Source organism: Spinacia oleracea, chromosome 5 (assembly GCF_020520425.1).
Source record: "Spinacia oleracea cultivar Varoflay chromosome 5, BTI_SOV_V1, whole genome shotgun sequence".
Classification (NCBI taxonomy): Eukaryota; Viridiplantae; Streptophyta; class Magnoliopsida; order Caryophyllales; family Amaranthaceae; genus Spinacia; species Spinacia oleracea.
In genome coordinates this window covers 89,910,083-89,982,171 of record NC_079491.1, presented here as the reverse complement: position 1 = coordinate 89,982,171, position 72,089 = coordinate 89,910,083, and the positions used below count along the sequence as shown (strand labels likewise).

Genomic DNA, 72,089 nt, shown 5'->3' with positions numbered 1-72,089 from the left:
TTTTCAGCATACCGTAAAGCTCAGTAAGAGTTTTCTCCATTCTATTCATGTTGTAATTCAACTTGAACTGATCATATCTACTATGAAGCGAATGGAGAATGATGTCAATAGCCATCTCATTTGAGACGTCAGAATCTAGAGCTCTCATATTCTCAAAAGAGTCCAATTATTTTGAGAACATGCGGGCTCACTGGTGAACTAGTATGGCCCAAAACATCTTGTCTTGAAGCATCCAATCTTCATCATCACCTTGTTAGCTTGGCATCATCTTTATTCTTCGTTCAATTGCTAACTTAAAGTTTTAAACTTAGAAATACTTGAAAATAATAAATTACATCAAAATTTCCATGGTTCGCAGACCATATTTAAAACTTTACAGTCAAAGATAGAACGGTTTGCAGACCGTATTTAACTATCCTAAATGTCCATACTAGTCACTTGGAGTACCTGCATTACATAAAATATATATTCTATGTACCCATTCGTATGCTAAAACGAATGGCCCATATAATTATGCAAGTATTTACGTGAATTAATTAAAATTCACGTTCACATAAACGCGTCATAAAAGATTAATCAATTTCCAAATTATTAATCTTTATACTTTATTCTAATTAGAATTGAATTTAATTAAAATAATGCGACCTACAAAAATAATTAAAATAATTATTTCATTTAGTGGCTCCTGTTGTGGGAGTTTTTCCTATGGATGATGACGAGGAGGTATCAGGTTCCACGTAGTGTCGAGTCCAGTCCACGTCGGCGGCGTACCTACAAAATAAGAATATTCCCGAAGGAATATTACCTCCGATGCTTAAGTAAGACAAGGGTTTTTAGGAAGAAGTAATTAATGAACAGAAAGCATTAACTATAAATTGTAGGGTGTTTCTCTGTCTAGAATTCTGTGTTAATTCCTTGGGAATTGAGTATATTTATAGTCTCCCCCTTTTTGGGGGGGAACCCTAGAATGATCTCATATGATTGGTCAATTCATTAGATAATGACATGTCTCACTATCATAACATTCCCTATGGGCCATGGGCCTTAAAGGGATTGGTACATTTAGCTCAGCTACACCTCAGCATTTGCTTACTCTTATATGGCAGCCAAATAGGCGGCTTACCTATTAGAAGGAGCCACGTGTCACGCCGTAATTAGCCCACGTAGGCGGGGTATTTTTACCCACATTATTTGCCCCTCAAGAAGGGTAGTAGAGTAAAATAGTTGGTGTAATGCCCGTTCTTGATCATTGATCTTTTTATCAGGTTCTTTGAACCAAGGTGAGCGCGCCACGTGGCGACTCTTCCCATTCTGTCCCTCCTATATATATGAGAGGGGTTAAAATTTTTCGATTTTTACTTTTCAGAAATTCACCTCCTTGCTTTCTAGAGAGAAGTTACAGAGAGACATCTGACGCATTCTTCGAATCGGCCGATTTTGTAGGACGAAGAAGGACTGTACGAGCTCTTCGTCTCCTTTCTGGGACGCCTGCTTTTGACGCCATTATCTCTGACATTTTTTAAGGTAAATCCTCTAATCATTTCGTCTTCAGTTTTTATGTGTTGATAATTTTTGGAATACCTTTGTTGTTCGTCCATTGTTGTACCGTCCAATATTTTAGTCGATGCTTTTAAGGTTCTTGAGCCGTTAAGGTTGGAACTTCTGGGTATGGTGGTCTGACCTGCGCCGCACCAATATCCCTCATTTTTTAAGCCTGTCGTTAAGTTCGGCCTCCCATTGCGTCTTATGCAAGACACGATGGCGAGGACGAAAAAGACGGCAAACATTACTGACTTGCGGCTAAGAGGTCAGCAGATGGACCCTTCTTTTTCAGGGGGGAGATCCATCAGAGTGCCGGCGGGGGAGATAAGCCGGACTCCACTGGGCGAGACTAGAGGCGCTCGTCAAGGGGTTACACACTTTGATGAGTTTTGGATGGAAGAGATGGAGGATGCTGGTCCATCAAGATAGCCTGCCGACTCGTTCGAGGAGTCGGAACCAGATGAGAGCGACGGTGAGGCTGTTGGTGAAGAGGCCGAAGAGGAGGCAATTGAAGTGCCTCAGGTTGTTGCTGGAGGTGTTCAAGGGGAGAATGCTCAAATTGATGCGGATCATATTGGAGCTGATCCAAAATGGTTGAAGTGGTTGGAGAAACACGGGGAAAATTATGCCGCTGGCATGAATACTGGCCCTAGTTATGAAATGAGGTTTCCTGAAAGAGAGACGTCCACTATTTTTGACGTGGGCCCAGGTGAATTTCCTGTTTATGCCGGTGCTTTCAAGAGCGGCTTGCGTTTCCTTGTCCATCCTTTCGTAGAGGAAGTGTTGGATGGATTCGGCATTGGTCTTTGCCAATTGTCACCCAATTCTTGGACGAACGTACTGGGGTACGTCGCGAAGTGTGAGTTGTTGGGCCTAGGGCCGTCTTTAACGCTTTCCTTAGGCTGGTGCGCTTTCAAAAGGTAAAGGGAGCCGAAGGTTGGTTCCAGTTTGCCAACAAAGGTGAGTATGCTACTACCTTTGACAAGCCGACAAAACATCATTTTTGGAGGATGAGATGGGTGGTCATGTGGACCGCGGATGAGGCGGCGGAGCTGAAGTATAGCCGCTGGCAATTGGAGCCTTGCTTTGCTGGAGGGAATGAGGAATTGTTGGCCTTAACGGCTCAGGAGTGGGATCAAATTGCCGTCCACTTCCAGGCTGAGTATGTGACCGTAGGGACTAAGAACCTGAACATCCCTAAGTCTTGGCTCCCGTCATGCTCTCAGTTCAAGGACCCGGTGTTCTTGGCGGCGGCTGGTCTAGATCATGGGTTAGACCAAGGTATCAAGGCACTACTGCTTTCATGTGAAACATTATTTGTTAAACTAATTGGTGTAAAATTCTTCTTTTGCAGCCGTTGCCATGTCTAAGCTCCCGGCCCAGGAAAAAGGAGGGATTAGCACCAAGGAGTGGTTGACCCAGATGGTTGACCAGAAGCTGAAAAGGATCGTTGGAGGTGCTCCGACGAAAGTAAGTTGTCTATTTTTATTGATGTTGATATGTTGGTTCGGCATTTTCCTTATGTTGCCTTTTCCTTTATTACAGAAACGCAAGGCCGAATACAGGGATGCTTCTACAACGGGGAAGCGTCCCAAAGTCAAGGTGGTGATCAGGCGTCCTAAGAAGGAGGACTTGCCGGAGAAGTCGACCGATTCTCCGGTGGAGGTTGTTCCTATGGCTGTGACCCCTTTGCGGCAGCATCCTCCCCCGGAGAGTTCGGCCAAGAGGGGGGACGCTAAAGGAGGAGCCGGTCCCAGCAAGAGGGCTGCTTCCCCTACGCCGGTTGAGATCCTCGATGGTGAGGAGGATCAACCATCGGCTCAGGCGGCCCGGACTCCGAAAGCGCCTCGTCCTCATCCCAGGGGGAGCGACGATCCAGGTAGGTGTAGGATTCATCAAGTTTAGTTATTTTCCTGGTTAAGTACTTTTGTAAACTTTCACCTTTCTTTTGTACAGCTTCTGGCCGGCAGGCGGCCTTGGACAAGGAAATCCGCAATATTCCTCCGTCTCGGCATTTCTCGCCCCGAGATAAGGCTAAGATCATCTCGTCGGTGATCAAAGCCGTGCTGAAGGAATACGTGGAGCAATTCCCTCCGGCGGCGGATGCGCAGTTTGGGGCCATGCAGGCGGTTCTTCTGGATGTAAGCGTCCAACTTTTGTTTTTGTTTCATTCTTGTACTTAGCAGTTATTATCCTTTCTTACTTGTATTTTTCTTGCAGTTGCTTATTAAGGCCGAGGGCTTTAAACGCTGGCGAGTTGACGTCACCAGTCAGTTTCAGCGGCAGGTGCATAAGGCCACCAATGCCGGTGACTATGCCATGGCGACGGTGGAGAAGGTTCGGCTTGAGATGTAGGAGACCATTGAAGCTCAGAGCAAAGAGTTGGCCGTCCTGAGGAGCGACAAGAAGCAGTGCTTGATCAAAATTAAAGAACAAGTTCTTGCTATTGAAACTCTCAATGCAGAAGCCCTGTCTGCCCAGTCGTTCCTCCAGAAAGCCGAGGCCAAGGTGAAGGAAGCTGCAGGCCTGCGTCAGCAAGTGGCTAGTCTTGAAGAGATGGTCTCGGCTTCTCAGGCCGAGGTTTCTCAGGTCAAGGCTGAGGCTAAGTTGGCTGCAGCGGAGATGAGAGAAAGGACTAGCCGAGCCTGGGACGCTTGCATGGAGGACTTCTCATTCGCCTGGTTCGAGCGGCAAATTCAAAAGCAGGGTGCAATCATCGCCGCCGAGCAACAAGGTCTTCCTCCTCCCGTGTTTGAGGATTCTAATGCCGAAAGTGAGGAGGTGAACTCACCGGCTCAGGAGGAGGGGACTTCAGCTCATCCGACCTCAAAGCCTGCTGTCGACGGTCCAGATGGTGTGGGCACGTCGACCTCTGCCCATTCTGCCGCTGCTCGTCCTGCTGGGCCCTAACTCCACTTCTTTCCATCAAAACCAGTTTTTATGGCGCCTAGAGCGTCTGTAAATTATATTTTTATTTTTGTTTTAACGCCTAGGGCGTTTGTTTGAATAATTTTTAATTTTTGTTGGATTTGGCGCCGCTTTGAGCGCAGACCAGTGGTGATTCGTCACCCTTTTATGATATTTTCCTTCAGTTTGAGACTTTTAAACGCCTTCTCTGTTATTTATGTTATGTATAGTTGGACGTTTATCTTTGTGCCCCAGAGCAGGTGTTTGCAAGTCTCTAAACAAGACTCCCATGCCCAAGTTTATTTTTATTGATTGATTGACGCAAGTCAATCAATCAGTATGATTGATGCTGAACTTGGGTATGGGGATTGTTGAGCACCTTCTGGTGGTGGCTTACTTTAGCTTCGGAAAATAGGAGTAATCATGTGCCTTAGAAAAATAAACTTATCGTGTAAAGAAAACGACGATGGTTTTTGGGGGTTGCCCTCTTCTTAAAATGGAAGCGGCATGTTTTATGCTGCAGCATATAGGAGTAATCCTATTAGCCTTAGAAGAATAGACTCGTATTAAGGAAACGTTTGGGGGTTTGCCCCCGTCGTAAAGTGGACGCGGCATGTTTGATGCCGCGGCATATAGGAGTATTCCTATTTGCCTTAGAATAATAACCTCGTTTTAAGAAAACGATGATTAATTTGGGGGTTTGCCCCCGTCGTAAAATGGGCGCGGCATGTTTGATGCCGCGGCATATAGGAGTAATCCTATTTGCCTTAGAATAATAACCTCGTTTTAAGAGAATGATGATTGGTTTGGGGGTTTGCCCCCGTCATAAAATGGGCGCGGCATGTTTGATGCCGCGGCATATAGGAGTAATCCTATTTGCCCTAGAGGAATAACCTCGTTTTATGAAAACGATGATACGTTTGGGGGTTTGCCCCCATCGTAAAATGGGCGCGGCATGTTTGATGCCGCGGCATATAGAAGTAAACCAATTTGCCCTAGGGGAATAACCTCGCTTTATGAAAACGATGATATGTTTGGGGGTTTGCCCCCGTCGTAAAATGGGCGCGGCATGTTCGATGTCGCGGCATATAGGAGTAATCCTATTTTCCTTAGAGGAATAACCTTGTTTTAAGAAAACGATGATTGGTTTGGGGGTTTGCCCCGTCGTAAAATGGGCGCGGCATGTTCGATGTCGCGGCATATAGGAGTAATCCTATTTGCCTTAGAATAATAACCTCGTTTTAAGAAAACGATGATTGGTTTGGGGGTATGCCCCCGTCGTAAAATGGGCGCGGCATGTTTGATGCCGCGGCATATAGGAGTAATCCTATTTGCCTTAGAATAACAACCTCGTTTTAAGAAAACGATGATTCGTTTGGGGGTTTGCCCACGTCATAAAATGGGCGCGGCATGTTTGATGCCGCGGTATATAGGACTAATCCTATTTGCCTTAGAATAACAACCTCGTTTTAAGAAAACGATGATTTGTTTGGGGGTTTGCCCCCGTCGTAAAATGGGCGCGGCATGTTTGATGCCGCGGCATATAGGAGTAATCCTATTTGCTCTAGAAGAATAACCTCGCTTTATGAAAACGATGATACGTTTGGGGGTTTTCCCCAGTCGTAAAATGGGCACGGCATGTTCGATGCCGCGGCATATAGGAGTAATCCTATTTGCCTTAGAGGAATAACCTCGTTTTAAGAAAACGATGATTGGTTTGGGGGTTTGTCCCCGTCGTAAAATGGGCGCGGCATGTTTGATGCCGCGGCATATAGGAGTAATCCTATTTGCCTTAGAGGAATAGACGTTCGCTTTAAGAGAACGGTTTTCATGATTTTGATAGGTGATCAGCCTATATTTATGCTAATCTGGGCCACTCCTTAGGCTTCAATCAATTAGACTTGGAAACGTTTTGCTAATCTGGGGCCACTTCGATCTTAGGCCTTTATTCGATTAGGCTTTTTGCATGCATCTGTTAGGTAAGTTAGTATTGAGCGTGTGAGTAATAAATAGTACGAAACAAATAGAGTAGTATTATTTATACTTTGTAAGGCAAATTTAGCCGGTTACAAGAGAAGTTACTACCCTATCAGGACCATTAGAGGCCGTTTTCTAGGCAACAAAATCTTCCATAAAAGATGAAGTCAGAATACATCTTAGAAAAAATATTTCTTGAGATTGTCTGCATTCCAGGTGCGCAGAATAGGTCGGCCTTGCATGTCTTGAATACGATAGGTTCCATCCCTGACCTCGTCATAGATCTCATAGGGTCCTTCCCAAGTTGGCCTCAGCTTGCCCTGCTCATTGGCTCGTCCCACAGACTCCATTTTTCGGAGAACAAAGTCCCCGATCTTGAGAACTCTTTTAGAGACATTCTTGTTGTACTCCCTCGCCATCCTTATCTTGTATAACTGTTGCCTCAACGCCGCATTTCCTCTTACTTCAGGTAAAAAGTCCAGAGCCAACTTCATCATTTCCCAATTGGCATTCTCGTCATATAGCATGACTCTCAGTGTAGGTTCACACATCTCTATGGGCAGTACGGCCTCGGCACCATAGGCTAGCACGAATGGGGTTTCGCCGGTGGAATTCTTAGCCGTGGTGCGGATTGACCATAAGACGTTTGGCAGCTCATCAGCCCATAGACCTTTAGCTTCGTCCAGCTTCTTTTTTATCCCCTCGGAGATTATCTTGTTAAATGCTTCGACCTGGCCGTTGGCTTGAGGTCGTCCTACAGAGGCAAAGCAGTTGTGTATGCCGTGGTCTGCTAACCACTCCTTCAGCTTAGGCGTCTCAAACCAAGGCCCATTGTCAAAGACGATAGCTTGTGGTATTTCGAAGCGAGTCATAATATTTTTCCAGATAAATGCCCTCACATCACTAGTCCTTATATTCTTGAGGGCTTCTGCTTCCACCCACTTAGTGAAGTAGTCAACGGCTACAATCACGTAGCGCCGGCCTCCAGGGGCTGCTGTATATGGTCCTAATAGGTCCATTCCCCCCTTGGCAAAAGGAATGGGGCCCATGATAGGGGTGAGAGGGTGAGACGGCCTGTGAATGAGATGAGCAAATCGTTGGCACTTGTCACACTTCTCCACCATGGCCAGAGCGTCTTCTCTCAAAGTGGGCCAGTAATAACCAGTTCGCAGGGCTTTTTCAGCTGAAGCTCGTCCTCCAATATGGGAGCTACATAATCCTTGATGCAGGTCGTCCAGAATTTCTTTCCCCTTCTCAGGAGTGACGCACCACAAGAGGGGTCTGGAAAATGACTTTTTATACAAAATTCCATTCCACCATTCAAACCAAGAACTTCTCTTCTAAATTTTGGCGGCTAGACTTGAGTCGTCTGGAAGCGAGCCGTCTACCTTATATGCAATGATGGGGTCCATCCAAGTTGATGACCGGTCAAGGATGGCTACCACAGGAGTGCACAACTCTTGTTCAATGCTTCGTCTTTCTTTCACTTCCCAAAACACATGACGCGGAGTATCACAGGAAGCTGAGCTAGCTAGTTTGGACAGGGCATCGGCCTGATTGTTCTCTGTTCTGGGAATCTGCTTAGCTTCGAAACTCTTCAAATGTTCTATTTCTTGACGCACAGCTTGCATGTATTTGATCATGTTGGGATCTCTTGCCTCGTAGTCTCCATTTACTTGACTTACAATGAGCTGTGAGTCAGAAAAGGCAAGTATCTCTTGACCTCCGGCAGCTTTGCACATTTTTATGCCAGCTAGCAAAGCTTCATATTCGTCCTCATTGTTGGAAGTTTGGAAGTTGAACCTCATGGCATACTCGTACTTGTCTCCTTCAGGGGATTGGCATATTATGCCGGCTCCACATCCGTTCTGGGTGGACGACCCATCTACATATACCGTCCAACGGGTCGCCACATTCTTCTCAAAAGTTGGCCTCGTCATTTCTGCAATGAAATCGGCAAATGCTTGCCCCTTGATAGCCTTTCGCGGTTCATATGAGATGTCAAATGCATTCAGCTCAATTGCCCATTTTAGCATTCGCCCGGCAGCGTCTAGCTTAGTAAGCGGTTGTTTCAAGGGCTGGTCTATGTATACCACTAGTTTGTGTGCCATAAAGTAAGGACGCAGCTTTTTGCTTGCCATAAATAGCGCAAGTGCAAACTTCTCAATTGGAGGATATCTCAGCTCGGCATTTTGCAGGACGTGGCTCACAAAATAGATGGGGAGTTGCACTCCCTCTCTTTCTGTCAACAACACAGCACTCAAGGACCACTCGGAGATGGCCAGATATACATACAAAGTTTATCCTTGAAGAGGACTGACCAGCCCGGGTAAAGTATGGAGATGTTCCTTTAATCGGACGAACGCAGTTTCTGCCAATTCGGTCCATTCAAATTTTCTCTTCTTCTTGATTGTGCGGAAGAAATAATGACACTTGTCACCTTCTCTTGATAAGAACCGTCCCAGGGCCGCTAGACATCCAGTCAGACGTTGGACTTCTTTTACTGAATTTGGCGACGTCATATCTATTACTGCTAGTACTTTGTCAGGGTTGGCCTCAATTCCCCTTTCATCAATAAGGAAACCCAAGAACTTCCCAGCTGTTACTCCAAAAACACATTTCTTTGGATTTAACCTCATCTGATATTTTCGGAGCGTCTCAAAAGTTTCTCTCAAGTCAGCCAGGTGTTCTTCACGTTGCTTTCTTTTTACTATCATATCATCAATGTAGGCTTCAATGTTTCGTCCCAACTGATTAGAGAAGACAGTGTTGACTAAACGCTGAAATGTGGCCGGCGCATTCTTTAAGCCAAACGGTATCACTTTATAGCAGTACAAGCCTTGCTCACTAACAAATGACGTTTTTTCCTGATCTTCTGGCCATAAGGGAATCTGGTGAAAACCAGAATAAGCGTCCATGAAGGACATCATAGCATGACCGGTCGTCGAGTCTACCAACCGATCTATTTTGGGCAGAGGGAAGCTGTCTTTTGGACAGGCCTTGTTTAAATCCGTGTAGTCCACACACATTCTCCATGATTTATTAGGCTTTGGCACCAACACTACATTTGCTACCCAATCCGGATATTGACTTGGCCGAATGAACCCAGCATCTAGTAACTTCTGAACTTCCTCAGCTGCGGCTTTATTTCTAGCTTCTCCATGATTTCTCTTCTTCTGACGAACAGGTTTTAAGGACTCGTCTACATTCAGCTTGTGGACACCCACACTTGGATCGATGTCCGACATTTCCTCCACAGCGAAAGCAAAGATGTCCTGGAACTCTCTCAGGAGGGTGACCAGATGTGCCCCAAGCTGGTCGTCAGGAGAGACCCCTACTGGCACCGTCCTTTCTGGACGTGCTTCGTCAAGGATGATTTCATAGTGCCCGCCGACCGGCTCCGGCCGTCTTGTCTCCATGTGGGCCACTGCAATGGTAAAAGTTTCTTTCTTGATTTTATCTTCTATCTCATCCAGTTTTCTCTTTGAGCTTGCTCTGTTTTCATCAATCTTGCTGCCTCCCCAGGCCTCAAGACTTAGTGTGGTGAGATAACAATCTCTTGCCAGTTGTTGATCACCATGGATGGTGCCGACTTGGCCTTTGTCACAGACATACTTCATAAGCATAAGATGAGTGACGACTACTGCTTTAGCCTGATTCAAAGTGGGACGTCCGAGGATGATATTATAAGCAGTGAGATCTTTCACAATCAGAAATCGGACGTTCAAATTCTTACTCTGATGTCGGCCTCCCACTCGTAAGGGCAGGGTGATTATCCCTTGGGGATGAATTATGCCGCCGCCGAATCCAATGATCGGATAATGTATCTTTTCAATCGTCTTAGGATCATGCTCAAGACGATTCAGACAAGCTGTGCTGATAATATCTGACGAACTCCCCGTATCTACTGAAATACGTCTTACTTTGAGATTTGCTGCCTTCAGTTCAATAACCAAGGGATCGTCATGAGGAGTGGCTATCTTGCCCCTATCAGATTCACAAATCTCCACTTTAGGGAAGTGGTCCATTGGAGCTTTTCCTGACAACATTACTTGCCCCAACCGGCTTGCATAGTCCTTTCTCCCTCTCATTGTTGGACCCCCAGCGGCAAGGCCCCCTGAGATGACGGCTACAATTTCTGGATCAGTGTCATTGTCATCACGTCGATATGACGGTGACTTACTTTTCTTGTAGAAATTTTTACCACTTCCCCCTGTGTTCGCCCTGAGATATGATTTCAGGAATCCTTTGACGGCTAACCCATCAAGAGCTCTACGCAGACTTTTGCAATCTTTTGTTTCATGCCCCACATCACAATGGAACTTACAGTAAAGGGAGCTGTCCCGAGTCTCCACTGGCGACTTCATAGGAACAGACGATCAATCTCATATCTATCACTGACGTCCAGCAGTATTGTGTACAAGTCGGTGTTGTACTCAAACCTCTATTTGTCGTATGGCCTTCCTCTCTTCTGCCCTTGGGAGGTGTTTGCCTGATATCCCTTCTTTTCAATGGCCCACGTCCCATTAGGACGATTGGTCTTTTTGTCTGCCTTGTCTTTGCGCTTAGGATGGTCTGCAATCTTTGTCCCCTTAGATTCCTTGGGGACGGAACAAATTTCGGTGCATGAATAAAGGACTCGGCCTCATCCAGAGCATCGGCCATAGTTCTCACACTTTTCTTTACCAGGTCGAATTTAAAGGTGTTAGGTTATGATTCATATGACAAAACATAAATCATGCGGAAAAACCATAAAGCCAGGAAAGCATATTATATACACATAATCATTTAGCATAGTTTAGATGCATACACTTTGTTGAGTGCCTTCCCTAGCTGCGCCCGAACCGAACAAGAACAAGTCTTTAGGACTCCAAGTGTCGTCCCTCCGTAGATAGTCCACAGCACGTCCGGATCCGCCTTAAGCTTGACCAACTAGGATCGCCCTTAAGGTACTTAGAATTTTCGGCTAATGTAGGCAATTGTATGACTGAATTTTTGCTCTCAAAAATCACTTTGAATACTTGAATTCTCAATTGTGTGTCTATAAATTATTACCCTAGGCACCTATTTATAGAGGTATGGAAAAGGAACTGGAATCCTATTAGGATACGAATTTAATTAAACTAGAATCCTAATAGAATTCTTATTTAATTAATTCATCCTTTTAGGTTTAGGAATTTAATCATATGTCGAAACCTGACAGCTTTAGGATTCGTATAGCACACAAACACACACGCACGCACAGCAGCCCACGAGGGGCGCCATGCGCGCGCGCGCAGCCCGCGAGCTCGCAGCCCATTGCCACGAGGCCCACACACTGCCGCAGCCTTGGCGCGCGCTGGGCCTGCCTTGCGGTGGGCCTGACGCAGCCTTGGCTGGTGCGTTGTGGCGCGCTGGCTTGCTGGGCGATGGCCCGGCTTCGTGCTGGGCCTTCGTTTGGCAAGCCTCGTCCGATGCTAATTCGTACGATACGCTTCCGATTAATTTCCCGATTCCGGAATTCATTTCCGATACGAACAATATTTAATATTTCCGATTCCGGAATTAATTTCCGTTTCGAACAAATGTTTAATATTTCCGTTTCCTGAATTATTTTCCGATTCCGATAATATTTCCGATTCTGACAATATTTCCGTTTCCGGCAATATTTCCGATTCCGGCAATATTTCCATTTCCGATAATATTTTCCGATACGTACCATGTTTCCGTTTCTGGCAACATCTACGACTTGGATAATATTTATATTTCCGATACGATCCATTTTTCCGTTTCCGGCAATATCATCGTTTCCGGAGTATTCATTTCTTGCCTGTGACGATCTCAGCTCCCACTGAAACCAAGATCCGTCGATTCCGAATATCCATAGATGGAGTATTTAATGCTATTAAATACTTGATCCGTTTACGTACTATTTGTGTGACCCTACGGGTTCAGTCAAGAGTAAGCTGTGGATTAACATCATTAATTCCACTTGAACTGAAGCGGCCTCTAGCTAGGCATTCAGCTCACTTGATCTCACTGAATTATTAACTTGTTAATTAATACTGAACCGCACTTATTAGACTTAACATGGAATGCATACTTGGACCAAGGGCATTATTTCCTTCAGTCTCCCACTTGTCCTTAGGGACAAGTGTGCATTTACTAATTCCTTTGTCGCTCGATGCTTGCTCTTGAACATAAGGTAAGAGTTGTCATCCTTATTATGTCCAGAGGTGTTCCTCGGTTTCAGAGTTCAACTGATCAAATAAACAGATAATCATAGCCTATGATTCATCCGAGCACGGCCATGCATTTCACAGTTTCTAGCTCTCCGAGTGGCCTTGTACAACTTTTAAGCATCTCATCCCGATTTATGGGAGGACAATCCCAATCTTGCGATCTTGAGATTAGACTTCGTTTGATAGGTGATTACCTGAGCGTTGCCTTTATAGCCTCCTTTTACGGTGCGACGGTTGGTCAACGTCAAAGCAACCAGTTCTCAAACAAGTAATCTCAAATCACTCAGGTATTGAGGATTTAGTGTCTAATAATTTTAATGAAATTTACTTATGACAGATTTTCATCTCTTACAGTAAAGTTTCATAGGTCTTGTCCGATACTAGTCTTCCCAAAGTAAGTATCTATGCAAATGATTATGACATTGCCATGTCCACATAGTTCAAGAAACAGAACTACTAGTCATCTTGCATTCTAATCGTCTAACGTTTTCTATGCGTCCAATTTTATAGAAAACTCCGACTAGGGACCATTTTCAACCTTTGACATTCAAGTTCACTTGATAGACATTTCTTAGTCACAGGACTGGTCCTGACAGTCTATCTTGAATATATCGTCAAATTGAAGGGACTCATCATTTAATAAACCACAAATTAAATGGAAAAATGAATTCTTTTCATTTGTTGTGAATGATTAACCAATAATGTTTTACAAAGATTTAAACTCTAAAACTTTAAAACATTAAACAGGGATATCAAAGCCATTCTCCAATATGCTTGATTCCCATAGCTGCAGTGTGCGAGTTGTGCTTCGCCTGCGGCAGAGGTTTAGTCAATGGATTTGATATGTTGTCATCAGTTCCAATCTTGTTTATCTCGACTTCTTTTCTTTCAACGAACTCTCGTAGAAGGTGAAATTTACGAAGTACATGCTTGACTCTCTGGTGGTGTCTAGGCTCCTTTGCCTGTGCAATAGCTCCGTTATTATCACAATACAGGGCTATTGGTCCTTTAATGGAGGGGACTACACCAAGTTCACCTATGAACTTCCTTAGCCATATAGCTTCCTTTGCTGCTTCATGTGCAGCAATGTACTCCGCTTCAGTTGTAGAATCCGCAATGGTGCTTTGCTTAGCACTTTTCCAGCTTACTACACCTCCGTTGAGGCAGAAGACAAAGCCAGACTGTGATCTGAAATCATCTTTGTCGGTTTGGAAACTTGCGTCTGTATAGCCTTTAACAATTAATTCATCATCTCCACCATAGACCAGGAAGTCATCTTTGTGCCTTTTCAGGTACTTCAGAATATTCTTGGCAGCAGTCCAATGCGCCTCTCCTGGGTCTGACTAGTATCTGCTCGTAGCACTGAGTGCGTACGCAACATCCGGGCGTGTACATATCATAGCATACATTATTGAACCAATCAATGATGCATATGGAATCCCATTCATTCGTCTACGCTCATCAAGTGTTTTTTGGGCACTGAGTCTTGCTTAGAGTTATTCCATGAGACATGGGTAGGTAGCCTCGCTTGGAGTCTGCCATCTTGAACCTATCAAGCACCTTATTGATATAAGTGCTTTGACTAAGTCCAATCATCCTTTTAGATCTATCTCTGTAAATCTTGATGCCCAATATGTACTGTGCTTCTCCTAGATCTTTCATCGAAAAACATTTCCCAAGCCAAATCTTGACAGAGTTCAACATATGAATGTCATTTCCGATAAGTAATATGTCGTCGACATATAATACTAGGAAAGCAATTTTGCTCCCACTGACCTTCTTGTATACACAAGATTCGTCTGCGTTCTTGATGAAACCAAAGTCACTGACTGCTTCATCAAAACGTATATTCCAGCTCCTAGATGCCTGCTTCAATCCGTAGATTGACTTCTTTAGCTTGCATACCTTTTTAGCATTCTTTGGATCCTCAAAACCTTCAGGCTGTGTCATAAACACAGTTTCTGTTAAAACGCCATTTAAGAAAGCAGTTTTGACATCCATCTGCCATATTTCGTAATCGTAATATGCAGCGATTGCTAACATTATCCGAATAGACTTTAGCATTGCAACTGGTGAAAAGGTTTCATCGTAATCCACACCGTGGACTTGCCTGTGACCTTTTGCAACCAATCTAGCTTTGAAAACTTCAAGTTTCTCATCCTTGTCCTTTTTCAGTTTGAAAACCCATTTGCTTCCAATGGCTTGGTAGCCATCTGGCAAATCGACCAAATCCCATACTTGGTTTTCAGACATGGAGTCTAATTCAGATTGCATGGCTTCTTGCCATTGCTTGGAGCTAGGGCTCGTCATAGCTTGTTTGTAAGTCGCAGGTTCATCACTTTCAAGTAATAGAACGTCATAGCTCTCGTTCGTCAAAATACCTAAGTACCTTTCCGGTTGAGATCTATATCTTTGCGATCTACGCGGGGTAACATTTCTAGATTGACCATAATTCTCACCAGATTCTTCTAAAGATCTCTGAGTTTCATCCTGAATGTCATCTTGAGCATTCTCTAGAGTTTGTTGTTCGACTCGAATTTCTTCGAGGTCTACTTTTCTCCCACGTGTCATTTTGGAAATGTGATCTTTCTCCAAAAAGACACCATCTCGAGCAACAAACACCTTGTTCTCAGATGTATTGTAGAAGTAATACCCCTTTGTTTCCTTTGGATAGCCCACAAGGATACATTTGTCAGATTTTGGATGAAGTTTGTCTGAAATTAATCGTTTGACGTATACTTCACATCCCCAAATCTTAAGAAAAGACACATTTGGAGGCTTTCCAAACCATAATTCGTATGGAGTCTTTTCGACAGCTTTAGACGGAGCTCTATTTATAGTGAGTGCAGCTGTATTTAGTGCATGTCCCCAAAATTCTAATGGAAGTTTGGCCTGACCCATCATTGACCTGACCATGTCTAGCAAGGTGTTGTTCCTCCGTTCCGACACACCGTTCCATTGTGGTGTTCCAGGAGGAGTCAATTCTGATAGAATTCCACATTCTTTCAGATGGTCATCAAATTCATAGCTCAGATATTTACCGCCTCTATCAGACCGCAGTGCCTTAATCTTCTTGCCTAATTGATTCTCTACTTCACTCTGAAATTCCTTGAATTTGTCAAAGGATTCAGACTTATGCTTCATTAGGTAGACATAACCATATCTACTGAAGTCATCAGTGAAAGTAATAAAGTAGCTGAAACCACCTCTAGCATTTGTACTCATTGGTCCACATACATCTGTATGGATTAAACCCAATAGTTCATTTTCTCTTTCTCCAACTTTAGAGAAAGGTTGCTTTGTCATTTTGCCAAGTAAACATGATTCGCATTTACCATAATCCTCTAAGTCAAATGGTTCTAGAATTCCTTCCTTTTGAAGTCTTTCTAAGCGTTTCAAGTTTATATGGCCTAATCGACAATGCCACAGATAGGTGAGATTTGAATCATCCTTTTTGGCCTTTTTGGTATTTATGTTATATACTTGTTTGTCGTGATCTAATAAATAAAGTCCATTGACTAATCTAGCAGATCCATAAAACATCTCTTTAAAATAAAACGAACAACTATTGTCTTTTATTAAAAAGGAAAATCCCTTAGCATCTAAGCAAGAAACTGAAATGATGTTTTTAGTAAGACTTGGAACATGGAAACACTCTTCCAGTTCCAAAACTAGCCCGGAGGGCAACGACAAATAATAAGTTCCTACAGCTAATGCAGCAATCCGTGCTCCATTTCCCACTCGTAGGTCGACTTCACCCTTGCTTAACTTTCTACTTCTTCTTAGTCCCTGTGGATTGGAACATAAGTGTGAGCCACAACCTGTATCCAATACCCAAGAAGTTTAATTAGCAAGTATACAGTCTATAACGAAAATACCTGAAGATGGAACGACTGTTCCGTTCTTCTGATCTTCCTTTAGCTTCAAGCAATCTCTCTTCCAATGCCCCTTCTTCTTGCAGTAGAAGCATTCGGATTCAGAAGTGGGTTGACTGACCTTCCTCTTTACAGATTTGGCGCCAGTTTGCTTAGTTGGGCTGGCCTTGTTGCCACCTTTCTTAGCATTCCTCTTCTTTCCATATTTCTTGAACTTTCCCCCACACACCATAAGCACATCCTGCTTATCACTTTTGAGCGTCTTTTCAGCGGTCTTCAGCATACCGTGAAGCTCAGTGAGCGTTTTGTCCAGACTATTCATACTGTAGTTCAGTTTGAACTGATCATACCCGCTATGAAGAGAATGGAGGATGGTGTCTATAGCCATTTCCTGAGAAAATTGCTGATCCAGCCGACTCATATTCTCAATGAGTCCAATCATTTTGAGAACATGTGGACTTACGGGCTCGCCTTTCTTAAGCTTGGTCTCAAGAATTTGCCTATGAGTCTCGAATCTTTCGACTCGAGCCAGATCTTGGAACATGTTCTTCAACTCACTGATGATTGTGAAAGCATCTGAGTTGATGAACGTTTTCTGCAGATCTGCACTCATGGTGGCGAGCATTAGACATTTCACATCCTTATTGGCATCAATCCAACGATTGAGGGCTGCCTGAGTGACCCTGTCGCCTGCGGCTTCGGGCATCGCCTCTTCTAGGACATACTCCTTTTCTTCCTGCATAAGAACTATTTGCAAGTTCCTTTGCCAGTCAAGGAAGTTTTTCCCGCTCAACTTCTCCTTTTCGAGAATTGATCGAATGTTGAATGAATTGTTGTTTGCCATATTTAAAACTACAATTGAAAAGAATAAACAAATAAATAACCATTCACAGTTTCTCTTAATAAACTTAAATTCTAGCATACATGCATAATTCAATGTTCATTAAGCATTTTATTCAAGTTATGTGTTCCGGCAGGTGTGAATAAAATGATTCCAAGATCCTAAAATCATTGAAGAACTAAGCACAGTTTGTCGACTTAATCCTAAAACATCTTAGGTAAGCAAAAGCCTTTTGCTAATAGTCTAGAAACTATTCTTGGTTGATAGGTACGTCTAAGAACTTATTAGGTAAACCTATCGATTTTGCCACAACATAAAAGGACTCCTTACTTATATCGTTGAGTTTCACCAAAACTAACATGTACTCACAATTATTTGTGTACCTTGCCCCTTTAGGACCAATAAGTAACACCTCGCTGAGCGAAAACTATTACTAGATTGATGTAAAGGATATCCAAGCAAGTGTATATTTTGGCATGGCACCTTTTAACTCAATTTTTAAGTTTGGAACTTAAGGCTCTTACTATGTTGGTTAGATTTTAAGTGAACTAAAATCCTTAATCATGCCACATAATCAAGCTTTTGATCTCATGCATTTTAAGACATATTTAAAAGCAATAAATAACTTAAAACATGCATAAGATAAATGTGATCTAGTATGGCCCGACTTCATCTTGAAGCTTTAACTTCAAAGTCCGTCATGAAAATCTCCGTGGGAGGCACCATTTTACTTCAAATAGGATAAGCTATAATTAAAAACTAATTACAACTATTTGATGGTACGCAGACCATATTTGAATTGAAAAACAACTTTGGTACTTTAGACCAATTACATTCAAATTAATGGTACACAGACCATATTTTCTATCCTATTTGGGCCATACTAGTCACTTCATAACCTGCAAAACAGTACATATACAATATATACCATTCACCCATTCATTATCATGAATGGCCCACATAGCTGGTTAGTAAAACACATTATGCATCACATAAACATTTGCAGCAATTAATCAAGGGCACCAATAATCTACAAATTATTCAGTCCTTATTAATTCTAATCAAGTTGTTTTAACCTTAAGGATTTGTAGACCTAATCAAGAGTTTATGACTAAAAAGGGCTCCCACTTAAACCAATAAATTCATATGCTTTACTAATTTTAAAAATAAAAATGTATTTCTAGTCTAACCGGAAACATACAAATTTAATTAAAATTTAAAGCTCATATAAATTTATAATTGAATCCAAAAAGTTTAATTTAATTTCAGTCGTATTTAACCTAATTCATGATTTTAATTTTAGTAAAATAATTAGAATAAATAAAATTTATTATAATTACAATATTCAAAATTAAAATCCAAGAAAATAATTTAAATTATTAATTTTAAAATTAATTAAAATTACGTAAACTGAAAATTTCAAATTAAAATTTCAAAACGATCTAATCGCAACGCAACAATCCCACGCAACGCACGCCCATGGGCCACACGCACACAGCCATCGCTGGCCATGTGCGCGCAGCCCATGCGCTGTGTCGCATTGCTGCTGCTCACCATTGCAAAGCATCACGCGAGCTGGTGCTCGCTGCGCGCGCCAGCGCTCGATGCACGCGAGCCATGGCTCGCTGCGCGCCTGCCTTTCCCGCACGCGAGCTTGCGCTCATCGCACGAGGCAGCAGTATGCGAGCTGGCGCTCGCTGCGTGCGAGCCATCGATGTTGTGCGTAGCGCTCGTGGCACGCGAGCTTGCGCTCGCTGCGCGCGAGGCTCCGCATGCTTGCGCGAGGCAGTGCGCGCTGTGGCGCAGCACGCTTGCTGCCCACACGCGACTGCTCGTGCCTTGCTCTCGCCCCTGCCCACACGCCCATGGCTCACAGCCCACGACACAAGGCAGGGCTGCTGCCTTGTGCTCGTGCACCATGCCCTTGCTCGCTGCATTCGTACCGCATGGGCGACGAGCTCCCTTGCTCGTCATCGCATGCCCGCACTGTACAACACCCCTTAAGGGTAACACGTAGCGTCCATTGCTTTGTGCGTGCAAGTTATATGAGCGAGTCGCATAAAAATTAAAAATTTATATTCAAAATTAATGACAAATTAATAAATAATATTAATTTCATAATTTTAGGGCGAAAAATCGAAAATTTATTATTTAATTGATTTCCGATTAACATGGATTCAAGTCTAGGTCATAAAAATTTAAAATTTAACATAAATTTACAATTTTTATGGTGGTTTTTAATCATAGGTGTCTAATTAAATTATAACTAATTATGAAAATCAAATTAATTCTAAATTATTCCAATTTTCAGCAAATTAATCATAATTACAAATTAGATTGCATAATTAACAAGGCTAGGCATTCAAACTTGTTAAACATATACAGTAGGTCAATCAAAAATTCAAGATTTATCAACAAGAATCGCAAATATTTAATTTAACATCTTAAATTTACGAAATTTTGCATTCGAAAAACTAAAACCTCCGAAAAGTCATAGTTAGGCTTCGAATTTGAGAATTCTGGGTTCAGCAGAAAATTATTATTTTTGTCAAAATTTTAGAATGCCTTTTACATGCGGAATTGACACAAAAATCACTCGATTTGGATGAGTAACGAAGAAACTGCCGAAAAACTGCGTACGTATAATTAAATAAACGCAATTTGCAATTAATTAACAATTACGAAAATTAATCACCCCTTTTAATTCTTGCAAATTTGTAATATTTAACCATGTTCATGCAATTTAGATTATGAAAATAATAAGAGGCTCTGATACCACTGTTAGGTTATGATTCATATGACAAAACATAAATCATGCGGAAAAACCATAAAGCCAGGAAAGCATATTATTTACACATAATCATTTAGCATAGTTAGATGCATACACTTTGTTGCGTGCCTTCCCTAGCTGCGCCCGAACCGAACAAGAACAAGTCTTTAGGACTCCAAGTGTCGTCCCTCCGTAGATAGTCCACAACACGTCCAGATCCGCCTTAAGCTTGACCAACTAGGATCGCCCTTAAGGTACTTAGAATTTTCGGCTAATGTAGGCAATTGTATGACTGAATTTTTGCTCTCAAAAATCACTTTGAATACTTGAATTCTCAATTGTGTGTCTATAAATTATGACCCTAGGCACCTATTTATAGAGGTATGGAAAAGGAACTGGAATCCTATTAGTATACGAATTTAATTAAACTAGAATCCTAATAGAATTCTTATTTAATTAATTCATCCTTTTAGGTTTAGGAATTTAATCATATGTCGAAACCTGACAGCTTTAGGATTCGTATAGCACACAAACACACACGCACGCACAGCAGCCCACGGGGGGCGCCATGCGCGCGCGCGCAGCCCTCGAGCTCGCAACATATTGCCACGAGGCCCACACGCTGCCGCAGCCTTGGCGCGCGCTGGGCCTGCCTTACGGTGGGCCTGGCGCAGCCTTGGCTGGTGCGTTGTGGCGCGCTGGCTTGTTGGGCGATGGCCCGGCTTCGTGCTGGGCCTTCGTCTGGCAGGCCTCGTCCGATGCTAATTCGTACGATACGCTTCCGATTAATTTCCCGATTCCGGAATTCATTTCCGATACGAACAATATTTAATATTTCCGATTCCGGAATTAATTTCCGTTTCGAACAAATATTTAATATTTCCGTTTCCTGAATTATTTTCCGATTCCGATAATATTTCCGATTCTGACAATATTTCCGTTTCCGGCAATATTTCCGATTCCGGCAATATTTCCATTTCCGATAATATTTTCCGATACGTACCATGTTTCCGTTTCTGGCAACATCTACGACTTGGATAATATTTATATTTCCGATACGATCCATATTTCCGTTTCCGGCAATATCATCGTTTCCGGAGTATTCATTTCTTGCCTGTGACGATCTCAACTCCCACTGAAACCAAGATCCGTCGATTCCGAATATCCATAGATGGAGTATTTAATGCTATTAAATACTTGATCCGTTTACGTACTATTTGTGTGACCCTACGGGTTCAGTCAAGAGTAAGCTGTGGATTAATATCATTAATTCCACTTGAACTGAAGCGGCCTCTAGCTAGGCATTCAGCTCACTTGATCTCACTGAATTATTAACTTGTTAATTAATACTGAACCGCACTTATTAGACTTAACATAGAATGCATACTTGGACCAAGGGCATTATTTCCTTCAAAAGGACCCCTTCCTAAGCCCCCTAAAGAAGTTATCAAAAGCCACCCCATCAGGTAGGTCTGGAATCTATCCCGACTCTAAATTGAAATATCACACATAGCTTCGCAAAAATTCGTCTTTCCCTTGCTGTATTCGGCCCAAATGCATACTCGTCTTCTTTTCCTCTTTATAAGCCATGAACCTTGCAGAAAACAACATTTCCAATTCTGCATAAGTGTTGATCGTTCCAGCGGGAAACTTCTCAAACCATTTCGAGGCGACCCCTTTCAAAGTGGACGGGAAGTATTTGCACCAGGTTGCATCAGTGGTCCCCTGGACATACATGTGATGACGATAAGCCAAGAGGTGCACGTCAGGATCAGAGGTTCCATCATAGGCGTCAATAGCTGGTGGCTTCACATTAGGCTCCTTAGGAGCATTCATAATGTCAGAACAGAATGGAGTGGTATAGTCAAGGATGAGGCCGGCTACCCCCTGTTGAATATGGCATATAGGATCTTGCCTTCTACCCTGGGACGTTCTACGTCGCTCGTTGTCCGCGCGACTTACATGGGTCCTGGTGAGACGGCGCGGAGGAGCAGCAAGGGGTGACTCTTGCATGACAGGGGTGGAACCTGTATCTGACAGCTCAGTTTCTTGAGGCCTGTCTAATTGAATGACTCGTACTCTTTTGGACGGTCCAGGTTCAGGCCGAGCAGTTGTCAGGATCCAACGCGGAGCCATAGGCTGGAAAGAATTTCTTGTTCTGTCAAAGCGTCTGTCATGGTCGTCATTTCGAGCTTGGTCTTGCCGCCAGACATTAGACCGAGTGAGTCCATTAAAGAATGGCATTCCCTTCCCATGAGACTGAGAACGGATAGTCTTGATCTCATCTTGGAGAGTGTCCATCTGCGCCTTAAATCCGGCCAGGATATCTTTGATCTGCCCAGCAGACACCTGCAAATCTAGGTTCTCTTCCATGACTGTGTCGGCGTCAACCCTCAAGTGACCACCTGGGGGAAATGAAGGCTGACCCGTCTCATCTTCCACCTGGACCTGCTCAAGTTGTGATTCAGGAGGGGGTTCAGGACGGCCGTCTTGCCCCACAGATTGGTTGCTTCTGTCGTCCCTCCCTCGAGGAGGACGATCACCATTCATTGCGGATTCGTCGATTTCGTTTCGATTGATGGGCGCGTCTCCGAAGTGCTGGACGTCTACCATGTTACCTTACCTCCCCACAGACGGCGCCAAATGGTGTGGGAGTTTTTCCTATGGATGATGACGAGGAGGTATCAGGTTCCACGTAGTGTCGAGTCCAGTCCACGTCGGCGGCGTACCTACAAAACAAGAATATTCCCGAAGGAATATTCCCTCCGATGCTTAAGTAAGACAAGGGTTTTTAGGAAGAAGTAATTAATGAACAGAAAGCATTAACTATAAATTGTAGGGTGTTTCTCTGTCTAGAATTATATGTTAATTCCTTGGGAATTGAGTATATTTATAGTCTCCCCCTTTTTGGGGGGGAACCCTAGAATGATCTCATATGATTGGTCAATTCATTAGATAATGACATGTGTCACTATCATAACATTCCCTATGGGCCATGGGCCTTAAAGGGATTGGTACATTTAGCTCAGCTACACCTCAGAATTTGCTGACTCTTATATGGCAGCCAAATAGGCGGCTTACCTATTAAAAGGAGCCACGTGTCACGCCGTAATTAGGCCGCGTAGGCGTGGTATTTTTACCCACATCAGCTCCCACTGAAACCAATAATTATTCCGGATAATTAATTATTAAATATTAAATTAAAACTCGCGGCCTAGCCCAAGTAAATAAAATATTAAATTAAATATCCCGTTAGCACAAATTAATGCAAACATGGTCAAGCCCAACGAAATAAACAAATTAAAAAAAATGTTCATGTGCTTGCTCGGGCTAGGCTTGCGCCCAGCCCAACGCAACACGGTGTGGCCTACAAGGCACACGAGCAATGCCCGCACACCTCGGCACGGATGCTGCTGCCCGCGTCGCTGCCGCTCGGCACGGATGCGGCAGCCCGCGTGGCTCGACGAGCCACACGTCCACCCCACCCTTGTGTCCGTGCCTTTGGTTCGTACTACGGACCAACTCAATTAAAAACAAATTAATTTCACGAATGTTTGCATTTATGTTATTTTTCATAAAAAGTTACGATTTTTATTTTCGAAAAACAACAATTTTTACGATTTAATTAATTTAACGACAATCCAATTTCGTAAAATATTAAATCAAGGGTAACATTATTCAAATTTTAAGAACGAACGATTTCAACTAAAAATTTGAACTTTTAAATAATAAAATCTAAAACTTTAAATCGTTCTAAACATTTAAATTTCAGATTTTAATAATTTGGTTTAAGTGCGATTAAAATTAACGAAACCATTCAAAATTTTAATCCAATAATTTTTAAAATTAGCCACTGACCCATGAAATTATATTCCCTTTCCCAATTAACCGAATTATTAGATCTAAATTATTGAAAAAAATCAATTAGCGATCTAAAATTTACGAATTTGGGGAAAGCAAAATTAGGATTTATACTTATCGAAAACGGCTGAAATTTTTACCATAATTCAATAATATACCCAGCAACATTTTGTCAGCGTTTCAACAAAATCCGAGTATTTTAGGTGTACCAGTTAATTAAAATACCTTCCGAATTTATTAATTTTAATTCGAAAATTAACAAAAACGCCCAAAAACAACTTCGAGGCCTGTTTTTGCAGTTCCGTTCTCATGAGTTGATCTTAGAAAATCGTTTTTAAATTATATTAGGGTCAGAAAAGTCGAAAAACCTAATCTTTTTGATTCAGAACAAGTTACGCAATTAATCCAATAATTCAAAAAAAATTCCGAAAAATCAACAAAAATTCCCAAAATTTCGACAACAGCAAAAACACAGAATTCATGCTCAAACATGCTCTGAATACATAAGGCTCGTGATACCACTGTAGGGGAATACAGTTAAACGTAATAACATGTGCGGAAATAATCCCCAAAGCCAAGAAACATGTATAAAGCACAGATTAAGCAAACTTACATTCGAAGCGCATTTTCCCTAGTAATCTTTCAACGAACACAAACATAGAACTCCACTTGTCGTTCCTCTACTTGGTTCACCGACACGATCAGATCCGTCTTGATAACCGTAGCTTAGATAATCAATCAAGAGTTTTTAGCTTTTTGGGAAGAACATTTTTCACAGAGAGAAAACTGAAGAACGTAATATTCTGAATTAGGTTTAGGGTTAGAAAACTGATGTGTACAGTTGTGTACGTGGGAAAATACAATAACCTAATTGTATTAAATGATGTAACCGGCCAAGACCAAGAGGCCTTGACCGGCCACACCAAAACACACGGACACACGCGCACAGCCCAACGCCCAGTTACACGCTGCAGGCCGAAGCCCACAGCGCGCGCAGCCGAGCAGCTAGGCCATGGGCCTTGCTCGCTCGTCGCTGCTATGCTGCCGCTGCTGTTTCGTGCTCGTGCCACACGCGGGCTGGCTTGCTCGCCTTGCTCGCGAGCTCGCTGGCTCGTTGGGCCTTGCGCGCTCGGCTCGACGGGCCGGCAGCTCCGATGCTCTTCGTATTCGCGACTAATACCTTACGGCTATTATTTATCGTATCGTATACGACGAATCACCGTCTTACGATACGATTATTCGTTTCGCCCAGCTTACAAATATTCACGATACGATATACGATCCGATGCAAGGTCGTATCGTATAATACGTTTTCCAAAACTAATTCCCGAAACGCTATTAAATGAATTTCCGGTTCATTTAATCCGGTGATCTGTTACATGCCATTGGTGTGACCTTGTAGGTTCAGTCAAGAGTAAGTTTTGAGCTTAATATCCATTAGAACTCACTGATCGGAAGCATTGCTGCAGCTAGCTGTTCCGATCACTTGATCTCACTAATTAATTGTTCGCAATTAATCTGAACCTTGGTATTAGACTTAATGCACCTTGGGTGAAGGACATATTTCCTTCAGTTGGAATCTACCACGACATATATCCCTAAGATGCCTTAGGAGTTCCCATGGCTCGTATGCAATGAACCTTGCACTCCAATCCTTGGGGATTGAGCTAAGAATAAGATCCATCACTAGCGACATGTGGTTCGCCCACGCACAATGCTTTTCTGGAGTCATATCCTTTGAGTAATAGCTGGGGATGGGATGGTCAACTACATATTCAATGTTGTTCCACCTGAGGACTTGCCGAAGATTCCTCTCCCAATCAAGAAAGTTTGATAGGTTCAATTTTACATCCAAAATTTCAGTTACTTTGAGTGTTGTTTTGATTGCGGCCATTTGATTACTACATTTGAAAAGAATTCTCAATAAATAACCTTTCATAACTTAATAACTTTAAAATGAAAGCTAGCATGCAATCATTAAAGCTATTAAACATTTCATTCATGCAAAAAGCAAAACATGGTCCAAAATGAATGAAACGATTCCAAGACCCTGTCCTAAAACCTTAAGCAGCTTTGGCATGTCTTAAGTAGTTTAAGATTCTAGGTAAGCAAAACTTATTGCTAGTAATCTCCAAATTACTCTTGGTTAATAAATTAATGCCATAATTTATCCCATTGCCACAACATAATGCCATTGTTGTTTGAGTTGAAACCACAATCAATGTGCTCCTTTGGGACGCCTTACCATACGTTAGATCCTTAGATTTTTGTAAGTGCTTGATTTGGAAGGCAATTTTAAACTCAATATTACTTTGGACCTAGTTGTTTCTATGTTGGTTCGGTTATTTAGTGAACTTAATCTAATCGAGTCATACAAACAACCTATTCATGCATAATATACATTCATTCAAGCATAATATATATGAACTGCATAAATAAACTGGGGAACTAGTATGGCCCAAAACTCTTGTCTTGAAGCATCCAATCTTCTTCACCATCTTGTTAGCTTCACATAATCTTGAATCTTCATTCAATTGCTAACTTAAAGTTCTAAACTTAGAAATACTTGAAAATAATAAAATTACATCAAAATTTCCATGGTACGCAGACCATATTTAAAACTTTACATTCAAAGATAGAACGGTTCGCATACCGTATTTAACTATCCTAAATGGCCATACTAGTCACTTGGAGTACCTGCATTACATAAAATATACATTCTATGCATTCACCCATTCGTATGCTAAAACGAATGGCCCATGTTAATTATGCAAGTATTTACGTGAATTAATTAAAATTCACGTTCACATAAATGCATCCTTAAAGATTAATCAATTTCTAGATTATTAATCTTTAGACTTTATTCTAATTAAAATTGAATTTAATTAAAATAATGCGACCTACGAAAATAATTATTTCATTTTTAATATCATTTAGTGGCTCCCACTCAAACCAATAATTATTCAGGATAATTAATTATTTAAATATTAAATTAAAACTCGCGGCCTGGCCCAAGTAAATAAAATAATTATTAATTATCCCGTTAGCCCAAATTAATGCAAAAATAAAAGTCAAGCCCAACGAAAATCAAAAAAAAAATTGTTCGTGTGCATGCGCGGGCTAGGCTTGCGCCCAGCCCAGCATCGCACGGTGTGGCCTACGAGGCACACGAGCAAGGCCCATGCACCTCGCAGCCTCGCCCACGTACCCGCAGCATGATGCTGCCCCTATGTGCTTCGTCGCTGCGCAACGCAAGGCGAGGTGCCTTGCTTGCTCGCAACCATCGCAAGCCAAGGCACCTGCCTTGCTTGCCCCTTCCTCGCCCAGCGCGCGCGGCACGCAGCACGCAGCTGCTGCCCGCGTTGCTGTGGCTCGGCACTGGCATGGCCGCCCGCGTGGCTCGTCGAGCCACACGTCCACCCCACCTTAAGTTCGTGCCTTTGGTTCGTGTCTTCGGACCAACTTAATTAAAAAAAAATAAAAAATTCACGAACGTTTTCATTTAAGTTATTTTTCATTAAAAAAAGTTACGATTTTTATTTTCGAAAAATAACGATTCTTGCGATTTAATTAATTTAACCACAATCCAATTTCGTTAAAATTATTAAATCAAGGCTAACATTATTCAAATTTTAAGAACGGACGATTTCAAATAAAAATTTAAACATTTAAATAATCAAATCTAAAACTTTAAATCGTTCTAAACATTTAAATTTCAGATTTTAATCAATTTGGTTTAAGTGTCGATTAAAATTAACGAAACCATTCAAAATTTTAATCCAATAATTTTTCAAATTTTCCACTGACCATGAAATTATATTCCCTTTCCCAATTAACCAAATTATAGATCTAAGTTATTTAAAAAATTAATTAGCGATCTAAAGTTTACGAATTTGGGGAAAGAAAAATTAGGGTTTATACTTATCGAAAATGGCTGAAACTTTTAACGTAATTCAAGAATATACCCAGCAACATTGTTTCAAAATTTCAACGAATTCCGAGTAGTTTAGGTTGACCAGTTAATTGAAATACCTTCCAAATTTATTAATTTTCATTCGAAAATTAACAAAAACGCCCAAAAAACACAACTTTGAGGCCTATTTTTGCAATTCCGTTCTCATAAGTTGATCTTAGAAAATTGTTTTCAATTAGATTAGGGTCAGAAGAGTCGAAAAACCGAATCTTTTTTATTTCAGAACCTATTACACAATTAATCCAATAATTCATAAAATATTCCGAAAAAATCAACAAAAATTCCCAAAAATTCGACAACAGCAAAAACAATAAAATCATGCTAAAACATGCTTTGAAGACATAAGGCTCGTGATACCACTGTAGGGGAATACAGTTAAACATACATAACATGTGCGAAACAATCCCCAAAGCCAGGAAACATGTATAAAGCACAGATTAAGCAAACTTACATTCGAAGCGTGTTTTCCCAAGTAATCTGTCGACGAACACGAACAAAGAACTCCACTTTTTGTTCCTCTGCTTGGTTCACCGACACGTTCAGATCCGCCTTGATTATTGTAGCTTAGACAAAGTAAAAGGTTTTTGCTTTTGGGATGAACAGTTTTCACAGAGAGAAAACTGAAGAACGTAATATTTAGAATTAGGTTTAGGGTATTGGAAAACTGATTGTGTGTTGTGTATTTGAGAAATATAATTAACCTAATTATATTAATTATGTAACCGACCAAATGTCCTTGACCGGCCACATTAACACACACGCCCCGACCCGCGCTCAGCCACAAGCTGCAGGCCGAAGCCCACAGCGCGCGCAGCCGAGCAGCTGGGCCGTGGGCCTTGCTCGCTCGTTGCTGCGAGGCTGCTGATGTCGTTGCGTGCTCGTGCCACAACGCGGGCTGGCTTGCTCGCTTGCTCGCGAGCTCGCTGGCTCGTTGGGCCTTGCGCGCTCGGCTCGACGGGCCGGCAGCTCCGATGCTCTTCGTATTCGCGACTAATACCTTACGGCTATTATTTATCGTATCTTATACGACGAATCACCGTCTTACGATACGATTATTCGTTTCACCCAGCTTACAAATATTCACGATCTGATATACGATCCGATGCAAGGTCGTATCGTATAATACGTTTTCCAAAACTAATTCCCGAAACGCTATTAAATGAATTTCCGGTTCATTTAATCCGGTGATCTGTTACATGCCATTGGTGTGACCTTGTAGGTTCAGTCAAGAGTAAGTTTTGAGCTTAATATCCATTAGAACTCACTGATCGGAAGCATTGCTGCAGCTAGCTGTTCCGATCACTTGATCTCACTAATTAATTGTTCGCAATTAATCTGAACCTTGGTATTAGACTTAATGCACCTTGGGTGAAGGACATATTTCCTTCAGTTGTATATGCGTAATATTAGTAATTAATTAATAAAAATATCTACGTGGAACCTAATTATTTATCTACGTGGCAATCAACTTTTTTAATTCAAATGTAATTTTGAACTCTTACTTTTCATTGGCCGAAACCATTAGATTTTTTACGTGGCGCTTTAATATTGGATTAGTGTTTGATTTTGGGTTGAATTTTATTTTAGATTAGTGTTTGATTTTGGATGAACTTTATTTTAGATTTATTTTTTAATTATTGAGTGTTTGATTTTGGATGGAGTTTATATATTAAATTAATTAATTAATTAACTAAATTATCTATGTGGCACCTAATTAATTATCTACATGGCACTCGAATTTTTGAATTCAAAAATAAATTAGAAATCTTATTTTTCATTTGTAGAAACCATTATATTTCCTACGTGGCGCTCTAATAATTAAGCAAATATCCCCGTATTAGTAAATGACCCCCAAACCCTCAATCTTTACTCCGATGGATGTATTTTGAGATATCTCCACATCAGGGATCACAAAGGAACCTAAGGCCGTTATGGTCAAATACGCGAGCTTGAGGCAAATAGCTGCTACTCTCGTATCACAATAACCAGATTTTTCAGTTTTCCTCATTGTCGTTGAAAACTGTATGGCAATTCCAAGGTCTAGTAAAAAGAGTCTAACACCCACAGTTAGTCTTGCCACACATCTGCAAGGGAAGAGAACGAAAGAGACCCTAAACACGAATTTTCCAAACCCCCTCACAGTGGCGACCCCCTACTGACCCTACGCCGCTATTATTTCCTTATTAAGTTGGGACGATCTGAAATTTCAATGTAACTGTTAGACCGGACAGAACTGCACGCAATCTTGGCTTCCTTAATTGGCATGTTTCATCTCGGAAGTTGGGAATAAGGACACTTACTAACCCGGGGGTATATACGATTCGAATGTTGTCCACTTGGCACATTCCATGTAGTCCACCTATCCCACACCAAATTCTTATCTTTTGGGTCCATTTTTTGTACGTGCCACCCCAGCGTATACCGGATAGGCCTTGATAAAATTCGTTCATGAACCCGACTACTTCAACAGATGCCTGTCGAGGAATTAGCGATAGGTTTGGTACCTTTTGACACCAAGCCTATTATACTGTTGAGACTTTACATAAACGAAGTGCATATTTAAGCTTAAAATCATGCTAGTTGTTAGTTTTATGTAGAAATTACGTGCTATGTGTAAAGTTAACTAACCAGACGCTAAGTTTAAGGTCAACGATATTCTAAAGGTCAATAAAAATGCTTAAAAGGTTAAAAACATAAATAGTTAGCTACGGGCCGAAATAAAAAAAATTGCATATTCTGCAAATTGGGCCTTGCGTAAGAAATAGTTCACGCATCTCAGGCTTGTGCGAAAGTTTTCCAGCGTACAAATTAAAGCGCAAGAAATCTTCAACGCACAAATGCATGTTTCTATAGTTAGAGTGGGATTCCATATGCATCATTGATTGGTTCAATAATGTATGCTATGATATGTACACGCCCGGATGTTGCGTACGCACTCAGTGCTACGAGCAGATACCAGTCAGACCCACGAAAGGCACATTGGACTGCTGCCAAGAATATTCAGAAGTACCTGAAAAGGCACAAAGATGATTTCCTGGTCTATGGTGGAGATGATGAATTAATTGTTAAAGGCTATACGGACGCAACTTTTCAAACCGACAAAGATGATTTCAGATCACAGTCTGGGTTCGTCTTCTGCCTCAACGGAGGTGTAGTAAGCTGGAAAAGTGCTAAACAGAGCACCATTGCGGATTCTACAACTGAAGCGAAGTACATTGCTGCACATGAAGCACCAAAGGAAGCTATTTGGCTAAGGAAGTTCATAGGTGAACTTGGTGTAGTCCCCTCCATTAAAGGACCAATAGCTCTATATTGTGACAATAACGGAGCTATTTCACAGGCAAAGGAGCCTAGACACCACCAGAGAGTCAAGCATGTACTTCGTAGATTTCACCTTCTACGAGAGTTCGTGGAAAGAAAAGAAGTCGAGATAACCAAGATTGGAACTGACGACAACATCTCAGATCCATTAACTAAACCTCTGCTGCAAGCGAAGCACAACTCGAACACTGCAACTATGGGAATCAAGCATGTTGGAGAATGGCTTTGATGTCCTTAATAAATGTTTTAAAGATTTAGAGTTTAATACTTTGTAAAACGTTTGTGGTTAACCATTCATATAAATGAATAGAAATCATTTTTCCATTTAATTTTGTGGTTTATTAAATGATGAGTCCTTTCAATTTGACGATATATTCAAGATAAACTGCCAGGACCAGTCCTATAACTAAGAAATGTCTATAAAGTAAACTTGAATGTCAAAAGTTGAAAATGGTCCCTGGTCGAAAGTTTTCTATAAAGGTGGACACATAGAAAACGCTAGACGACTAGAGTGCAAGATGACTAGTAGTTCTGTTTCTTGAACTATGTGGACATGGCAAATTCGCAATCATTTGCATAGATACTTACTTGATAAGATTAGTATCGAACAGACCTATGAAACTTTACTGTAAGAGATGAAAATTTTTCATAAGTAAATTCCATTACATTATTAGACACTAGTCCTCAATACCTGAGTGATTTGAGATTACTTGTTTGAGAACTAATTATTTTGACGTTGTCAAGCTTCGCACCGTAAAAGGAGACTATAAGGGCAACGCTCAGGTAATCAGCTATCAAACGAAGTCTAACCTCAAGATCACAAGATTGGGATTGTCCTCCCTTAAATCGGGATGAGATGCTGAAAGTTGTATAAGGCCAGTCGGGGAGCTAGAAACTAAAAATGCATGGTTGTGCTCAGATGAATCATAGCCTGTGATTATCTTGTTTATTTGATCAATTGAACTCTGAACCCGTGAAATACCTTTGGACATAATAAGGATGACTACTCTTACCTTATGTTCATGAGCAGGCATCAAGCGACAAAGGAATCAGGAAATGCACACTTGTCCCTAAGGACAAGTGGGAGACGGGAGGAAATAATGCCCTTGGTCCAAGTATGCATTTATTTCTAAGTCTAATAAATGCGGTTCAGTATTAATTAACAAGTTAATAATTCAGTGAGATCAAGTGAACTGAATGCCTAGCTAGAGGTCGTTTCAGTTCAAGTGGAAATAATAATATTATCCACAACTTACTCTTGACTGAACTCGTACAGTCACACAAATAGTACGTGAATGGATCAAGTATTTAAGTAAATATATTATTCATTATGTACTCCATTTATGAACATTCTAATACGACGAATCTCGGTTCCAGTGGGAGCTAAAATCGTCAAAAGGCAAAATAAAGAATACTCCGGAAATGATGATATTGCCGGAAACGGAAATACGGTTCATGACGGAAATATAAATATTATCCAAGTCGTATATGTTGCCGGAAACGGAAACATGGATCGTATCGAAAAATATTATCGGAAATAGAAATATTGTCGGAATCGGAAATATTACCGGAAACGAAAATATTACCGGAATCAGAAATATTGTCGGAAAAGGAAATTATTTTCGGAATCGGAAATATTAACGGAAACGTAAATATTTGTTCGAAAAGGAAATGGATTCCGGAATCGGAAAACGAATCGGAAGCTCGTCGAGCGACAAGCCGACAAGCGAGCCGGCCCATCGTTCGACAAGCAAAGGCCGAGCGCATAGCGCTGAGCACGAAGCCCAACGCCAGCGCCCAGCCGATAGGCCAGCAGCATAGTGGGCCACGCCAAGCGAGCAAGGCAGCAACAACACAGTGGGTCGCGCCAAGCAAGCAAGGCAGGATCAGCACACTGGGCCGCGCCAAGCAAGCAAGGTAGCAGCAGCAATGCAAGCCCGCCAAGGCAAGGCCGCAGCGCGCTGGGCCTTCGGCCAGCTGCGGCTGCGGCTGGGCCTAGGCATGCACGTGCACCAATGTGGCCCATTGTGGCTGCGTTGGATTGCTTCGTCTTGGACTCCAAGAAAAGTTCGATTGCTTAATTCCCAAGTAACCTTGGATTAAGTATTCCTAGTCCTACTGGAACTGATTTAATTAAGAGTTAAATTAATGTTACAATTCTAATTGGATAAGAATTTCAATCCTAGTAGGGTTGGTAATTCTTTTCCTAATAAGACCCAGATTCCTTATTTCCTACCCTATAAATATGAGGTTAGACCCTCATAATTAATTATACACATTGAAATCATATTCTTTACTCTCATTGTGTTCAAGGGAGAACATAATATAGCCTAACCCGAATACATAAAACCTTAAAATAAAATCCTAGTTGGTTGAACCTAAGGCGGATTCGAACGTGCTGGGCAACGTTTGGGGCTCTAAAGACTTGTTCTTGTTTGGTTCGGGAGCAGCTAGGGAAGGCACGCATCACATTGAATGTAACCTAAATTATGCTAATTGACTATGTGGCAATTAATTTGGATTCTGGCTTTATGGTTTTTCCGCATGAATTATATTATTGTATTATTCATAACCTAGATGTTCCAAGCAAACAGGACACACTGCTGCATCACCTTCATCAGCTGCCTTCACCATATCTGTTATATGCATAAATCAAACAAATTTTGTATAGGGGTTTCTGATTATTTAATTTATAGCAAACATCCGCACATGATATTCTGCTTATCTGTTACGATTGAATTATATATATGAGTTTATAATTCTATCTCACTATAAATTCTATTTGACTATGTAGGTTATGATAGAATTATGAGTTGTATAATTCTATTATACGTACTATAATGTCTAGAAAATACAGGGTTTAACTTTTAATATAAAGAATCAATATACGACAAAAGCTTAACCTATATTATTGATACAATGAGAGACCTTTAGGCCCGGCCCTAGGGGGTAGGCGGGGAGTGCGACCGCCTAGGGCCCAATTTTTTTTTAACTTAGTAGCCTACTAGGTTCCTGTAATAGAGATACTGGGAATTTTGAAAAAGAAGAAAAACGGAAAGATCAAGGAATTAAAGAGTGAAAGACCACGCCACCATTAATTACCTTTTCCCAACGCTAAAATTACGGAAAGACAATTAATCTAGGCATTTACTCTTCTCATCTTTTGTTCTAGGAGTAACCATTAATCTAGGAGTGACTATTTACCTTCTTCTTCCAATCTTCTGTTCTAGGAGTAACAATTAATCTAGGAGTAACCATTTACCTTTTTCTTCCCATCTTCTGTTGTTCCTTTCGTTAATTGGGAAAATCCAAGATTTCCAACAGCTAAATCATAAATCAAATCAATTAATTGATTAATTTTCTTCTCTAATTCCCTAGTTTCAAGCTCTCTAATTGATTAACAATGGCTACGGATTTTTTTTTTCAAGATATATAATATATAGGGCGATTTAGGGGAAATTAATTAGAGTCAATCATCAATCCTTCTCCCCTCTCTTATTTCTGATTGTTCTCCATGAATTACTACTCGTCTACTCGACTCCTGCGGCGGATCGACACGGAGGCGGAAGGCGGTGGAGCGACGCTGAGGCGGAAGGCGGCTGCAGAAGTGTAGACACCTACTTTTGTCCCCATTCCCGAAAGGGAAGGTTCGATGATGAAAACATAAATCTCCACTGGACAACGCATCTCCTATAAAATAACGAATCTCAATCACCCTTCTCGTTTCACCCGAAACCTGCTATTTATGGAAACCTGCTAAAAATAGTAACTGCCGTAAAGGTAGCTTCTAAAAGTGGTAAGTCATAAAAGATAGAAACCTGTCAGAATTAGGTGTTGCACTCCAACATAAATCCTAAATGAGATAGAAATTGCGAGAAAATCCTATTCCTAATACGATTCGAAAATAAGAGTTACGTATTAATTAAAATCCTAACGAGCCTAGATTTCGTAACGGGCCCAGACGCATTCCGTCATGAAATTGATACGCACTAAAAGACTCGATTAAGTCTCAAACACTACGGATTTCAGGAATCCGAATCTGACTAAGAAAACAGCCCAGACCCTATTTTCAACGCCTGGCTCTGGGCGCTGGAATTACCTGGGTACGTGTTTTTTCCTAATTCTTTGTGGATTAGAGCTCTGCAATCCTATCTTTCCACAAACTCTTTTCTATAAATATAGCCCAAGTTCGACGTGAAACAACACACAATTCATATTCTGAGTATTGACTCCAACCCCTAGCCTAAGCCTCACGCTGCGAAATTGTTCACACGTTCTGTCGCAATCGATCCATAAATCGAACAGAACGTATCCTGTCCCACAATTTGAGATTCGTTAAATAAAAAGGAGAAATAGCAAAGTCAAAGTGGTTAGTTTTCTAAGAACCGTGACGCACCTCTCAAGGGTTCGTCGTAATGTGCCCCTCTCAAGTAGTAAAGGCAGTGAGCTTGCAATAAAGAAGATTGTTCTGCGGCGTCGCCCCATCGTTCCTTCGAACTCAGGGCACCCGTTCATGGTAATTCAAATGCTTGCGAATCCCCTTTGAAAAAAATCAGACATTGTCAATAGGACTTGGCACTTAACCAAGGCTCACCCTACTCAGACATATGACACGGGCATCTAAAATCGAAATCTGAAAACATTATTAATGGGAAGACATAATAGCAACTGGGGGCTAAAAATTGAAATGAAAGAGATAGGGAAGGAACTAAGTATACCTCGACCTTTTATACAGACATACACCAAGTAAATCTAAGTCAATTTGAAAACGGTTTATATTCCCGCAATTTTGGAAAAAATGGCCTTAAAAGCCTAAAGCATATGCCAAACGGGCACAAGTATATCTTGACGCCTGCACCCTGGCTTCCAGCAAATCCTTAGACAGCATTCCAAAAATCGTAACAGTATTTTTACGAACCCTTCTATAAGTCAACCTACTTAGGACACCTCGGACTGTACACAGTAGGATTCGGATTTTAAATAATTTCCAAATAATTTTCAAAGACTTCTTCGAACATAATAAAGAGTCGTTGGTTTAATCTAAGTATGCGTTTATCCCGATGTTGCAAGTGAGTCAAAAAGATTTCTAAATATGATTATGGGTAAAGAAAGGCACCTAGCTTTTAGTCAAGGCACACTTCAACATGTGACTACCTTGACCATGGCAATGTCGCACAATACGACATTTACAAGAGAAGTAGCAAATCACTACTCGAACATACCTCGCACCAAACGAGTCTGGTTCAAACTATTCATGATCCGTGTCACCATAAATGCATAAAAACGTATGCAAAGCATTATAGCACCAAACCAATCCCGTAGCTACAATTGGGGGCTTGATAAAAACACTCTAAAAATGCTCGAAATGACGATTTTATCGCAAATTCTCGACGCTAATGCTATACATACATCATAGGGGCACAATCCTAAGCTTTAATCGTGTAAAACGAACCTTAGAATGGCTACAACCCCTCCCAAATTCTAAGCACTACTTAGAATATATAAAGTCACCCCACTAACAAGGGTAACTGAAAATCGCGAGTCACCAAAAACTCCGATCAAACTACTGCACATAACGCTCGCCCTACAAGCGCCCGTTACACAGTCTACCTCATTCCAAAGCAAAAGCGAAAGAAAAAATCAAGGATAAGAACTGTCAAAATATACCCAGAAATCATTTTCAACGCCCAGGGCTGGATGCCGATATCTTTAACGCCCCAGTCTGGGCGCTGAATCTTTCTGCTAGTCAAGTTTTGCCCAGATATAAAAATAAGAAAGAAACACCTATGAATCCTCGCATCGAACGAAGTAATAAGCCGTGCAAACCCACGCAGAAGGTGCTACACTTGTTCAAGCACCTGAACGAGGCATGATGAAGTACTCCAATGCAAAATATAATCCCAATACCTGGAGGAATGTTCTAATACACGTCGTTAGGCCACACAAGCCTACGTCGCACCATAAGTTCACCCAGCCCACGGTACAAGTCTAAAAAAGAGAGTAAGGCATATTGCACTAATGCAGGTACGACCAAGAGCATGTGTAAAAGAGGCAAAAGACTACTTATCGCCCAAATTCAAAATGCAAGCCACACGACTTCTACATTAAGGATTAAAGGTAGCAAAATATTACCTACCACGGAAGGGATAGCTCGCACCTACACGAGCGGAACCCCAAGGCATCTTTCTCGAAAGAACCTACAAAAATCGTACGCCAAAAGGAAGCATCCCAACATGCATACTTGGGGGCTCCAAGCTACGAAACAACCATAGCAAAAATAAAAAAAATCTCGAAGCAAATGTTTGAACAATCGAAAGGGTACGATGTTTGAGGCCACTTCATGAATGGGCCTGAACCCTATCAAGATTCTAAGCAAACTATTCAAAATCAGTCATTGCTAAAAAAAAAATGATTCAAGCAAACTGATTAATGGACCGCACACAACGGCCATTCTATGAACGCTCGTTCGCACATACATATCATCTTTTCTAAGTATCATTTACGAACGCGTTCAAAAGAAAAAAAAAAGGAAAACGAACGATCAAGAGGGCAACTGTGTCATCAAGAAACCTCGCCAGAAATTATTTCCAGCGCCCAGCGCTGGGCGCCGAAATCTTTAACGCCCAGGCCTGGGCGCCGAAAATGAACCCAGGCTCAAAAAAAGGCCCTAACTTCTATTGGGCCCTGCCGCATCCATTCGACTCGAAAATTACCGATTTCCTTACTGAAAGTCGCACCTCACGACTGTGTCAAGAGTAGCACACCACTACAAAGATCGCTCGCACTTACGAGTACAATCCCAAACATGATCATGGACATCACAAATTGCGTATCCCCAAGGAACCTCTTTGACAAGAACTGACCGCCAAGCACGAGTACTTGGTGGCTCGAAAGAAATAAATATATCTCAAAAAAAAGGTATGCAAAGTTAAAACAATATTCCCAGACTACGCTGTACAAAAGTCCCGTGTTTGGATAATCTCAAAAGAAAAGAACCGGTTTACGACCTCAAGACAAAGGTCGTCGTTGATACTTATACATGGTCCCTCAATCAAGGACCCAGGTAGTGGAAAAATTGAGCCGAAAAGACTAGCTCAAAACCATGGAAGATGATGACCACGAGACAATGGTCCGTCTAAGCACGTTGTCAACCCACATTCAGGTTACAACTAAATCCGAGCATCCCTCGAAAGAATTCGCTCCTGCGAGAATGAATAAGAAAAGAAATTCTCAAAAGAAATCACGATGAACAAAAGCAATAGGAACTTGCCCATCTTCAGCGGGCAAGACCGCGTCACCAACCACGCGAGTTCCAAGTAAAAAAAAAAAAAAAAAACGAATTCAGGGACGTCCACCCTTAGCGGACAGGCTCGCCATCTTTAGCCGGCGGGGTCTACGTCACTAACCGCGTAGGTCCTTATTTTCAAAAACATCAAAAAATAGATTCGTCCACTTCTATCGGACGGGGTGGCCACCCTTAGCGGACAGGCTCGCCATCTTTAGCCAGCGGGGTCTGCGTCACTAACCTCGCAGGTCCTTAGTCGCTGCAGCGATAACTTTTTTTTTTGGTTTTCCGTTTTTCCCAAAAACGATGTGAGTAGCCTTTGGTTTTCCGTTTTTCCCAAAAATGATGTGAGTAGCCTTTGGTTTTCCGTTTTTCCCAAAAACGATGTGAGTAGCCTTTGGTTTTCCGTTTTTTCCCAAAAACGATGTGAGTAGCTTTTGGTTTTCCGTTTTTTCCCAAAAACGATGTGAGTAACCTTTGGTCTTCCGTTTTTCCCAAAAACGATGTGAGTAGCTTTTGGTTTTCCGTTTTTCCAAAAGAGAGCGATGTGAGTAGTTATTGGTTTTCCGTTTTTCCAAAAAAAGAGCGATGTGAGTAGTTTTTCCTTTTTTCCAAAAATTAAAGTATTGGTTTTCCGTTTTTTCCAAAAAAGAACGATGTGCTGGATTTTCCTTCGTTTTACGTCCTATAAAAATAAGGGGTTTTCTCGTTTAGCTAACCCTGAAAATGAGAATCTTTAAAAACATTTTTACCTCGTGATTGGGCTTGGCCAGGCCCAATTACACTTTATAGCTTTGATTTCGAAAACATTTGTAGCTACTCCCAATGACAAAGTGAGGGAGTTTCTACGCACCTTTAGATCCTTCTAAGGACAAAGTGAGGAAGTTTCTATACTATCCGTTGACAAATCCCAAGGACACGTGAGGGATATGTCGACACTTCAAAGTGATAACCCTTAAATCAAATGTTATCACTCGGGGGCTCGTGAGACCCTCGCAAAAAACAGGTCACCATGGCTTGTGTGTCGCACTCCGTCTAATACTTTGACTATCGTCTTACTCCAAGACTCAGTCAAAGTGGGGGCTAACTGTAGACACCTACTTTTGTCCCCATTCCCGAAAGGGAAGGTTCGATGATGAAAACATAAATCTCCACTTGACAACGCATCTCCTATAAAATAACGAATCTCAATCACCCTTCTCGTTTCACCCGAAACCTGCTATTTATGGAAACCTGCTAAAAAATAGTAACTACCGTAAAGGGTAGCTTCTAAAAGTGGCAAGTCATAAAAGATAGAAACCTGTCAAAATTAGGTGTTGCACTCCAACATAAATCCTAAATGAGATAGAAATTGCGAGAGAATCCTATTCCTAATACGATTCGAAAATAAGAGTTACGTATTAATTAAAATCCTAACGAGCCTAGAGTTCGTAACGGGCCCAGACACATTCCGTCATGAAATTGATACGCACTAAAAGACTCGATTAAGTCTCAAACACTACGGATTTCAGGAACCCGAATCTGACTAAGAAAACAGCCCAGACCCTATTTTCAACGCCTGGCTCTGGGCGCCGAAATCTTCGGCGCCCAGGCCTGGGCGCTGGAATTACCTGGGTACGTGTTTTTTCCTAATTCTTTGTGGATTAGAGCTCTGTAATCCTATCTTTCCACAAACTCTTTTCTATAAATATAGCCCAAGTTCGACGTGAAACAACACACAATTCATATTCTGAGTATTGACTCCAACCCCTAGCCTAAGCCTCACGCTGCGAAATTGTTCACACGTTCTGTCGCAATCGATCCATAAATCGAACAGAACGTATCCTATCCCATAATTTGAGATTCGTTAAATAAAAAGGAGAAATAGCAAAGTCAAAGTGGTTAGTTTTCTAAGAACCGTGACGCACCTCTCAAGGGTTCGTCGTAATGTGCCCCTTTTATTATATGTTGCATATTGCTAAAATCAACTCAGATTAGATTAATAGTTAAAGCATGTCCCTTCAATTATTTATGCTGTGCTAGTAAGGATATCCTGCCTCTGGAGTTATCGACGAGCGAGTACTCCTCTCGGTAGTTACAGTCCCCTGAACCCTCAATCTCTACCTTGCGGGTGTATGTTGAGAGATCCCCACACCAGGGATCACAAGGGAACCTACGGCTGTCGTGGTCAAACATAATTGCACTCCCTTTATGTCACGATAACCGGGTTTTGTCAGTTTTTCTCATTGTCGTAAAAAACTGAATGGCGACTCCTATATTACTAGTCAATTGGGTGTAAACTCACAGGAAATCCAATTACACTTGATTGAATAAAAAAGAATCGTCACACCCACGAGGGACGAGGTCACGCATTAGCCTCGTGCTTTTTCGACCCCCTCACAAGAAGTAATCGGTATTAACTCCGAATTCCCGATTCTTTTAGTTATTTTTTTCTTTTAATTAACTTCAGTTAAATAATTAATTAATTTCAATTTATTTTAATTTTAAGTCCTATTCTTTTAATTTCAATTAATCAATTTTGATTATTTTAATCTAGAAGTTCAAGCAATGAACATTTGTGAATTTTGGTGTTGTATTGGCAGAGGCTGCATTTAGTTATTACTAGTTTAGGGCCCGTGCAACGCAAGGCTACTACTAAAATAATTTATTATTTTAATAGTAATTACTAAAAGACTTGTGATATTAGAAAAACATGAAAGTAAAAATGATATATGAAAAAGTATAAATTCAAAGTTGTGTAAAAAAAATATTCAAATGAACTAAATTTGCATATTACTATACAAAGTTAAAAATTATCGTCGTTTACTTGTATGTATAATGATCTAACAATGTTAACCAAACCTGAATGACTCAAGACTAATTTTCGAAAAGACCCGAGCATAACCGAGTTAGTCAAATACAACATATTTTGAATTGAGTAAAATCTTGATAAATAAACTTATATGTTAGTCTACTTACCATGTATTATTATTTTAATTAACGTTCTTGCTTACCAGTTACCAATTTACCATGTATTATGTTATTAATAGTAGACTAACATTAGAAGTTCATTTATCAATATTTTTTATCAGATTAAAAAATTATAATAATACATAAATAAAATTATATCATAAAGGAAAAAATAATATTGATTTAGCTTTCCTCCAATAATATATTATGCAGTACACATCTATGGTAATTAAAATATATATTTATCTTAGTTTCCTAAAAAAAATTAATGTAATTTATTTATTTTAAAGTAAAAAAATAAAAAAATATTTTGGCGGGAAAAAATCGCACCAGGAAATGACACGTGTCATTCCTGGTGTCTCTTTTAATATATAGTAATAGATTATTGTTATTTTTATAAATTCGTATATTTTGTAATAGATTGAGAATCAGTTTCCAATTGGATTTTGGAGATTTTATTTTGATAAGAATTGAATGAGGGATAAAGGTGTAAGTGTCATTTTAGGGAGTAATATTTTGCAAAACTAAATTTATTTTTTTATGTAATATATTATGTTGATTGCAAAAAAAAAATTAGTGTTTTTATTAGGGGGCCCTTTTCTCCAATTTCGCCTAGGACCCTTAAATTGTCAGGACCGGGCCTGGAGACCTTGCATACCAAGACTTACTTAGATTCTAATTTGTGTATCAACGTAGATTTAGGATACTAAGGCTAGTTTCCTAAAGACACTAAACCACTCAACAACTTAACATAAATATACTTTCCTAATCTCAATATTTAACCTAGCTAGGGTTGTCTTTTATGGTTTTTTTAATTTATAAATTAGATTTTAGGAAGGATTTTCAAAGGTTACAATACAAACTTAATCATTGTAATTGCTTTCTATCTCAACCCTAACTTTAATGTTTGAGACTAATTTTATCCATTCGATTGTTTGACTAAAATATTTTTTAAAATTTCTTTTTCTTTTTTTATAAATCGTAATTAATAAAATGTACTACCTCCGTTTCAAAAAGATCTTTATACTTACTATTTGCACGGACTCCGGTGCAATATTTGACCGTTAAATACATTTTGAGACGAACCTATATTATGATAATGTTTGATAGATATAGTGGTGATATTTATAAAATACATTTTGAGACGAATCTATTCTCATGATAATGTTTGATAGATATAGTGGTGAAAATTTATGGTCAAAGTTTTGATTTTTGAGCATATTTTTTAAAACGTAAAGAATTTTATGAAACGGAAGTAGTACATTAGTATTTTATATGAGGAAACCTTTCTCATTAAAAAAAAATCGTCGAGGAAACTACTTGTCTACTGCTATGCTCCTGCAATATTTGTGCCATCTCCATTAATCCGCCTCCAAAATGAATCCATGATATTGTTACGAAGTATATTATTTCAATATTTATTTTATATTGCAGTGAAGACATTATCATTATCAACATATAATTATCTCCATTAATATCCATCCAAATTGAACAAAATATAACTTAATTAATGGGTCGGAAACAAATTGTGGGATGTATATCACCATTAATATAGAGTTTTGAGAAAGTCATAAAATCGAATATTAATTATTTTTTTTAAAAAAATAGTAAACTGATAAATGTGGTAAAAAGGATAAAATTCACTTCAAAATACAAAGTATTATATTTTAAGATAAATAAGTAAGTAGATAGAGTTTTGAGAAAAGTAAAATACTGATTTATCAATTATATATATACGAACTCGTGCGATGCACGGATTCTATTAAATTGTTAAGTTAAAATAAAACTCATATATACCAACTGCTATATTTTGTATTAGATTACAAAAGGTCTTGCATGCACAAGGTGTACAATAAATTTATTGTGCACCGATATAACTTTTACCCAGTTTTCTCTAACTTTTTACTCAGTTTTCTCTAACATTTATATTATTAAAAAAAAAGTCAATAGATATACATTTTAAAATGTTGAATGATTAATTTTATACATTATTAGTGATTTTGAAGAAATGTTTTTGATTAAAATGAAAACTTTTATCATTAAAAACTAGATAACTTTTACATATATAAGGGTAACTTTTAAGCATTTTACGTCAACTTTAATTTCGGTGTACAATATTTATCGTACACCCCATGTAAATAAGAGTTTGTGATTAGATTATGATTTTGGATTGAATTTAGAAGTATATTAGATTAGATTAGTTTTTTGATTTTGAATAGAATTTCATTTTAAATTTATTTTTCAATTATTAGAGTGTTTGATTTTGGATGAAATTGTATATTCGGGTACTTGTTGCTCTTATATGATACCTGTAACCGTTCCCTACTCCTGAACTTTCAATTAGATACCAGAACCGATAACCATATCGGTTCAAGTACCCACTTATTCAGATCGGGATCCGATTGTCTTTTTTTCAGATAGTTTTGTGCAGTCCTACAAATGAAGATGATGTCATAGCGATTATCCAATGCCCTAGAGCTTCATAACATTTAATTTCCGTTTTGAAAGGGTACTTTTTTATTAGGAAATATAAATTGATGTACAACTTTAGTCGTGTATGGATAATTTTGCCAGGTGTACCATCAAATTTAGAGATTCGTTGATGGAATAGCTAGGATCCTAAAATTGGTTACACTATGAGTGATTATTGTTCTTGCATTCAGAAGAAATCTTGCAGCTTCATATAGTCAAGTACTCCCTTCGTTCTAAAAAGATTGTCCCATATTCCTTTCTAGGGTGTTCTCAATATTTTCCCCATACCTTCAATGGAGCAAACTTCTAGGAACAGAGGGAGTATTTGGATAACATTGCCATTGATACAAGACTTAATTGCCACGAGACCGGTCTATAAATGGTGAAATTATGAAATCTGAGTACAAAGGGCCTTATGCTGTTCTTTGATACAATGATACTGTATGTTATATTTGTTGTTCTTGAGTTTATATTGCACAATCTGTTAGACAATGACTTACAGTCATCTATCCTGTACACTAATGTGATTATTATTATCAGAGTGCTTCAAAATCCTTCAAAATCCTGAGAGTTTCTTGTATTTTGTTCTGTAGACTATTTCAGAACCAGACGCAACCATTTCAGGAGGCTAAGTCACTGGCAGGCTCTTCTCCCAGTGCCATGAGTGTCCCGTCGGAGCAAGTCCGACCACATGACGAGAAGATTTCTCAAGGACCTTTGGACGGCTTTGGCAAAGCCGAAATGTCAATAATTCAGTTTGTTATACCAATTGTGATTAATGCTAATATCAATATGACAAATTTTTTGATACTTTAATAAACTAGTTGTTGGATCGTGCGCTAGCACGCACGATCCCTCAAGGTATAAAAATTTATTCTGTACCAATACACGTAAAAAAACGGGCGTTTACAAATTTAGGATAAATGCTAGAGAAACAATGCAAAAGTTCAATTTGCATGTAATTGATAATATGAATTTCAAGTACGTTTACAATATAGGTGCCATTATTATCGTAGCATCCACAAACAAAATTAAAAATTAAACTCTCCACAATTGTTATTGTAACATGCAACATAAGAGACGTAAAATTTCTTAGTACACGTTTACAATATAGGTGTCGTCATTGATATTGAAGCATCGTTCCACAATTCCAGTACTCGGATGAAATATCTAAATCATAATGTCTGATGGGGTTTGAGTCACTAAAGTATCCATATATCTTCGTTGTTCATTCTTTCAACAAGTGAGTTCCTTATATATGGGTGCGCAATGGGGCTATCTGGTTTTCCATTCATACTTAATCCTGGTCAAGTAAGTTGCCACTTGTGAATTGGGATTGCTCAAGTTATCTTCTTGCATGCAGAATATCTACCTCTGATCCTTGACAGGATGCTGAAAGCCAAGTTTCCATAAACTTTGGAATATGCTTCAAGAATCGATGCCTAATATCATGTGTAAAAATGACATATTAGGAGCCCAATATAAGACGCTAAATAATGTTCTTAATGACTTTATTCATGAAGGTATAGACAGAAACAAAAAGTCAGTAGTCAGATTAATTTAAAGTAAAAAAAATTCTAGAAACATACGTTTTCTGCCATGCATGTTGCAAGAACACCACATAAATGTATCATTTTTCATTTCTACATTATGAGTTTCAATCATTTTATTTCTGAAAACTCTTCGAAACTTAAAAAAAAATCTGTTGCACGTATTTGCTTTTGTCGGTCACTCTTTCAGTAAACAAAATGTATCTAAACTAATAATATGCAATGTAACTCAGTAACAACAATACTTCATATACTATCATACCTAATTATCTATCATATTTGAAATTGTGTAAAATTCTGTTTCCTACTTCTCGAAAAGCCATTTCCTAATTTCCAAGGCATAGTAGCCCTTATTCGGTTTCTGTTTCTGAACAACATAGTTACTCATTTTAAGATATTTCTTGGTAAAGAATAAACTACGTGAAAGAACATACTTTGAAAACACAACTCTTATTGATCATTACATGTATCAAATCATTAGAAGTCACTATATCTAGTTATAGTACTAACCTTGCCAAACTATATTCCCCTGACATTAAGGAATGTGTGAGGAAGGTACAGACACCTCATCTTCAACTGACACAGAAGTGCATCTACTGAAAACAACAGTGCTTACGCCTTACCAACCTCGGGTGTTAGCTCCTTCATAAAGGGCCAAGAGGTTCGGACATGAGTCTTGATGCGAATGACTTGTTGTTTGATTCTTTCTCTCTATGCTAGTGCTGCAGCCTCTAGCTTATTGATAATGTCAAGGGCCTCATTTTCAGATCTCAATTCAGGTAGTTAATGATTTCTGATGCTGAACTTGGCCCTGAGGCTATGAGTTTAAACAAATCTTCCCCCAGACAATCCCTTATAGTCTGTAATGCACCCACACTGATTGAGTTAACTTAACTTATTGACGATTATGAAATTCTAATGAAAATATTGTGCCCCTTATCACAAAATAATACTACTTGTATGACATTGCATAATCATTTCGTTCCAGGTTGCATTCCCCACTCCACCTCCTTTCCTGAAAAATACCTGGTTCTGAAAATCCTTTCCTAATTAAGATAGTCGAAGGTGAAAATAAGAGGTAGATAATAATAACACCTAAAATAAAAGATTAAAACTCACATACTAAGATATGCCTCATGTCAATGTTGGACAAAGTGGTTGATCCGTTAAACTTGTAACTACATAGTGATTTCCGTTATAAGACTCATCTTGCCGCTTAAGCTTTAATGGCATCCTACCTTTTCCAGCTAAAATTCTTTGACATCGATTTCTTATGAACCAGGAACCACCAAAAGGTGGGAAAGTTTAGGCGCTCCGAATACCAAAGGTTTCATATTAAAGACGAAACAACATAATAAAACTGAATAGGCATCTAATCACTACAACTTGACCTTGATATTGATTTGATCTTTATATAGTTTTCAAATGCATCTAATTAACACTCGCTGGAAATGAAAAATTATCAATTAGCAAATTATCAACTACTATTGAGTGTAGTTATAGACAATATCAATGTTAATTTCCAAATATATATAGAAGAAAATAGACACTCCCTGTCTTTTCCCCTCACTCTCCTAATCCCTCAATAGGAACCACAGGTCACCGAAGTTGAAGTTTTTCAAACATGGACTGGCCTGATCACCCTCATTCTCGACCTAGTTTAGCAATTGAAGGGTAATACTCAATAGAGATAGAAAACCAATTGAGTAAATTTGAGTAGGTAATTAATCAAGACTGCCTATGCAAAATAGCTAGCAAAAATCTACATAGCACCTTTTCAGCAATTCACTCACTATAATCCCTTAACATGTAGTTGTATATCCGGACCACATGAAACTTGCAACAAAAGATACATGTCTACATTAGGGACTTCCTTAAAATAAGGGCGAAATGATAAAATCAGATTGATATTGTCAAATTTGCCTCACTTTCTCCAAACCACATGGTCAGCAACTCTGATCCCTTCACGTTGATGAAGTTGTCTTGACATTCATTAACAATTACCTTTGCAAGCAATGTTTTACTTTAATGGGTGCTCCACAGGGTATTGCACAGTCTTCCAACAACGCCAAAATTTAGTACGTGTATCAACTTGAAAAAGGGTGTAAGAGGGCTCCTGATAAACCAAAACATCTAGAAATAATTTTCATCTAGAATAACGAAAATGAAATTACTTTAAGAAAGACATACCTCTTGAAACTCTCTTTTGACAGTTTCCAATCCACCAATATCTTCCCATGAAACATTAGGAACCTCCACAAACTGCCAACCAAAGTAATCAAAATTTAAGATATCAGAAATAACTGCCGTAGAATCAAGAAATATAAGATAAAAGAAATATTTCCCATCAGTATTGTAGTCCTCTTTAGATAAATAAACTGTAATGGAAATAGTACGAGTATAATTTCATAAAACTCGGAGCAGAAACTTACTGCTTCACGCAGGGCTGATGGGTTGGAAGATCCCAGGGCTGTTTGGAAGTGTTCATTCATGACAGCCATAGAATTTTAACACCTCAACATCAATTGTCTCATCTTCTAAGTCAATGACATCCATTTTCTCCCTAATACACTGAAGAGCTCTTTCTGTGCAAAGAGCAGCAAGATCTGCACTTACATAATCATGAGTTTTGATACTTTTTCAAGATCAACCTGAAAAAATTGGGAAAAAATAATAATAAGTTGATGTGAATGTGATGAACTACTCCAGTACATATAAGTATATAACTCAGTAGCAGCCTAAAACATCAGGAAGAAAATAAAATAAAATGGCACAACTTACATCTTCTGCAAGTTTCATATTCTTGGTATGGATGTCGAGAACTTCCAACCTCCCAATGTCCGATCTCACGATCAAATCTCCCAAATCTTCTAAGAGCAGGATCAATACTAATAGGCCGGTTGGTGGCACCCATGACAATGACATGAGCACGGCTCTTAAGACCATCCATCAAAGTTAGCAATTGAGAAACGAGTCGCCTTTCAACTTCACCTTTTGTCTTATCTCTCTTAGGAGCAATGGAATCAATCTCATCAATGAAAATGATAGAAGGGGCATTCTTCTCAGCTTCTTCGAATACCTTCCCCAAATTGCTTTCACTTCTCCAGCCATTTTTGACATGATCTCTGGCCCATTAATCAAGAAGAAGACGCTCCAGTTTCATTAGCAACATCTTTGGTGATAAGAGTTTTTCCAGTGACCACTAATATGTCACAAATTACCAGTTGAAAGTCCCTCATCATGTGACCTCCTTAATCATGAGCCTCCACCCGCGTTGCAACTTGCAAGTACTTGGAACAAAGGAATTATAAATTAGCTGTGACACATGCCTAATAACTGCTTTGCAAAATATGATAGTATTCACTATCCAGCTATTCAATTTATCCAGTCCATTAAGCTTCTATATATGTGGAACTGTATGAGTGATATCTTTGTCCCGTTAGCTATTGCAGAGCGTAATTGTAGAAGTTACCTTGTCATCAGTAACTTTTCAACCACTTTTCAATCACCAAATAAGTGAGCTCTCTTAGCCCCGCCTTCCTTTTCTCTCTCTCTTATGTAAGCACCTTTTACTTTTCACATGAAAATCATTAAGAAACTATAATCTGTCAATTTATGTACTTCCTCTGTTCTTTTTAAAATGACACAATTATTTAGGCACGTTTGCCAATGCACGATTTCAAACCTTAATATCTCCAATTATAGATAAGAAAAATTATAAAAATTTGATATTTAAAAAATATTTACCGAGACGAATCCAACAAGACCCCACACGACTATGTTTTTTCTTAAGTACAAACCACAACAGGAAGTCAAAGGAACTTATGTGAATAGTGTCCAAAATCCAATTGTGTCATGTAAATAAGAACGGAGGAAGTATGTAACTGCACGGTGTAAATACGTCACGTAACAAGTGCATTTATATAATTCATTGAAGAGTTAAAAGTAGTAATAATGTTTAGTGGCTGTAAATACTTGAAAGAAATACTACAATTCACGAACATAACCCACATGATCTCTCTCAGACTTTACAAATCATGAGAACTACTGCTATCTTTACCATCCTATATAAGACCTAGCTGCCCACTCTTCCCATCTCATATTTTTCATTGTTTCCCCTCTCAAAACCCCAATTCTTTTTTCATAATCAATTCCTTCAAGCTAAAACCACGTAGTCTAATGAGGTCACAAGATTGGAATATGCAGTTCATTCATACCCCTACTTTTCGGGTATGGCGATACAAAATGAAGACCTTCTCCTGACTAATTTGTAAGGAATATAATTTTTTTTCTTTAATAATGAGAAGTAAATTTATAGGCACATTGCAGCAACAAAGTTCTAAAGAAAACAAAGGGAAAAAAAAAATCAAATCCTGAAATAGAATAAAAGAAAGCTCAAGATCCATAGAACACGAATCAAACTACTATTGAAGTGCACCAAAAACTAATCATATGTTATATTCCAGGGAAAGGCATTCCATGATTAGTTTTCAAAATAAAACAGGAAGAATTATTGGAACATCATGATTACCATCATTGTTACAAAAATTTCAGGGAAGTGCAACCTAGTTTCAGGATCATTGAAAATGTACACCAGAAACAAGATGACCTTTCCAAATAAGCAATCAGCTAAAGGTTGCTAAATGGAGAATATATTTTAGGTTCTTTTTTGGTTCTGAATGGAGAATATATTCATAGTTGGAACAAAACAACTTGCATTTCAGTCGCCCACATTACTCAAATCAATCTATATTGTAGGGTAAGAATCTTATGATTCAAAATTGTACATAGAACATGAGACAAGATCTATGCATACAAAAAATTGACTGAAGAAACAGAAACAAGTACAGAAAAAGGCTTTCAATCAACTCTTACAAGTGTGTAAAGTCTGCAAACTGCACATAACTTACATTAAGAAGATATATGAATGAGAATTGAGATAATCTACAGAAAATACTCCTCCGATAAGAATAAATTTTACATCTCCACTATATCAATGTAATATTTTCCTTTGAATTCCTTGCTAAGAACACAGAAAGTTGCTAGTTTGGAAGGCTTAAAATAGGAAAGTGGCCTATTGAATAGGGGCACAGGGAGTGCCAAAGGTGGTCATTTGAAACAGTCTAATACTCATCATAGTAGCAACTATTAAAACATGGAACATTCAGAGCTGGGATGCTAGACACCTGAAGTAAAGATAGAAGAACTAAAGAAAGTTTGTTGCAGACTATTCAAAATACGATGGCAACTTGAATGCAGGCTGGATGATTAAACATAAGAGAACTTCTCAAGTGCTCATACTCATGATTCATGAAGTAGAATGCATAGCATATATTAGTGCTGAGAACACTTATTCTGTATCACAATGCTGAAAGTCTGAAACAACAAATTACTGAGTGAAAACGCTTTCAATCCATGGTAGTGGATTTCAACAATCTCAACCATTTAACGATCATACAATTATTAATTTAAGAACAATCTCATACCTTGAAATGTCAAGCCTACTCAAACAAGTACATCGTAGCTAAAAGATTGCATAGATTTCTTCAGTAAAATGGCATAAAAAGAACAACAATTCCAAAATCAGAATCGACCCAGATACTCAAATATTCAAAATCCACTTCAAATTTTCCCCAAAGAACACAGATATTACAAAGATAAGTTCAGAAATAACCTCAAGATTACGGCCCTGAAGGATGAGTTTGACAGAAGAAAGAGGGCCATCCATGATAGACAAAAAATATTAGGTTTGTTTCTGCTGATTTGAACACTCTTAACATCAACATTTAGTCCTAAAGAACAAGAATTTGTGAAGGTTGAAAGAAGGGAGGATAGATTAGTGGGTGTTGCTGATAAATTATGGAATTGGGGAGAGAATTTGTCAGATTGAAGCGTGAGTTGCGTTATACCCTAGAAATCACTGAACCATTATAGAATTGAAGCCTGCATACATCAATTACGAATAAATCAACATCTATTTGAATACTCTCATAAATGAACATGACAATTCAAACCACTCATAGCTTGATAACAACCACCAGAATAAACAACCATTGCTAGGGTATGCTTACCGTGCTTAATTACTTTACCTTTTGTATTTGATTTACCATGTGGAAAGGAGCTTGTTTTCATTGATCTTGCGCGGCACCACTTTCTTTAGTGTTCCTTGCTCCCGCTTTCCACTTATCTGGAACTATCACCTTCACTAAGTTCTTTTCACCTGTCAATTCAAAAACTCACCAATTTCTCAACTTCAATTCAGAATTAAGAAATTCATTGGTAGGTAATATACACCAAATAAAAGCATAATACAGATTAACACTTTAATCAAAACCAAATTAAACAACTATATTGAAGAAAAAACTGGTCAATCCGCTAAAACAATTAAAAGTGGTAACAGATTTACGTTTAAGAAGAGGAAGAATCTAGCTATTGAGCTGCCACCGCCAACCGCTACCTTGCTGGAGTGTTGTTGAGAATTGTCGAGCCCCGACCTAAAATCAAATCGATATTGTGATATTTTCTGCAAAAAATCCACGAAAAATGAACATAAATACAATCAACAGATAGAGATGAATACAACAGAACTGTTGTGAAATTAAAATTTTCAAAAAAAAAAAAACCCTAAATCAAACCCTAACTTAGAAGGGTGTTGAAGATGATGTTGAAGACGATTAAAAAACCAGAAGGTTGAAGACGATGAAAATAAATCAGAAGGTTGAAGATGAAGAAGAAAGGTAGGAGGAGAAGCGGAGCTACCAACGCCTTGGGAAGGAGAGAAGAGAAGTTGAGGTTCCCACACTGAAGAGAAAGGAAAAGGAAAGGGCAAACGTAATTCCACAGGGAGAGAGACAAACAGCAATGTAAGAGGCTAATGGAGAAAGACGTAAATACCCTATTATTAAGGAAAAGACAAAAAAATATCATAAAGGATTTGGGGGGTACTAGGATGCTCGGACTCGGGTACGGGTGTCCAACTCGGGTACGGGTCCAAGGATCGGACTCGAACTTTTTTAAAATCAAGGACTCGGGGACACGTTTTAGAAGTGTCCAAAATTCAGATACGGACTCGGTGGACATGACAACCATTCAAAAATATTAATTTTATTTATTTAAATATTTATAATGACCGGATAATAAATATTAACAGAAAGTATTTTTGTGATTAAAATAAAATTTAAAAAGTAAATGTTCTGAAAATTGAAAACTTGAAACTATAAATTAAAAATCACGTGATATCATTCCCAAGATAAGAAAGTGGGTCAAAAGAATATCAAAAGTTAATAAAAATAAAGATAAAGAAATAAAATACTGACATGTTGTCCCACTTGAGTACTTATTTAATTATTCCCCAATATTTTACTTTTTCACGTTATTTAATTTACTTTCAGTTGCTGACAGTTGTCCCCCACCTTCCTCCTTCCCCAGTTCCCCACACCTGCTTACTTTCAAAAAAAAAAAAAGCATCGACTTTCATGGAGTTCGTTTCCATGGAGGTCGTTGCATTCTGCAACATGCAAGAGCATCAAACCAGCCGGCAAATATTCCTAGTGACTCGCATTTCTCAGGCGACCGGAAGCCCCAAGTTCTCGGCCTCCATATCCCTAATTCGAGGCCTCTATTTTCAGATCTGATTTTCAAAACCCTAAAAGACGAGTCCATTTTCCCCAAGGCGAGTCCGGTCCGGATTCCGTGTCCGCACCCGCGTCGTGTCGTGTCGACACCGGTACGGCGGGGTGCTGGGACGAGTCCGAGCATCATAGGGGGGGTATATTGGTAATACCGCTGTTACAGGAATAGCAATCAATGTTCAAAGCTTTATATGTGTTAGAATTTAGCGAATGTAAGACAAATCAACTCCATTAAAACTGAGAAGTTACAAAGGATTTTCATGGTTTGTTTATGAAAAATATAAAGAGAGAAAAATGAGGGATATTTTAAGGAGTTATTGGATTGTATTTGGGAAGTTAAACATCACTTTCTTTTGCAATTTCTTCCCGTGACTAATTTAATCCATTTAGTGACTATGCCTACTTTTATATTAAAAGTCGACCGTCTCTTTTAATAATTTTTGTTATTACTCCACTTAATAAGTGGCCTTTTTTTTTACTACTCCACTTAATTAGGGGCCACGTAATTGAGTAGAGTAGTAAAAGACCACTATTTATAATAAGGAATTGAACTAGTGTGTTGGTATCTTGCTCAATGCATTGCCATGTTAAATAAGAAATTGAACTAGTGTGTTGGTATCTTGCTCAATGCATCGCCAGCTACTTTGTTGTTGAGGGAGTGTATTTTTGTTCAATTAAAGTAGGTCAAATTGTCAATTCCAAAAAAAAAAAAAAAAATTAGGCCAAACTAATTACAAATTAGGATGATATGATGTGATGCCTACAAAGTGTGATGGATGAAAGACATGTTTAATACGGAATTCACTCACGTACACCATTATAAATAGTGGCCTTTTACTACTCCACTTAATTAGTGGCCTTTTTTTTACTACTCCACTATAAATAGTGGCTTTTTACTCTCAACAAATTAAACACCACTTAGGCCCTGTTTCCTTGGACTGAACTGAACTGAATGGTTCTGAGCTAAACTGAATGGTTCTGAGCTAAACTGAATGGTACTGAACTGAACTGAATGGTTCTAAGCTAAACTGAATGGTTCTAAGCTAAACTGAATGGTTATGAGCTAAACTGAATGGTACTGAACTGAACTAAACTGAATGGTTCTGAACTGAATTGACTTTTAGAGAGATATAGAGTTTAATAGTAACTTTTGGGTTCTGAACTGAATGGTTCTGAACTAAAATGAATTGACTGGCTTTGCTTATAAGTTGAAAGAAACAGTGTCTTACTCTTATCGATCTCAATCTCTCATAAAATTTCCCTCTAGCTTCCAACTATATTTTACTTAATTAATTTCAATCAACATGAGTTATTACAAGCCATCTTTTGTGCTACTACTAGTTACATTTATCGCTATTATAAGTTTTCTTCACTCTACTATTTATTTACTTTGCAATTAGGATATTAATTAATAATAATAACGATCGTATTTTAAAATGTATCTAGTAGGATTTCATAACTTAATATGATTTGATATTTATACTTATATAAATGCAACTTGTATAGATATACCAAAATCAAAGACGACTTCAATTCTTTTACAACACAATATTACCCGATCAAATTGATTTATTACGTTTGATATTGATAATTATTTTACATTTCAATTGTCTTTGTGATATACCAAAATTTAACTCGATGCATATCAAGAACTCGTCATGCTACCCCTAATCATATACATGTTATTTTATGTAATTTTTTCATGCTTTTGATATTGGAAATTCTCTTATCTTTTCCCACTTAATTCAAATGTATGGCCCAAAAACACTTATCAAAAAGTCGTGGTGTTTAAGATTTGACCAAGGTCCTCCTCCAAATTATACGTTCAATTTTAAAGAAATTGTATTAACCTACATACATTTCCATTCAAGATTTGCAATTTGCAATTATGTTTTGGACTTTAAATTTCTTTGCTACGTTACTATTTAATTACTTACCGCTATTTCTCATAACATATATTTATCATTTATCCGTTTGAATTTCTTTTTGTAACAGTTGGCTATCCCACTTAGCAATGGAGCTCCGTCACCTGAAGAAATATATCGGAAAACTAAAGTAGGCGATATCCCTATGTCAAAACCTTTGAAAGATAGCTTGCATCTAGGTAAACTTTTGAATCAAATTAAATCTATTATAGTCTCGAGTATCTGACAAAGTAACTCATAATTTCACTTCTTGTTATCCTTTTTGTTTATGTACAAGTAGTAATTACAAATAAATAATACTCCCTCCGTATTTATTTAAGGGATACACTTTCCTTTTCCGGCCGTATTTATTTAAGAGATACAATTGCCATTTTTAGTAACTTATCAACCCCACCATCTAATTAAATAATACATCTAATTTACCCTATGACCCACCATCCTATTAAACATAATTTCATAAACCCACCTCACCTCCAACCCCACCAAAAAGACATGGTCCCCACTTATTTACTTATTAAAATATCTACCCAACCCATTTGCTTTATTATTTTATTTCATTCAATTCTTTTTCTTAATACCCGTACCCGGCCAAATGTATCTCTTAAATAAATACGGAGGGAGTATTGGTGTGACTTTTGTATACTTTATGAAATTTTGACTTTTCGATTTTTGAACTCACCTAAAAAAGGTTTTTTTTAAAAAAAAAAAAAATTACTCTAGAATTTATTTCTCTAAATCTAATTTTTAGTCAAATTTAACATAGACTATTCTGTCCACTGTACTACAAACTCTAATTTTATTTTGTCCTCTTTTGTAAGACCAATAGAAAGATTTGTGAAACTCAACTCGAATACACATGAAACCCTATTGTATGTTTGGGGAGGACAAGTTAAAAAATTCAAATTCCGCAAGATGTTCGAGTGGTATATTTCAAAGATGATATATTGTCAAAAGTCGGAGTTAAAATGAAGTTGCACTTCAAGAAAATCAATAATTAAGCCAAGTTTTTGCCGTTGCATGTTGCGAAAATAATGTATACTACATCGGACAAATTTCAAGTGATCCTAAATCCATTTTAGCTCAAGATATTGAGTTGATGATGAAAAAATGTGAAGAAAAAGGTGTCAAAGGTGAGATAAGAAATTGTGTTAATTCATTGGAATGTATGGTTGACTATGTTACGTCACTATTATATTTTGGAAAAAAAAAGTTGGTCGTGGCATCCACGGAGAAGGATTATGGTATCATTTTGGAATACACTATTCAAAAAGTACAACTATTAGGAAGTCACAGTGTGGTGTGTCATAAAATAAGGAATCCATTTGTTGTGTTTCTTTGTAATATCATAAAGAATATTGATTTATACAATGTTTCTTTGGTTCGCACTAACAGGAAGCAAACGACGGCATTTGCAATTTGTCATAAGGACACTTCTTTTTGGAATCCAAGACATTATGCCTTAGAGTTTATTAACACCAAGCCGGGTGGGAAGACTACATATCTTTTTGTTTGTGCAGAAACAACAGTTTGGTATAGGCTGCCAAAAAATAAAGGCGAGGAATAAGAAGTGTGTCTTAAGCATAAACACCAAGCTGGGTGAGAAACATATATGTCATTGTGTTTGTGTAGAAGCTCTACATATGATATACTTCCTCCAATTTTTAATAATTGCAACGTTTATGATTTCTACACTATTCACAATATTATAATTTGACCATTATTGGTGATTTATACGTAAGATAAAACAAAGTCATTTGGGATCTTTTTAGATTCGTCTTAGTGTATTATCAAAATATTAACTTTTTATAATTTTTGCTTAAAAAGAATTAAATATCAAAGTTGTGCTTTGACATGTGTGAAAGTAACAAACGTTGCGAGTAAAAATGAACGGAAGAAGTAATAAATATGAATTATTTATGTTAATGAAAAAAAAGGGATTATACACATCATATATAATATATAATAAGCACTACATATCATATATAATAAATAAGAATTATTATACGATATGTAGAGCTTCAACATAAACAAAATGACATATATGATTCTCACCCAGCTTGGTGTTTATACTTAAAACACAATTCTTATTCCTCGCCTTTATTTTTTGGCAGCCTATACCAAACTATTGCTTCTGCACAGACAAAATGACATATAGGCTTTCACCCGGCTTGGTCTTAAGAAACTCAAATGGATAATGTCTTGGATTCCAAAAAGAAGTGTCCTTATGACAAATTGCAAATGCCGCCGTTTGCTTTCCGTTAGCGCGAACCAAATAAACATTGTATAAATCAATATTCTTTATGCTATGACAAAAAAACACAGCAAATGAATTCCTTATTTTATGTCACACCATACTGTGACTTCATAAAAGTTGTACTTTTTGAATAGTGTATTCCAAAAGGATACCATAATTCTCCTCCGTGGACGCCACGACCAACTTTTTTTCCCCAAAATTTAATAGTGACGTAACAACAATACCTTCCAATGAATTAGCACAATTCCTTATCTCACCTTTGACACCTTTTTCTTCACAATTTTTCATCATCAACTTAATATATCTTGAGCTAAAATGGATTAAGGATCCACAGAAAGAAGATTTAGGATCACTTGAAATTTGTCCGATGTAATAGACATTATTTTCGCAACATGCAACGGCAAAAACTTGCTTCATTATTGATTTTTCTTGAAGTGCAACTTCATTTTAACTCCGACTTTTGACAATATATCATCTTTGAAATATATCACTCGACCATCTTGCGGAATTTGAGTTTTTTTAACTTGTCCTCCCCAAACATACAAACATACAATAGGGCTTCATGTGTACCAAAATCCTGCTTGTAATTCAAGTTGAGTTTCACAACTCTTTCTATTGGTCTTACAAAAGAGAACAAAATAAAATTAAAGTTTGTAATACACTGGACAAAATAGTCTATGTTTAGTTTGACTAAAATTTAGATTTAGAAAAATATATTATATAGTAATTTTTTTTTAAAATAAAAAACCTTTTTTAGGTGAGTTCAAAAATCAAAAAGTCAAAATTTCAAAAGTATAAAAAAGTCACACCAATATTATTCATAAAAATATTTATTTGTAATTACTACTTGTACATAAACAAAAAAGATAACAAGAAGTGAAACTATGAGTTACTTTGTGAGACTATGATAGATTTAATTTGATTCAAAAGTTTACCCAGATGCAAGCTATCTTTCAAAGGTTTTGAAATACGGATATCGCCTACTTTAGTTTTCCAATATATTTCTTCAGGTGACGGAGCTCCATTGCTAAGTGGGATAGCCAACTGCTACAAAAAGAAAATTCAAACGGATAAATGATAAATATATGTTATGATAAATATATGTTATGAGAAATAGCGGTAAGTAATTAAATAGTAACGTAGCAAAGAAATTTAAAGTCCAAAACATAATTGCAAATTGCAAATCTTGAATGGAAAAGTATGTAGTTAATACAATTTCTTTAAAATTGAACGTATAATTTGGAGGACCTTGGTCAAATCTTAAACAGCACGACTTCTTCATAAGTGTTTTTGGGCCATACATTTGAATTAAGTGGGACAAGATAAGAGAATTTCCAATATCAAAAGCATGAAAAAGTTACATAAAAGAACATGTATATGATTAGGGGTAGCATGGCGAGTTCTTGATATGAATCGAGTTAAAGTTTGGTATATCACAAAAACAATTGAAAGGTAAAACAATTATCAATATCAAACGTAATTAATCAATTTGATCGGGTAATGTTGTGTTGTAAAAGAATTGAAGTCGTCTTTGATTTTGGTATATCTATACAAGTTGCATTTATATAAGTATAAATATCAAATCATATTAAGTTATGAAATCCTACTAGATACATTTTAAAATATGATCGTTATTATTATTAATTAATATCCTAATTGCAAAGTAAATAAATAGTAGAGTGAAGAAAACTTAAAATAGCGATAAATGTAACTAGCAGTAGCACAAAAGATGGCTTGTAATAACTCATGTTGATTGAAATTAATTAAGTAAAATATAGTTGGAAGCTAGAGGGAAAGTTTATGAGAGATGAGAGATTGAGATCCATAAGAGTAAGACCCTGTTTCTTTCAACTTATAAGCAAAGCTATTCAATTCAGTTTAGTTCAGAAACATTCAGTTCACTTCAGTTGAGAACCCAAAAGTTATTATTAAACTCTATCTCTCTCTAAAAGTCAATTCAGTTCAGAACCATTCAGTTTAGTGCAGTACCATTCAGTTTAGTTCAGAACCATTTAGTTCAGAATCCATTCAGTCCAAGGAAACGGGGCCTAAGTGGTGTTTAATTTGTTGAGAGTAAAGGCCACTATTTATAGTGGAGTAGTAAAAAAAGGCCACTAATTAAGTGGAGATAGTGGTTACGTGAGTGAATTCCGTATTAAACATGTCTTTCATCCATCACACTTTGTAGGCATCACATGATTTCATCCTAATTTGTAATTAGTTTGGCCTAATTTATTTATTTTTTGGAATTGACAATTTGGCCTACTTTAATTGAACAAAAAATACACTCCCTCAACAACAAAGTAGTTGGTGATGCATTGAGCAAGATACCAACACGCTAGTTCAATTGCTTATTATAAATAGTAGTCTTTTACTACTCTACCCAATTAAGTGGTCACTAATTAAGTGGAGTAGTAAAAAAAAATGCCACTTATAGTGGAGTAATAACAAAAATTATTAAAAGAGATAGTCTACTTTTAATATAAAAGTAGACATAGTCACTAAATGGATTAAATTAGTCATGGGAAGAAATTGCAAAAGAAAGTGATGTTTAACTTCCCAAATACAACAAATAACTCCTTAAAATATCCCTAATTTTTCTCCGTTTATACTATGACTATTTTTCATAAACAAACTATGAAAATCCTTTATAACTTCTCAGTTTTAATGGAGTTGATTTGTCTTAGTATCAAAAGATTTTGTCATATTGATATTGGCGTCAATCACAATTGGTATAACAAACAGTAATTCACTACAACCTGCAATTCTGATATGAAAAACTATCAGCTGCGTTTTATGTATTAGACTTTGTTCTCTTCTCCTTATTCTTATTACTTATTCTTCTTAAAATCAAACAAGATAAGAAAAATTCATACCAGAAAACTTCAGACTAATTCAGACCGGACCAGGTGAAGACTGAAGAGAACAAAGCATCGAGTCCATACAATTTCGTTATTATGCAACATTCTGTAAGTTCATGCTTCTTGTGTCTCAATTATGAGTAATATATATGCTCTCATTAACTCAGGAGAGCAAATCTTGGAGTTTACAGTTCATAGGATGTCACTTTGTTGCATTGTTATGTTTTTTGACCCATCAAAACTGTTGAAGGTTGATTCCATTTGACAGTAATACTTTCAGGTAACCCCATTTCCTAATCCTAAAAGTTCTAAACTCATGAGAATCTAGGACAACTATCTCCAAAAACCTTTGAAGATTCAAATAATGTATAATTCTGTGACTTGGTTATATCGGAAACGGGAAGTAGGAAGATTTTTCCAGCTGCTGCTTTCAATTCAATTTTCCCAGTCTAAGCATAACATAATAGGAGTAAAAATTTGTGCTCGGTTTAACTGTTACCTGTAGTCACGGTGATGTCTCTCCAACAGATTTCCGAAAGCAAAACTTGCATTTGGACATCGTTGACTACCTAAATAAAATTACCTGAATGCAGGAGAAAATAATGTTCACTCGTCGAAATTAAACTAGCAAAAACCCTAAAATTAAAGCTAAATTCCAGAAATTAAACAAAAATTCACCCAATTCAATCAGTAATTCAACAAAACCTAAATGCAGGGATGGAATTTAATAGCCAATTTAATTCAAAATCATCCAATTCAATCAACAATTCAACAAACCCAGAAAGTGGGGGACGAATTCAACCAAAAAATTAAGATCAAACCCAATTAACCAAAATTACTTGATAAAAAAAAAGAAGGAAAGATTGAGGACATACATAGAGGAGTCAGGAGTGTTGTATAATGGATGTATATAGAACAAGAACTTGATCTTCTTCCTCGGTTCTGAAAAATTGGGTACATTCCAATTTCTTAATTGCTCAAATAAACTAATCAAATCGCTGCTGCTCCACCTTCTTCTATGGATTATTTTATAGAAGTGTTACTGGTATGTCTATGGGGGGTTTTTATCGAAGGGTTGGGGTTTTAAGCTTTTGAAAAAAACAAAATTAAATTGGAAAAACTAAAAAAATTGCTTATTGGATTGTTTGGGCGGTCGTTAGGGTGAGTTTATCCCTAGTCTTGAAGTGAGTCTCAAGTCTAAATCTTGGGATAATGTGATAAAATACTACACCAAGTCTTAAAGTGAGTTTTAAAATCCAAGACTCACTCAAGACTCACTTAATACTCCACTTTTTTTTCCTCCAATCAAATCATGCCACATCAACAAACTTAATTTATCTTATTTCACCTAACTAAATTATTGATGGTTTATGGATTATTTTGTTTCATTTGCCTTTAAATTTATGTTCTAGATCTTTTAAATTTAGTACTCCCTCCGTCCCTTAATACTCGCACCGGTCAAACCGGTGCGGAGTTTAAGACATTCGAATTGACTTATTAATTTAATGGGTGTTAGTTGATAATGTGGTATTTTTTTAATATAGTTAGTGGGAAATGTGTAAGAGGTGGAGAGTGGTGAGTGGGGGTGTGAATTTTTAAATGATTTTTGTAGGGAATAGGGGTGTAGGTGGGATTAGTAAGTAAGTGTGAGAAATAATATAATATTGGTATAAATTTCCATTTATAGAAGCGGTACAAGTATTAAGGGACGACCCGAAAAGGAAAATGGTGCGAGTATTAAGGGACGGAGGGAGTATGTTGTATTATTGTTTCTAATTTGTACGGAATATATGTCAATTTCGAAATTAATATTTTCTGCTTTTTTCATTTTTTTTTCAAATTATAAATTACTTTGTTTTAGAGATGATCAACATGGGCCCGGCCCGACCCGGTCCGAAAATTACCGAGTTTGGGCAGAAGATTTCGGCCCGATTCTCGAGCCCGACCCGATTTTTTTAAAAAAAATTGCGTGATTTGAACAACGGAAAACAATAATTTTAGTTATAAATTTGGCCTAACCCGAAATTGGTCCGAAAAGCCCGCTATTTTTGGCCCGAAATAGCGGGTTTTGGGCATACAAAATTGGTCCGAACCTTGGCACTCCCCGCCCCGACCCGGCCCGCCTGTTGATCAGGTCTACTTTGTTTGTATATAAGAAAACATAATATTATTTAGAAAATGTACCCAAAAAAAGATATATACAAAAAATATAATTTTAAGAGTTAGGTGAGTCTGAGATAAGTCTGGGGATAATGTGTAAAAATGGGTTGGGTTTTTTGTGAGTCTGGATAATGAAAAATTTAGTGGAAAACTGATGTGACAGAGTCTGAAGATTGAATGTGAGTTTGGGGAAAAACCCAACCTTACTGAGGCTGACTACATCGCTAGTGGACAGCGAAATAACGAATCATACCCACTCTAAAAAAACAAAAAACAAAATTTGGAAAGATGACTCATCCTTAAATAAGTGTGTAAAAGTGCAGCCCGTCTCTTGTGTGACCGGTCACACCATCAACTTGATGGTGTGACACATTCACATTGAAGATTTGCTAATTTCAGATCAGTAGATGTAAGCTTCTTCTCCAAGATTAACTTGGCATCACTCACATTTTTAAACTCCATATTATTGGTGTTGATGTTTTGACGCAATAATTCCAACACTTGATCATCTGAATGACGACGATCTTGTTCTGTTTTTAATTTCTTGGGGATGGAACGTCTGATGAGCGGATTATAAAAAGAAGTAATTGAAATAATAAAAAGAAGTAATCACTTAGTAACTCTACTAATATTTTCTAAAGCTATTAAAGTAATTACTAGTAATATTACTATTAAAAAAAGTAGCAGATTTAAACTATAGAAGTAACATACCTAAACTAAAAAAGTATTTTCTCTAAAACTATTCCGTATAAAAAAAGTAACATGTCTAAACTATAGAAGTAACATACCTAAACTAAAAAAGTAACATGTCTAAATTATAGAATTAACATACCTAAACTAAAAAAGTACCTCTTCTAAAATTATAAAAAAAAAGTAACATGTCTAAACTATAGAAGTAACATACCTAAACTAAAAAAGTAACATGTCTAAACTATAAAATTAACATACCTAAACTAAAAAAGTACCTCTTCTAAAATTATATAAAAAAAAGTATCATGTCTAAACTATAGAAGTAACATACCTAAACTTAAAAGGTACCTCCCCTAAAACTACTCCGTATAAAAAAAAATAACATGTCTAAACTATAGAATTAACATACCTAAACTAAAAAAGTACCTCCTCTAAAATCATAAAAAAAGTAACATGTCTAAACTATAGAAGTAACATACCTAAACTAAAAAAGTAACATGTCTAAACTATAAAATTAACATACCTAAACTAAAAAAGTACCTCTTCTAAATTTTTTTTTTAAAAAAAGTATCATGTCTAAACTATAGAAGTAACATACCTAAACTTAAAAGGTACCCCTCCTAAAACTCATCCGTATAAACAAAGTAACATGTCTAAACTATAAAAGTAACATACCTAAACTATAAAAGTACCTCCTCTAAAATTATAAAAAAAAAGTATCATGTCTAAACTATAGAAGTAACATACCTAAACCAAAAATGTACCTCCTCTAAAACTACTCCGTATAAAAAAAAGTAACATGTCTAAACTATAAAAGTAACATACCTAAACTAAAAAAGTACCTCCTCTAAAATTTTTAAAAAAGTAACATGTCTAAACTATAGAAGTAACATACCTAAACTTAAAAGGTACCTCCCCTAAAACTACTCCGTATAAAAAAAAAGTAACATGTCTAAACTATAGAAATAACATACCTAAACTAAAAAAGTACCTTCTCTAAAATTATATAAAAAAAAGTAACATGTCTAAACTATAGAAGTGACATACCTAAACTAAAAAGGTACATCCCCTAATACTACTCCGTATAAAAGAAGTAACATGTCTAAACTATATAAGTAACATACCTTAACTAAAAAAGCACCTCACCTAAAACTACTCCGTATAAAAAAAAGTAACATGTCTACTTTTTTTTTTTTTTTTTACAAGTATAGTAAACATATTGTTTCTAGTTTCCTATTCATTATCTCTTTATTGCTTAGTTTACCTTGGTGAGTTCAGTGACATTAGCTAGAAATTAATCCAACGTAACCGAAAATGTTCTTAGGATTATTATATGTTTCAATAAGAACATTTGAAGCTAGATCCAGAAAGAAGTCGGTTTAATTAATGCAGATTATATTAGAGTAGAATTTCAAATGTCCTTTTCAGGAAAAGATGCATGGTGATATAGAAGGGATGGGTGATAGTTTGGTACTCCTGGTCACCTTTCAGGTTGTTTTAATAACCAAGGTCAGTTTATATAGTGTGAACACGTCACACCATCAACTTGATGGTGTAGACGGTCTCATACAAGACTTGAGGGTAAAAGTGTTTCTAACTTGTTATATACTATCAACGGCAATATAAGTATTGTCATTGTTGTATATATATGTTGTCATTGTTTTTAAAATACAGTCATAATCACCCGAAAAAAAGGAAATTATGTATACAACAGTAATGAAATAGAAAAAGTAAAGGGACCACTTAAATAAATGGGTAAAAGTGTTGCATATTAAATGAATGGGTAAAAGTATGTATACAAGTGTTATATAAGTATTGTCATAGTTTGCATAAATATTGTCATTGTAGTATTAGAATACTGTCATTGTTGCATTAGTTACTATCATTGTTGCCGATACTTAGTACTTTGTTTGACTTTTCAACTCATGAAGTGAAAATACCGTTTTACCCCGGGTATGGGGTAATTGTGCCGCTGTCCACCAGTGATGTAGTCAACCTCACTCGTTACTATTAATGATGTCGGTAATAGTATCTTACACTTGAACTTTCGATTAGATATCCGAACCGATAACCATATCGGTTCAGGTACCTAATTTTTCGGATTGAGAATCGGTTTGTCGGATAGTTTTGCTCAGTCTTACCAATGACGATGATATCATAGCAATTATTCAATGTACTAGAGATTCTTATCCTTTAATTTCCAATTTGAAAGGGTAAGATTTTTTTCGAGAATATAAATTGGTGTACAACCTTAGTCGTGTATGGAATAATTCAATTTAAATGGTAGGACACGAGTCAAATTTACCAGGTGTACCTTAAATTACAACACCATCCAATTTAGAGATTCGTCGGTGGAATAGCTAAGAGCCCTAAAATTAGTTACACTATGAGGGGTTATTTTTTTTTTTTAAATGATAGTTTAAGATCTTGAGTAGCAAAATGGAGACTTTTTTGGCCTAAAATAGTCCTACATTCATGAAACTGTAAAGCCATATGTATAAAACCAATTTAAGAGGATGTAAAAAGAATTAATTAAATAAATAAAGTAAGGGATCTCCATTATTGAAGTAATGAATTGGAATTAATAAAGGATTAGGACTTTCTAAAAGTCAAAAGTCCCGTCAAAAAAAAAAAAGTCAAAAGTCAAAGGTTAACACTAGATTATACGGAGTACTATAGAGTATCTAGCTAATTTATAGTGCTACATTAAAACTATAGATTATAATTTTTTTTTATAGTAAGATTATAAATTACTAGGGTGTCAATTCTCAATCCTACCCAATGAACTCGATGGGTTTATCCGACCGTTTAGAATCCGAACCGTTTAGAACCCGCAAGCTAAGATCCGAAATCCGATCCGGTCCGATTATATTCAACCCGAATCCGACCCAACCCGCTAATATTGATCCGATTAAGATCCGAATCCGATAACAGACCGATCCGTGACAATCCGAATCCGTTTAATCCGAACCGAAGCGATCCGTAACCCGTTTATGATCCGATCCGTTTGAACCCGAATCCGTTCCAACCCGAGGAAAATACGTTTAATCCGAACCGTTTTAACCCATGACCCGTTTAATCCGAACCGTTTCAACCCATGACCCGTTTAATCCGAACCAATTCGATTCGAACTCGTTTAACCCAAACCGTTCATGACCCATAAGAGAACATTAATTATGTTGCACTACCAATTAAGCGTATGACTATTAGTGTTACGATGTACTTGTACTTCATTCTCCCTTTATATACTCTTCTCAAATGAAACTTGTAATTGATGTAGATTTAAGGCGTAAAGAACTTTCAAGAACAGATGAAGTATTAAACTAAGTTATATAATATATACTCAATAACTTATATTACTGATCTTAAATTCTTATTACTTTTAAAAGTTAGTTATCGTTTTCGTCTCCTATAAGTCATCGATATTATAATTATATAATTTGGAACCAAATGGACCCGACTCGGATTCCAACCCGCTACCGAATAACCCGATCCGATAATAACCCAAACCGATATGAAGTTGAATTTGATGTAACCCGACTAAATTCGTTTCAATCCGACCTGTATTAGTCCGTTACCCGATTAGTCCGATCCGATATGAATCCGACCTTGTTATAGTCCGGCTAAACCCGTTAACAATCCGTCATGTTCCAATCCAATCCGACCCAACCCGACTGCAATCAGACCCGTTTACAACCCGATCCGATATGAACCAGTGCATAAAAAATCCGACCCGATCCGATCCGTTAAGTTTTCAATCCGATCCGATCCGTTAGCCAAATTAATCCGTTCCAATCCGATCTGTTTCAACCCGAATCCAATGAGTCCGACCCAAACCCGATTCGTTGATCCGATTTGACACCCCTAAAATTACATATGTAAAAATTATCAGGATCGGGATCCCACTTGGGATCGGTGAGGGGGGTAGGATCGATCGGTAGGATCGGATCGTAGGATCGTAAGATCCTACAAATTTGACAAATTGAGCGAGTGAAATGATAGAAGGTGACTAGTACATGATTTTCTAATAAAAATAAGACCCAAAAACACACTTTTCCTTACATAAGATCAATATAAGTGTCATACATGGTTAACAAAATACTATAAATGTTATTTTAAAGCTTAAAAATCCAAATAATACAAGGAAAATATTTTTTAAGCATTACAACTTTTAGTAATTAATCTAAATAAGTAAATAACCAACAACACAAATTAATTTTCATCATAGCAGAAATTTCCGTCATCAATGAAATCATTTAATGCCCCCGATGTTCCTGTTCCCGTGACATTGAGATCATCATAATCATAATCATCACCATCACCATCCCCAAAATCAGTTTCTAAGTTTCCAGAATCATGAACCTCATTTGAAGCAACACAAGCAGCCACATCATTCTCGTCGTCACTGATTACAAGTTGCTCGACACCCGCATCTACGGGAATGAATTAATTGTAAATCATACAAAAATTGAAAAGTAAAAATTTAATGATAAAATATACAGTAAATTATATTACAAATAAGCTTCATATAATTAACAAACATCAGTTCGATTTAGGACACCAAACAATTAAGTTTTCTTTTCTTTTTCACCAGACAACATTTCTACAGCATTTCTACAGAACATTGAGTAAAAAATCAGCATTGCTTGAACTCTAAAGAACATGGCAAGCAAATTACATTTCCTGGTCTATTAGTTGACAGTGCCTGAATATATGTTCAGGGCATTTGTTCACCATAACAGGTCAAAAATCTCAAATACCATGCAAGGAAATTATTCATCAGTAGAAAAAACTTACTTTGTGATTGATTGATTTCTTCCTCATTCCCAGGCATTATATTCGAGGCTTCTTTAGCTGCTCTTCTTGCTGCTCTATCAAGGACATTCAACCATGCTCCATCTTCTGGAAGAACAGGATCCTCAATTTCTGTTATCCATTCATCATCTGATGACAAGTCATCTAAAACAGGAACAACTGGGGGTTGATACTTGGAAGCTCGCTTTAGTTGTTTTTGCTTCAATTTAAGGTTGTACATTACAAACACCAGATCATTCATCTTTTGGGCGTGTAAACGGTTCCTCTTCTTTATATGCACCTTATTATAACATTGGAAAAGAATATGGAATTTTATTTTATACTCAAGGCTCACTTAATCAACAAGCTATTGCTTTTAAATCAATTATGTTTCGATAACTTACCATCTCAAAAGCACACCAGTTCCGTTCACAACCAGATGAGCTACATGTTAAGCCCAAAATTCTTGTAGCAAATTTCTTCAGTTCTGGGCATTCATCCCTGGCCATATAAATCCCATTAACCAGCTACACTAGTAGTTAGAAATCAAAGTAATTAAAACCATCATTAATTAAGTATTAAAAAGTTAGAACTTTAAAAGGAAAAAATGGGAAATTAACCTGGAGATTTTTTTATCTCTTGTCATCACAGCAGTAGGCAATCCAAACAACCCTCTTGCATTATGAAAGTTATCGATTTGCAAATCAATTGTAACTCTCTCTTCAGGGTCATGGACCATTCTTGACAAACAAGCATACAAGCCAATCTTTATGTCTGCACTAGGTTTAAAATTTGGTCGATAATGAATTTGTGGGTTCAAAAAATAACCGGCAGCATGTAATGGTCTGTGGAGTTGAGCTTCCCAACGCTCGTCAATAATGTCCAACACAGGTTTGTAACTAAGTACAAGCAAAATATATAACACATAAATAAGTTCTGAAGTATTTAAGGTAATGTAAAATGAAACAAAAGTAAGAAAAACAAACTGAATTACTCACTTTTCTCCACGTTGTTGAAGTTTTCTTTGACTTGAACTTTGTCTAGCTCTATTGCCTCATAAATGAATCCCATGGAAGGTTCGTCCTAGTCCACCATTCTGAGCACTTTAACTAAGGGAAGAGTAGCTTTCAAACACACTATTACACTACTCCAAAACCCACGAGTATCCAAAACAATTCGTTGAACCTTCCTTCCTTCTAAAGAAGCAGCAAACCTAGATGATCTCCACTTTGAAGATGTAAACATGGCTAATAATAGACCTTTTTGCTCATTTAGACATCTTAAAGTGAAGTAAGAGGTAGAAAATCTAGTTACACTAGGCCGTATTAATTCTCTTCCATTCGTGAACTCCTTTAGCCAAGTAAGAACCATTGTTCTAGAGTATATGAAAGTTGTTATCCTCCTGCCTTTCACAATTGTCAGACTATGCACTCTGATTTTCTTATCCAAATCTTCTAACATCAAATCAATACAATGAGCAGCACATGGAGTCCAAAACAATTTTGTCCTCTTTTCCATTAACAACTCTCCAGCAGCTCTGTAGTTTGCGGCATTATCAAACACACTTTGCACCACATTTTCCTCTCCTACCTTTTCTACAACGGCATCTAGCATTTCTAACACTTTATCTGCTGTTTTAGAGATATCAGATGTGTCAACAGAAGATAAGAACACAGAACCTTTGGGGCTATTCACTAGAGAGTTACAAATTAACCTTCTCTTTCTATCACTCCAGCCATCTGACATGATAGTGCAACCTGTTTGCTTCCATTCAGCTTTAAATTCTTCAAGCATATCCATTACACTAGCTACTTCCTTATTCAAAAGAGGCACCCTAATCTCATGATAACTTGGCGGCTTCAATCCAATTCCGTACTTTGCAATCTTTTCAACCATCAAAACAAACTCTGGATTATTGGCAGTATTAAAAGGAATAACACTAGTATAGAAAAACCGTGCAATTTGTTGGCAAACTTCATCTCTTTCTTCTCTTTTGTACTTTTGATTAAGAGTGGTTTGTACTGAACTCCTCTTTGAAGTCACATAAGAATCTATAGGTCCCTTACCCTTTCGTTGAGAAGCATTGACTACTTGGTGCACTTCAGTTTCGTATTCATCATCCTCACCAATATCAGAATATTTCTTTTTCTTCTTTGTTGCTTCTTGTTCACTCTAATGTAATAAAGCTCTCATTTCCTCTTTGACATCATCAAGGGCTTGAAGGCAAGGTTCAACATTAAGGTGAGTGCCAGCTAAGTGATGTTTTAGCCTGAAAATACCACCAGAACGCACAATACTACAATATTTACACCTCACTTTCCTAGTGCTTTTATCCACCTCTATGCCATGTTCCCATCCTGGGTCTGATCTAGTTCCCGGTGCATTTTTCCTTTTTTTTTGGAAGAACTTGCCATATTCTAGAACTTGTAAATATGCAATATTGTAATCATTGATCAGTGATCACCAATTCACCATCATATATATACTACTAATAGCCAAGCATTGATCACCAATTCACGATCATATACTACTAATTAAGAAACCGATCAAAGAGGCATTCAAAATTTCAGAATATTAGACATTCAGATTTAAGAGTGTTGTTAAGCAACTCCAAGTCTCCAATTATCACAAGCAGCTCACAAGTCACAACAGTCACAACAACTATCATTATCATATGCCTTATTAAGGCTGAGTCTTTGCAAGCAGAAAGCAGCAACAACTTCACAATAAATTCACAATTCTAAAGACAATTCACCCTCCTGCAGTCCTGCCTTATTAAGCCAGCAATTTTCGAATTTACATAATTCAAATTAACCGTTGTCTGCTGCAATTTTCGAATTTAAATACATAAATCAATTTGAATTCACCATTAGACATTTAAACTGCTGCAAATACATAAATGATAAATCAAATTAAAATTACGAAAATTAAAGTATGCAAATTGAATACATAAATCAAATTAAAATTTCAAAAAAATCAATTCATCAAAATCACCAAATCAATGAAAGTATCAGTACTCAAATTGAAAGAAAAAATGAAGAACATTTGAAGAAAAATGGCGAAACAAATTACCTTGAGTGGACTGAGCAGCGAGCTTTGGTTAAAGAAGAAGAGGGAGCAGCCTGAGAAGCAGCGTGGGCAAGAACAGCACCAGCGTGGGCATCAAATTCGAGGGAGCAGGGCAGCAGGCTAAGAAGCGAGCTTCAATTCGAGCAAGAACAGGCTGAGCAACGAGCTTCAATTGTAGAAGAAGAGGAAAGTAGCAGCGCGAAGGAGAAGATGGAGCTAGGGCATCAAATTTCACGTGGGATTTGTTTTTTTGTGGTCTTTAGTGGGCTTCAAACATTGGGTTGTCAATTTGCGCTTCATTTCAAGGACTAAAAGCAGGATCGTGAGATCGCGATTCTATACGATCCCACCGATTCTACACGATCCTGAACGATCCTACATACGATCCTGAACGATCCTACATACGATCCTGGAGTATTTGCGATTTTAGCACCGATCCGGATCATTTTTAAAATTCCGGATCGTAGGATCGTACGATTCTACGATCCGGATCGCGATCCTAATAACATCGCCTAAGCAAGCTAATAGAACAGTACTTTTGGCTACAAGTAGGACTTGTGGAGTATCCAAGTTGGGGGTTGGACTTGGTGTCTACGGTGTTTGATAAGGGATTTAGGGAAGGAGTTTTGGTTAATAAAAAGGTTTGGTATCTTTGGGACTTTGGTATTATTATATTGGGTTGTGGAGGTTAACCTTTGTTAATCTTACTTTTAGGTTAGTGTTGACTGTTGTTCTCGACGCTTTCAAAATCAGTTATTTGAACGTTGCTCTTCATTTTTGGGGGGTCTATAGCATGCTAAACGCGGTTCTTTTAGACGCTTGTGTGCAATGCACATGGTCTCTTTATCTAAACCGTAACATTATTTCTGTTTTGCTCCTTCCCTTTTACCCTAAGTTTTACAGGTTCTCAAAGGAGTCTCATAGTGGTTGTCGGTCCACCATCAATGATATCTTCTATAAAGGAATCACAGATATAAGAAGTCTTGACACAATAGCGCAATGTAGCTTGTGTAAACAAGACTTTGTATCAATCAAAACAAAAGAAGTTAGCTGCCCCTTCAAAGTTCAAGCATTTGTGGTTTATTTTGTGTGATTGTAGTAGTTGTAATGGTCTTTAACTTAGTGTTATTTTAGTTAATACTGTAGTATATAGGTCTGTAG

The 72,089-nt window shown here is 38.0% G+C and overlaps 1 protein-coding gene and 1 long non-coding RNA gene across 23 annotated transcripts; both read right to left on the bottom strand.

Moving 5' to 3' along the window:
- Positions 1-44,927: 44,927 nt before the first annotated feature.
- Positions 44,928-61,322, bottom strand: LOC110786166 (uncharacterized). Of its 17 annotated transcripts, XR_008920739.1 has the most exons (13): positions 61,091-61,322; positions 60,715-60,798; positions 55,113-58,398; positions 51,951-52,067; positions 51,634-51,764; positions 51,219-51,487; positions 49,017-49,110; positions 48,326-48,834; positions 47,977-48,195; positions 47,735-47,806; positions 47,549-47,660; positions 46,055-46,570; positions 44,928-45,436 (listed from the first exon to the last, which is right to left on the bottom strand). It is a non-coding gene; the product is annotated as an uncharacterized lncRNA (long non-coding RNA). The 17 variants fall into 17 exon arrangements; XR_008920736.1 differs by having other exon boundaries at positions 49,017-51,487; positions 61,091-61,320; XR_008920734.1 differs by having other exon boundaries at positions 48,326-49,110; positions 61,091-61,320.
- A 5,777-nt stretch (positions 61,323-67,099) lies between these two features.
- On the bottom strand, positions 67,100-71,257 carry LOC110786155 (uncharacterized). 6 transcript variants are annotated; one of them, XM_056828619.1, is made up of 6 exons: positions 69,574-71,234; positions 68,858-69,490; positions 68,480-68,758; positions 68,264-68,360; positions 67,863-68,160; positions 67,100-67,498 (listed from the first exon to the last, which is right to left on the bottom strand). In XM_056828619.1, exons 3-6 carry the CDS (start codon positions 68,596-68,598, stop codon positions 67,278-67,280), a joined length of 735 nt encoding a protein of 244 aa, XP_056684597.1. In that variant the 5' UTR covers positions 68,599-68,758; positions 68,858-69,490; positions 69,574-71,234; the 3' UTR covers positions 67,100-67,277. The 6 variants fall into 6 exon arrangements, 4 of the variants coding, with proteins under 4 accessions (XP_056684597.1, XP_056684598.1, XP_056684599.1 ...); XM_056828620.1 differs by having other exon boundaries at positions 68,858-69,487; XM_056828621.1 differs by lacking the exons at positions 68,858-69,490; positions 69,574-71,234 and having other exon boundaries at positions 68,264-68,386; positions 68,480-68,620.
- Between the last annotated feature and the right edge of the window lie 832 nt (positions 71,258-72,089).

Coding starts and splice junctions, on each gene's coding strand:
- LOC110786155 (XM_056828619.1), bottom strand. CDS start 68,598: ATGGTCCATGACCCTGAAGAGAGAGTTACAATTGATTTGCAAATCGAT. Junction 68,361..68,479: donor AGAGATAAAAAAATCTCCAG/GTTAATTTCCCA, acceptor TTATATGGCCAG/GGATGAATGCCCAGAACTGA. Junction 68,161..68,263: donor ACTGGTGTGCTTTTGAGATG/GTAAGTTATCGA, acceptor TGTTATAATAAG/GTGCATATAAAGAAGAGGAA.